Source organism: Bos indicus, chromosome 29 (genome assembly GCF_029378745.1).
Source record: "Bos indicus isolate NIAB-ARS_2022 breed Sahiwal x Tharparkar chromosome 29, NIAB-ARS_B.indTharparkar_mat_pri_1.0, whole genome shotgun sequence".
Lineage (NCBI taxonomy): Eukaryota > Metazoa > Chordata > Mammalia > Artiodactyla > Bovidae > Bos > Bos indicus.
This window is the reverse complement of record NC_091788.1, coordinates 33,517,599-33,588,126: the sequence shown is the minus strand read 5'-3', so window position 1 is coordinate 33,588,126 and position 70,528 is coordinate 33,517,599. Positions and strand designations below refer to the sequence as shown.

At 51.3% G+C, this 70,528-nt stretch overlaps 3 long non-coding RNA genes across 7 annotated transcripts; 1 reads left to right on the top strand and 2 right to left on the bottom strand.

Annotated features, from left to right (window-relative positions):
- Positions 1–30,388: 30,388 nt before the first annotated feature.
- On the bottom strand, positions 30,389–35,009 carry LOC139180594 (uncharacterized). Its single transcript, XR_011564828.1, has 2 exons — positions 32,800–35,009; positions 30,389–31,072 (listed from the first exon to the last, which is right to left on the bottom strand). It is a non-coding gene; the product is annotated as an uncharacterized lncRNA (long non-coding RNA).
- Positions 35,010–43,108: 8,099 nt separating this feature from the next.
- On the top strand, positions 43,109–64,976 carry LOC109554676 (uncharacterized). 5 transcript variants are annotated; one of them, XR_011564954.1, is made up of 10 exons: positions 47,676–48,788; positions 51,705–51,834; positions 53,569–53,741; positions 53,988–54,083; positions 54,231–54,396; positions 56,637–56,822; positions 59,022–59,144; positions 59,644–60,011; positions 63,012–63,199; positions 64,148–64,976. It is a non-coding gene; the product is annotated as an uncharacterized lncRNA (long non-coding RNA). The 5 variants fall into 5 exon arrangements; XR_011564955.1 differs by having other exon boundaries at positions 43,109–48,788; positions 53,569–54,083; positions 54,553–56,822; XR_011564957.1 differs by having other exon boundaries at positions 43,120–48,788; positions 53,569–54,083; positions 56,660–56,822.
- LOC109554677 (uncharacterized) lies at positions 56,967–60,034 on the bottom strand. The gene is made up of 2 exons (XR_002180191.2): positions 59,899–60,034; positions 56,967–57,092 (listed from the first exon to the last, which is right to left on the bottom strand). It is a non-coding gene; the product is annotated as an uncharacterized lncRNA (long non-coding RNA).
- Positions 64,977–70,528: the final 5,552 nt, after the last annotated feature.

The following is a 70,528-nucleotide window of genomic DNA, read 5'->3' as shown; positions in this document are numbered from 1 at the left end:
GTCCAGGATGGCCTTCTCCAGAAGTAACCATTCTTACAGGCTTAAAGTCAAGTAAGGGAATCTGTGCGTTTTGTATTTTCCCGAGGGGGAACTCTGATGGCCAGAGCCTTCTGGCCCCTGGAAAGGGGAGGAAGTGACAGCTAGAATCTCAGACTTCCTGTGGATGCCCAGCCTTGAAATGAGGCAGCACGGTGGGTGGGGTGGGGTGGGGGTGGGAGAGGCAGGCTGGGCCTGGAGAGACTTGGGGAGGGGGGCTGAAGGGTGTGTGGCTCTGAATATTCATGGCACTAATTAAGCAACAGCTAATTGGAAAATGCTGGATTTTATTAAGACCTCAGACTTATATCATTGGAACAGTCACCGACATTGTAACAATCATCTAATGGGCACTTTGGGTTCTTTCCAGAGTTTCTTCCCTCTCTCCCTGGCTGTTAATGTGCAGGAGAGAACACGGCTGTGAGCAGACTAAGCAGAGGGAGCCGGCTTTATGGCTGGAGAGAAGGCTGGTCCTTCCCCCTCCCCCACCACAGAGTCCTGAGATGCGGGAGGCAGGGAGGTACACAGAAGGAAGAGGTTGGGGGGAGGAGTCCAGACCCAGCGAAACTGTTTGCACTCAGCAGTCAATAAAGATTGGTGCCAATAGTCATACAAAATGGCCTTGGGGTGGAGTCACACTGGACCCAGCCACATCCCTGCCCCTGGGAGGGAGCTTCTCACAGCCAGTGTCAAGCCAAAGCCCAGAAAACAGCTCGGTATTTGGGGCAAACTCCTGTCTACTAGTTTAATTTCCCTACTCTGCAGACAGAAAGAGATGCCGCTCAGAGGGAAACTGTAAAGACAGGGAAGAGTGCCTGTAGCCTCTGGGTGATGCTACATTAGGGATAAGGCACAATTACACCTGCTCTCGGTGACACTCGAGGGGACTGGGCAGCGGAAGAGGCAGCCCAAAGGGCACAGTCCCACAAGCCCCTTCCTGGTCATTTATGAGTGTGTCAGAGCTCAAACTCATTCTGAGGTCACATCACGGGGCTGCTACTGCTGCTGCTAAGTCACTTCAGTCATGTCTGACTGTGCGACCCCATAGATGGCAGCCCACCAGGCTCCCACATCCCTGGGATTCTCCAGGCAAGAACACTGGAGTGGGTTGCCATTTCCTTCTCCAATGCATGAAAGTGAAAAGTGAAAATGAAGTCGTTCAGTCGTGTCCGACTCTTAGCAACCCCATGGACTGCAGCCTACCAGGCTCCTCCGTCCATGGGATTCTCCAAGCAAGAACACTGGAGTGTGTTGCCATTTCCTTCTCCAATGCATGAAAGTGAAAAGTGAAAGTGAAGTCGCTCAGTTGTATCTGACTCTTAGCAACCCCATGGACTGCAGCCTACCAGGCTCCTCCATCCATGGGATTTTCCAGGCAAGAGTACTGGAGTGGAGTGCCATTGTAATAAATGTCTAGTTAGAGAACCAAAAATGGACATCAGAGTCAGGGAAAACACCTCAACACCCTGCAGAGCAGAACAGCCTTGGTCCCCAGCAGCCCTGGCCCCTAACACACAGCGAGCAGCTGAAGGACCCTGAGATGTGAGGGGGCGCGGGGCTGCTCCAAGGACGTTCCCTTAGCCTGCGTGCCGCCAGGGCCCTCATCCACAGCCCCGCCGGCCCGGCCCAGCCCAGCCCAGCACAGTCCACGGGCCCCTCACACTCGGCCTGCAGGTGAGTCCTCTCAGGGTGGGAGGTCTCCCCTGGCAGGCAGGAAGGCCCTGTGAGGATGAGATGGACCCCAGCTCCCCTCTCAGGCAAGGCGCTCCCAACCAGGGGACAAAGTCAGGCAGGACAGCAAGCGTCTCAAGAAGGACTCTGTGTCTTGTTTTGTTTGTGATCATTTGCTCAGTCATGTCCGACTCTTTGCCACCCTTTGGACTGTATCCTGCCAAGCTCCTCTGTCTTTCAGGCAAGAATACTGGAGAGGGTAAGGGGACTTTTTCACGGGTAAAGGAACACGAGAGGCCTGAATTCTGATAACACCCCATTGGTTTGCTTTAAAAAAAAAAAAAAAGAACTGTTAAGAAAAGGTTTCTTTTTATTGACAAGGGAAAATGTTACATTTAGTCAGAAAAGGCAAGTTGGAGAGCTGCATATTTTTTTTTTTTTTGGTGCAGATTAAAAGTAAATAATACATTCATTTAAGCTTTCTCCCATCGATTTGCTCTTAGGAAACTCTTAATTCTCGTTTGGGAGAAAACTTTTATGTTCGTCCTATGGAATCTAGATCCAGGGCGCTGCTATCTCTGGCTCTCTGCCCGGGTGCCTTCACCCTCTAGAACCAAAGGGAGCTTGTTGGTGAGGACACGGAGCAAAGAGAACCCTCGTGCACTGTGGGTGGGGATGTAAGTTGGTGCAGCCACTGTGGAAAACAGAATGGAGGTTCTTCAGAGAATTGAAAATAAAATCGCTATACAATCCAGCAGTTCTGCTTCTGGGTATTTACCCAAAGAAAACAAAAACACTAACAGGCTTCCCTGGTGGCTCAGCTGATAAAGAATCCACCCGCAGTGAGGGAGACCTGGGTTGGATCCCTGCATTGGGAAAATTCCCTGGAGGAGGGAAAGTTTACCCACACTCCAGTATTCTGGGCTGGAGAATTCCATGGACTATATAGTCCGTGGGGTCACAAAGAGTTGGACACGACTGAGTGACTTTCACTTCAAAATGAAAAAAAAAATCTGCACATCTATGTCTATTGCAGCATTATTTACAATAGCCAAGACATGGAAGCAACCTAAATATTCATCTATGGGTGAAAAAATAAAGATGTGGCATATATATGTATACACACACACACACAATGGAATATTATTCAGCAATAAAAAGCAGTAAATTTCCCATTTGCAGCAACATAGATGGTCCTTAAGGTCATTATGCTCAGTGAAATGTCAGAGAAAGATAATACTGTGTGATCTCATTTATATATAGAATTGAAAAAAAACAAGTTCATACATTCAGAGAACAGACGTGATTACTAGAGTTGGGGGAAGGGAAGGGGGTGAGGAGTTGTGAAACAGGTAAAGAACATCAAAAGATACAAACTTCCAGTTATAAGTCATGGAGATGTGCAGAATGGCAACTATAGTTAATAACATTATTTTTCATATTTGAAAGTTGCTAAAAGAGTAAATTTTTAAAGTTCTCATCACAGGAAAAAACTTTTTTGTAGTGATGCATGGTGACAGAGGTTAACTAGGCTGGCTGTGTAAACATTTTGCGATGTACACAAATATCAAATCATTATGCTGTACACCTGAAACTAATATAATGTTATACATCAATTATAATTAACTTTGCAAAGGATAACAAATGATGGCTAGATGGGTTGATGGATGGATGGGTATAGAGACCATCATGAATAGGGGTGATTGATGCAGAGACACAGTGCAAGGTGGAGCCTGTGAGGCGCTGAGCTGATGCACAACACTGAACTGACGGTAAAGTAAGGCCTCGCTGCAGTGAGGACTCAGGCTGTAGGCCCAGTAGCAGGTCAGTGACACTGGCCGGGAAATGAGGGGTTTCTCTGCCCCTGAGCCCAGTGCCAGAAAGATAGTTGGGGAGGGGGCCCACCAGAGAAGGCGGCCACCTGGACCGCGCGCAGAGCGGCGGAGCAGCCGCGGCACCTGGCACGGCCTGTGCAGGTCCAGCTCCGGGGGGCACCCAGGCCCACATCCACGCCATCCTCACTTCAGGCCTCCACCCAGAGCCAGTGCCCCCGGCCACCAGGCCACCTCTGAGAGCCCTATGCAGAGAAAAGCCATTGTTTTCCAAACTTCTTCCTCCGTCCTGCATGTGACCTCACTTCCCTGAGAGGAGGTGGCTTTGTGGGTGCAGAACTGCTAGGAGACCAGCCTCCCTGCAGCCTCGCTCCTGGCCTCCCACCCAGGCTCTGCCGTGGCCATGAACCTTCTCCCGGGCACAGGCAGCCTTGCCCACGGTGGGGCTCGCTGTGACCCCTGAGCAGCAAAGACCTCTGAGTCAGCTGTCCTCCCCTATGCAGCGAGGAGAGCCCGGAGGACAGCCCCGCCCCCGGCTCCTAACCACCCCTCACCCCACTCCTTGCAGTAGGCAGGCATCAAGGGACCCCAGGTACCATGCAGGGGTCCAACATGACATGATGCCCAAAAGGAACTGAGGTGGGGTGGGGTGGGCATGAAGCCATAGCTGGCCCACTTCTCTGTGAGTTGACCATCAACCCTGAAAGGCCTGGGCAGCCTCCTCCAGACTCCCTGAGTCAGAGCAACCCACCCGGGGGGGGAGAACAGGGCAGGCAACAGTCCCCAGAAGGGGGCTGTGAGATACAGCTGCCCGTGTCCGCCCCCGCCCCCCGACCCCCTGCGCTGTCCTCCATCTCCCTGGTCTCTTCCTCTGAGTTTTTCACGTGGCAGGTTTTGGCTGCTCACCTCACTGTCTGGCCACCTCCCCACAAGCCTGAGTCACCATGACCCAGCTGCCCACTCCAGCAGGCTCTGTCCCCACAGCCACCTCTCCCTGGAAGTGACAGCTCTGCTACATCACCGTATGCAGCTCAGGCAGCACTGGCGTCCTTGAAGAACTTCTCTTGCTGCAGTGCACGCATGGCTGTCCCCCACCCTCTGCAGCTCCCTCCAGGCTCTGTGGCCACCCAGCTCATCCACCCACATCCCCAGCATCAGCGGGGAGCCCTGTGTCACCCCAGCTGTGGTGCACCACATGTACAACCTTGGCAAACTTCTGACCCTCCCTGAGGCTGCCCTCTCATCTGTAAAACAGCCGTGATAGTGCATCTTTTTTGGCTAGCCTCATGAGGCTACCAGAAGTGAAATGAGATCGTGTGTAGATTTGCTAAGCATCATTAAAAAGTGGTTTTTACTGTATGACAATGCACCCCACATCTGATCACCACCAGGTGGAGCGGGGGCAGTTTTATGCCTCAGGACTGTCACCTCCCACTTTCCCCATGACTTACTCCAACAAACTCAGCTTCAGCATGACTTACCCCAACAAGTTCAGCTCCACATGGGTCCCAACCCAGGGGAAGAATATCAGGACCCTACATGACTGTGATGCTTAACTCTGTGTCAACTTGCCTGGGCACAGGATGCCCAGGTATTTGGACAACATTATTTTGGGTGTGTCCGTGACGTGTTCAGATGAGATAAACATGTGAATCTGCAGACTGAGTAAAGCAGATTGCCCTTCCCCTAGGAGTGGGCCTCACCCAATGGAAAACGATTGGTGTCATTACATGGGGCTCCGAAGAGCTCCAGTACCCAACCTTTATGTCTCAGTGCACAGAAGAATTCAGTGAGAGCAGTGTGGTTGATGAGAGCTGATTTATTAGACTAGGACACTTTTGAGGCTTACAAGTGAACGGGCAAGAAATGCTACTTGCTGAGAACTTACTGAGCTATAGTTTTATAATCCAAGGAAAAGTGGGGAGGGGAGAAGACCTTCTTTGTCTTTCGAGTAGGCGTCATGCTTCCATCATCAACTTCTCCTCCAGGTTGGGCAGGGGAGTTTTCTTGTCTCTACATGGTCAAGCTAGGTCCACAGATTATTATTATTATTATTTTATGTATTCAGAGAGCATGTCCCAGGGATCATGAACTCACTGAGCTCATTGGGCAGGATGTAGGTCTCACGTCACCGTTGCTTTTATTGTTTGGGGGCATGTCCTGTGCTTCTGTGGCGTGGTTTTGTTGTTGAGCAAGCCTACTTTCTCCAGTAATCATTAACTTACACGGGTCTCCTGTATTTTTCTACTTACAATTCCCTAGTGGGATTAACTGTTTAATCACCTATTCTGTCTCTTCATTCTGTCTCTACCATTCCTCCCTCCAGGTGTTTACCCTTTTATGCTTAGAAGGGGATAAGGGGTAAAATTCTTTCAGTCATTAGCAGCTTTCAGCTGAGACGGGGCATAGACTGCCTGGGGAAGGAGTGAACACCTGGCTGATTACCCCTTCTCTACTGGGAGAAGCTCCAATACTTTGTCCACCTGATGCGAAGAGCCGACTCATTGGAAAAGACCCTGATTCTGGGAAAGATTGAAAGCAGGAGGAGAAGGGGACAACAGAGGATGAGAAGGTTGGGTGGCATCACTGACTCAGTGGATATGAGTTTGAGCAAGCTCCGGGAGATGGTGAAGGACAGGGAAGCCTGGTGTGTTGCAGTCCATGGGGTCGCAAAGAGTTGGACCTGACTGAACAACTGAACAATAGCAACTGTTGGGAGAATTTTAGTCCATGTCATTCTGGCTAGCAGAATCCTTTTAGCTCTCTTAGGTGTTGAGCATTGGAGGATGAGTCTACAAAGCATTATAAATTAAAAGAAATAAAACAGTAAGCCTCAGAAAAGTCATTAGAAGAGATTATAACCAAAATTTTGAAGATCCAAACCATTTCCTTTCCCCAAACAGTTTCCAAGTGTGGAAGAGGATCACTTAAAGCTTCAATCTGTTTGTATTTAGTTAGGCCCAGAAACTCAGTGTTTTATATTTTAGCGTCCATTGAGTCCTTCATCTCAGTTATTGATTTAATCTGTTCCTTCATTCTTCTGTTAATATCATTTGGTGATGAGGGTGGTTTCCTTGTCCCTTGAAACACAGAGTGGCCCCTAATTTAGTTAATAAGTCCCTTTCATTGAAGAACTAGGACAATCAGTCACAAAGAGAGAGCAATGTAGAAACAACTAGCTGTGATGTTGCGGAAAAGGGGTCTCAGGAAAGTGTGCCCTATCTCTTTCCTGACACTCCCATTACTTGCAATTGTTAAAGTTTTCTTAACAACTTTATTAAGTATAAATATTCTTTAAATATTTCTTACAGTTGTTAACCAATCCTCTGGGTTAAAACCAATAAGTTTGCACCAGTGTATATGAGAAATTCTATCAATTTGCTCGCCATTTCAATGACGACCCGAGGCTCGGCCTTCCTTATATAGAGGCCATTTCTACACAAGGCCACTTCTGGCCTTGGGCCCTGTCAGTCTCCTGATTGTGAAACCGTCAATGGCTAAGGGGTCCCCACCGCTCACTGGCATCTGGGGCATTCCCTCTGCCAATGGCTTGGCTGTTTGCAAAGGACACATCAGTCAGTCTTTCCTCCAGTGTCCCTTCTGTCCACACAGGGCACACTGATTCTGTCTGGGTACCCATGAGCCTTGTGGTCCCCCATGGCCAGATTAGCCCAGAAAGCCTGGGTTCGCCTTTGGTGGTCTCTGAGTGGACGGAGTCATTGCGGTCATTTGAGCCTTTTGTTTGCCTCTCTGAGTGCATTCAGCCTTTTTGGCCATGCCCTTATTATTGAAAATCAAATAAGCAAATTGGAACAAATCGCTCACTGGGGTCTGAGGACCAGCAGTTGTTTTTTTAATTTTGTGCCTGATGTCTGGGGCAGACTGGGCTCTGAAATGTATAACCAAAAGGGCTTGTCCCACGGGGGAGAAGGGATCCACATTCGTTTACTTTTTAAAAACTTCTGTTAATCTCCTTTGGAAAACTACAGGATTTTCATCTTGCCCCTCTTGGACTTCTTTTATTTTTTCCATAATTAACAGGCTCTATTGTGAGCTTTTCTACACCCTCTATTCATCAATCATATGGTCCCATCTACCTCTATCAATAACATTTATCTGGAGATTCCACTGTGGATGTGTGTCAGGAACAGTGTCACTCCCCACCTGGTGCCCCGTATGGTCTTCTTGGGCTGGGCTGCCATTTGGTCTGCACGGGCTCTGGCTGTAACAGCCTCGACTGCAGACTTGGCTTCTGCCTGTGAGACAGCTTTGTTGGGGCAGCCATTTCCAAGGATATAGTAGCTTTCACTGGGGTAAGAGTGATCCAAGAGTTTTCTTCCCGTGTCAAAACCTTCCATGTAATTAAGATTTGTACTTACAACTTTAGATGTTATCCCTTCTAAAGCAGTCTCCCAACCAGGTGTTAAAGTCCAAGAAACTGCCACAAAGGAGTCCCCAGCACTGTTGACAGTGAGCAAGGGCTGGTCTGGCTGCAAGTTGGAAGTGATCAGCATTTTTAAGGGTTGGAGTAAGGGAAAGACTGACATCAAGGCTCAGGACATCCTTTGTTGGGCACTTTTAGCAATTAGTGGAAAAGTACCTTAAGTCTTGGAAGTCCATTCCCTTCAGTTTTTTGGGGCATAGTGTACTTAAGAATACCGATAATAGGTCATTTATCTAGGTGGGACACAGTCCTTCAAATGATTTTTTAAACATATATCCCCTCATTGTAGATTATAAGCATTTGGTCTTTATCCAAAGAGAGATTACAGTGATCAGCTTCAGAAACAAGCTTATAATATCTTCTTAATAACTCAATTAAGTTTTACTATAATATAACAAAAAATAGCCATTTTGAAAAGTGTTTTAAACAGTAAATATGGACCTCAAGTAACAAAATGAAAATTTCATATTTATTAAAATAATTTTCTCACTGAATTACCCTCACTTTTCCAAAATATAGCCAAATTAAGTTTGATTTGTTTGCCAAATAAGTCTGGTTAATTGATCACATAGGCTTGTATATTTTGTCCAATAAAGAAGATGCCTTGGTCACTAGAAACTGTAAAAGTCTACTCCAAATGAAAAACACATTTTTAACCATTCTTTTTTGTCTGAGAGCATTAGTTTTATAGTCAAGAAAGCTTTAATGCAGTAAATAAAAAAAATGGGATTTATCGGGGAGCCAGAAAGAGCCAAGCGGCTGTCTTGGACTTCCCTGACTGTTTAATTTACAGATTAATTTTTTTAATTTAGGACTGAAACCATAAAACCCAGATTAGGACTTGAACCCAGGGTCTTTTAATTGAGACTGCACACCTGGGTTCAGGACTTGATGAAGTTCAGGTTTTTGATGTCTCATCACAGAAAAAAATCAGCAAGAAACCAAGTGAGGGGTATTTGTTTAGAGAGAAACACATTTCATAGTCAGAGCTGTGGGCCATCTCGAAAGGCAAGAGGCCTTGTGAGAAACACATAGTCTTTTGAGTTTTAATCAGGGATAGAAGAAAAGTCTCAGAATTAAGCTGTTTTCTTGTCAAATAAACTGAGAAGAGAGAATGAATTGTTCTAGTGAATGCAGTAAAAATCTTCTGGAGTTAAAAAGGAAAGAAACAGAACAGAAGCAGATGTAGAGCATAGAAGGAAAACCTCAGAGTGAAAGAGTGTGGATTATGAAATCCTGTAACATTCTATAGCAGCTTGTTTTATCCCTGGCTTGCTGTTGGATGCACACAGCAAAGCCTTTCTATAACCTTTTTACGTTTCTCTGCAGCCAGGACTTGAACCTGGCCAAAGTCACCAGACAGTGAAATTCTTCCTTTTCCTATACCATTTCGCTTGTCTGCTGCACCAGCAATAAGATCCCTTCCCCATCTCCATGCATGTGCATGCTCACTTGCTTCCATCCTGTCCAACTCTTTCTGACCCCATGGACTATAGCCTGCCAGGCTCCTCTGTCCATGGGATTCTCCAGGTAAGAATACTGGAGTGGGTTGCCATACCCTCCTCCAGGAGATCTTCCTGACCCAGGGATGGAACCTGTGTCTCCTGCATCTCCTACATTGCAGGCGAATTCTTTACTGCTGAGCCACCAGGGAAATCCCCCTCATCTCCATACCAGCTTTCTGTAGCAACCCATGCCAATTGTCAACGTTCTTCCAATTCCCTGTCTTTAAGCACTCATATCTTTGTTCCCTTGGCCTGTCCTAGGCACCCCATCAGAGCTCCAAGGCATTCAGTGTTGATCAGCTTGACTGAAACGGGCTGTCATTGGTGGAGCCTCCTCCCTGAACTCCTGGCCCACGGCATCCCACAGCCCTGCTAGGACCCGTCCCCAGACATTCTTATCTTACCACTGTCTTGCCGCAGTCGCCAGCTAAAACCGATTGGTGTCATTTCAGGGGGGCTCCAAAGAGCTCTGGTATCAGTCTTTTATGTCTCAGCATGGAGAAGAATTCAGCAAAAGCAACGTGGTAGATAAGAAGTGATTTATTAGAATAGGACACTTGTGAGGTTTACAAGTGGGTGAGTGAGAAATGCTACGCCCCAAGAACTTACTGGGCTACAGTTTTATAATCAAAGGAGAAGTGGGGAGGGAGAGAAGACCTTCTTTGCCTTTCTTGAGTAGACGTCATGTTTCCATCTTCAGCTCCTCCTCCAGGATAAGCAGGGGAGTTATCTTGTTCCTGCATGGTCAAGCTGGGTTCACAATTTACTGTTTTTCATGTGTTCAGAGAGCATGTCCTAGGAATCACTAATTTACTGAGCCCACTGGACAGGATGTGGGTCTCATGCCACGTTGTTTTATTGTTTGGGGGCATGTCTCGTGCTTCCGTGGCATGGTTTTGTTGTTAAGCAGGCCTGCTTAATTTTGTGGTTAAACAAATCTGCTTTCTCAAGTAATCATTAACTTCACAGGGTCTCCCATATTTTTCTACTTACAGTCCCCTAGTGCAATTAACTATTAATCACCAACTCTGTCTCTTCATTCTGTCCCTGTCACAATCAGTTGAAGGGCTGAGCAGAACAAAAGGGATGATCCTCCCGTAAGTTTGAGGCATCTCCCCCTGCCTGACAGCCTTGAGCTGGGACAGTGGTCTTTTCCTCTCTTTGGACTCAAACTAAAACATCAGTTCTTCCTGGGCCTTGAACCTGCTGGCCTTCAGATTGGACCTCACACCCATCAGCTCTCCTGGGTCCAACTGGCTGACTGCAGATCTTGGGACTTGTCAACCTCCATAATTGCATGAGCCAGTTCCATATGATTAATATTCTCCTATACACACATCCTCAGAGAAGGCAATGGCACCCCACTCCAGTACTCTTGCCTGGAAAATCCCATGGACGGAAGAGCCTGGAAGGCTGCAGTCCATGGGGTCGCTGAGGGTCGAACACGACTGAGCGACTTCACTTTCACTTTTCGCTTGCATGCATTGGAGAAGGAAATGGCAACCCACTCCAGTGTTCTTGCCTGGAGAATCCCAGGGATTCGGGAGCCTGGTGGGCTTCCATCTATGGGGTCGCACAGAGTCGGACACGACTGAAGCGACTTAGCAGCAGCAGCAGCATACACACATCCTGCTGGTGCTGTTTCTCTGAGAACCCTGACGAACACACTTATATTACCTGATAGGCAGCGTGTGGCAATGGAAATGCCCTGGGGCATTTTCGGTTGTCAGAATGACCTGGGAGATGAGTCACTACTAACAGAGGGCCGATGCTCAATGCCATCTAACAACGTGCTCACTTCACCCCAAATGCCAACAGTACTGCTTTAAGAAGGAGCCATGGTGGATCCATGCCCGCCAACCTCTCCAAGCTCGTCAGCTCCGCCAAAGCCACACTGGCCTCTTTTCTGCTTCTCAAACTGGGCCAGCTTGCTGCTGTCCAGGAATTTTGCCCTGGCTACCTCCTGTGCCTGGAGCCACCTCCCCCACCCCACCCAACTCCACCCCACCCCCAGATGGTTGCCTGGCTCTTCTTTCTTGTCCTTCATGTATCACCACCAGATCCCACGTGGTCCTTCTGTCACCAAAAAAAGTATGGTATGGCTGCTCACTGATCAAAACCCAATAAACAGGCCAGGTTGGTGGAGAGGAAAGTTTGCTTTATTTCAGATGCCAGCAACTGGGAGAGGAGGGTCAGACATCTGTCCAAAGGCTGACTGCCCCCACTCCCCGCCCACTGGCAACCAGTAGGGCAAGAGCTTTTATAGACAGAAGTGAGGGGGCTACATGCAGAAAAACAGCACAGTCAGCTGACAGTCATCTGGTCAGACTGGTGGTATGACCAGAGTCATCTTGGTCATTTTAGGTACAGTTAAGCTTCAGTTCCAGGGTCAGTTTGTTTCCATTTCTTTGAGAACAATTTTCAGAATTGTGGCAGCTTATGTCATGGATAGAGTCTGGTCATCATGTAGTTAAATTCTTCCACCTAGTGTTTCAGTATCTATAAGACAGCTCACAGGACATGGCTCAGAATATGATCTATAGTCCTTGAGAATGAGCAATAGGTCCTTGACTATGTTTAATGGCCACATTATTATTATTTGGTCTCTTCTGACTACTTTCCTTTGTTTTTATATGTTCTCATTTCCCTTATTAAACTTATTCTTTGACTAAAGGCGAAGGGCAGGTAGAGGACATGGGGAAAGGGCCATGGGGTCTTACTCTATTTCTCCTCCACCTGGATGTGCTCCAGTTCTCTGTTCTACTCACCAGAGCCCTCGGAAATCATCGTGTCCGTCACATCATGCTTCACCGCTGTCCACCCACTTGTGTGGGGGCAGGATTGTCATGTCAGTCTCCCCCATATTCCCAGAACACAGTGGGAGCTCAGTAAGTACTGATTAGACCTAGACTAGGAATTTATAATGAGCCAGACTCTGTGCTTGGCATGTACAATTCAAAGTAGAATAAGGCCTCCCACCCATGGGGGAAGGGAGGGACAGGCTCTGGCTCTCGTTCAGCAAAAGCAATCATGCCCTGGGGGTTCTGGGTGAAGGCCCAGCACCCACATGTTCACTAGGTGTTCACATAGCCAGGTTTTGGCCTCAGCCCACAGGAGTGCTGGCACCCGTTCACCTCCAAGCTGCTTGACTGCAGACCCCCCTCGATCTCCTTCTGCCCCCAGAGCCCTCCAGACCCAAGCTGCCTTCAGATGTCAGACCTCACCTGCCCCAGGCCCCCCTCACCTCCCCAGTCTAATGCTGCCCTCTAGGGCCAGTTGTGGGCACAGTGTGGGCTGCACTTTACCCAGCCCTGTACTGTCTAGACCTGGTTTCCCTTAGTCCTCCTCCAGTTCAGGTTTCCAGGACCCCAGCCTACCTTCTGCACAAACCCACTCAGGTCAGACCAGCAGACTACCCACCCAGGACCGGGTGCCAACTGGCCTTTGACCTGGTCCTCACTGGACCCCTGCACATCAGGATGGCTGAGTCCCAGGGGCACATTGGCAAACCTCTAACCTGACAGATGGCACGTCTAGAAGCCTAGTTCTAGGCTGCGTGTGGACAGATAGATGGCAAAGCAGGACAGATGTAACAATCTTCTGTGCAGACTGCGGCCGACTCCACAGCCAGACACCCACAGATGGGGCTCCAGGTATTGGTTACCTGACTGTAGTCCAACGCAGTCTCCAGAAGTTTTTTGTTAAAAATGTACAGGTTATTGTTGTTCAGTCGCTCAGTCGTGTCTGACTCTGGAAACCATGGACTGCAGCACCCCAGGCTTCCCTGTCCTTCACCGTCTCCCAGAGTTTGCTCAAACTCATGTCGATTGATGATGATGCCATCCAGCCATCTCATCCTCTGTCGTCCCCTTCTCCTCCCGCCGTCAATCTTTCCCAGCATTAGGGTCTTTTCCAATGAGTCGGCTCTTCGCAACAGGTGGCCAAAGTACTGGAGCTTCAGTTTCAGCATCAGTCTTTCCAATGAATATTCAGGGTTGATATCCTTTAGGATTGACTGGTTTGATCTCCTTGCAGTCCAAGGGATTCTAGCACCACAGTTCTTCTCCTTTATGGTCCAACTCTCACATCCTTAACAAGACTACTGGAAAAACCATAGCTTTGATTATACAGATGTTATTATTAATATGAAAACCTAAAGGCATGGAACAGCAGTATTACCCAGCTCTCATTGTATCATAAGAACAGATCAAACACTAGCCGGGAGCAAGAATAGGGTGCCAGAAAAGAAGGAGGTGCTAAAAAAAAAAAAAAGAAGAAGGAGGTGCTGAGACAAAGGCTTTTGTTTCCAAATTTCGCCTCGGGTCACCCCTTGGAGAGGTTCTCCTGAGAAGGGAGCACTCCAGGCAGGAGGGGGTCGCCAGGTGTCACTGCCTGTCACAGTCTGCTCTCCAGTAGCAGCAGCAGTGGGAACAATTACCTGTTTCCTTTCGATTGGTTGATTCATGGTTGAAATTATTCAAAGGGAACTCTGGAAATGTTAAGTGGAGAAAAGCAAGAGCGAAATCAGAAAACCAGCCACTGCTCCCTCCCAGGGCATCTTTTGCTACAGCTGGCTATGGCCTTGCTTAGGGAGAGAACTGCCAAGTATCCTCAGGATTTGAGATTTCTGTTCATTAAAAATAATAGCAGAGGACTTCCTTGGGGGTCCAGTGGTTAAGACTTTGCCTTCCAATGCAGAATCGCAAGCTAAGGTTTCACATGCCTCACAGCCAAAAAAAACCAAAATATGAAACAGAAGCAATATTTTAACAAATTCAATAAAGACTTTAAAAATGGTCCACATCAAAAAAAAAAATCTTAAAAAAATAATATCACATCTATAAATGCCCCATTTTCCTTCAACTGAGTTTTATTATCTTCTGATAAAGCTCACACAACAGCAATGCACTCTAATAAATAATATAATTTGCAATATAGACTGTAGTCTAACTTTCAAATATTGCATGTTTTCATTTGATCTATAAATTTTTATCGGGGATATTTGACATATTTTTTGATACCACCTGGCAGTGGGGAATACGGTCCTCACCCGGGCCTCCGATCTATTTACTTTTGCCGAGTCCTGCAGAGTGGCCCCCGGGCACCTGGTCAGGCAAGGCTGCTCTCTGCCGCCCAGCTGCCACCCCCAGGCCTGCTCTTCACCCCCAAGCTGAGAGACAGGTGGGCAGGGCTGTGTCTGTCTGTGTCTTGGGCTCAAGGAAGGAACTTTCAGGGCAGAACTAGTCTGTCTAGAAACTGAACTGGGGTAAGGAATTCAGAGGTGGGTAAGAAACCAGAGGCCTGAGCCATTTTATTAATGAAAAATCACCCACTTGTTTACAGAGCTGGGCCCAGCCCCTTAAAGTCTCCCCCTGGGAACTGCAGGTACCTACTTCCTGGCTGTACCTGAGAAGGTGGTGGCATTCTGCTGACAGATCTGGCAGAAACAGGTTGCATTTAGACGCAGCAGCAAGGCAGTCGCCTCCTCTCTGGGTATGTGTCCAGGGGTTCCCTTCTGCCCCCTCCCCAAGGGAGCTGAGCACCAGGACGAGGGCTCAACGGCTTCGGTCAGAACCTTGGGTCTAAGGATCTAAGATGTTTTCTACTTTTACAGCCCATTTATGTCTTTCTAACTGCTGTAGTCCTTACCCTCATTTCATTTTTTTTTTTTTCAGAAGGGATTTATTTATTTTTCCAGCTTTACTGAGATGTGACTGACTTTAAAGGTTGTGTAAGTCAACTCATCATGTAGTACACTTTGACAACATTACCCCTTGACCCCACTCAGCCACCTGAGCTCCGGGTCCCTCCTGAGCTGCACCAGGTCCAGCCTGTCTGTCTGTTCCTCCTATCATTGAACAAGGCCGGCCAGGCTCCAGAGTGGCCCAGGCAGGCAAGGAGAAAGTGACAGCCACGTCCTGATGGGCAAAGCCACAGGCACCAGTGACCTGAGATGCGGCCCAGATGTCCCCGTCCCCAGGGGCTCCACTTTATCCCTCCCAGCCAAGCCTGAAACCAGAGGAAATACCTTTCAGGACAGACTGTACCTGCAGAGCTGTCAGCAAGAACGCTGCAGGTCTCCAAATGCCCTGTTCGTACACACAGATACTAAAATATAACAGAGGTGTCAGCTTGTTTAAAGCTTCATCTTCTGTAGTTTTCTCAAGTTAAAGGAGCTTTCAGCCACGTCACATCCTCTGGTGATTGCCTGCAAAGGAGGGGTGTAAAACACACACGCACACACAGACATACACACCAGCGTTGAGGATGGTGGGGTCCGGTGCTTCCCACAGTTCTGCTAAGTCTCCAGCTCTGATGGAGGGACAGATGTTGGAGGGGCTAATGCACTGACCCAGGCTTGCCCCCACCCCCAGTCAATTCCCATGTCCTTCTTTGAATCAGAATAGTTCTTATTCCAAACAGGAAATACAAGTCTTTAGGGCAAATGGGAAGTCAGATCAGCAGAACTCAAGCCACACCCCCAGCATTGTCTTCAGAGCCAGGCCATCAGATTCACGTTCCCCCTCTGACCTGCTGGGTGGCCTGGGCACTCAGCTACTCTGTGCCTCAGGTGTCCTCACTGTGAGATGGGAGTCCTCCACATGTCCACAAGAGGAGCGGGACGATGCAGCCTCACAGAAGGGCACCAGAAGCAGCCCTGAATCTTGGCCCTTATGACCACTCTGGGCACAGCCCACCAACGAGGCACTCATGGGAACTTGACTGTGTCCCTTTGTTAAATGCTTTTTAAAAAGCCTTGGAACACACGGTTTCAAGCCCTATTATCCAAATGAGGGAATAGCAACTTCCAGAGGTTGTGGGGAGACTAGGGTTGCATACACTGTGAGACAGCCAAAGATGGAGTTTGCTTTCAAAAATACAAACCCTGCTTGAAGCTTCTATGGATTCTCTCACCCTGAGATTGAGTCCTGAAGCCATGTGAAGCTGACGAGGCCCCGCTCCAAGCTCGTTCACACCTATCCATGCCACCCTCCTGTCACTCTGCCACACACCTACTGGCACCTCCTCAGGGCCACCTCCCACACCAATGGGCAACTGTGAGAATGAGGAAGAGGTGTCCGCCCTGGGTGGTGCTCGCCATGCGGGCCCTCAGCCTGGAGAGCAGCCTGGATTTGGCTGCCTTGCACCACCTCACTAACCTCCACAACCACAGAAAGTGGCCCCCAAGCTCAAGGATTCCTCACAGATGTTCCTGACCCCTAGGGCTTATAAGTCATGATTTATGTTTTTACATGTTTATATGTTGCTATTTGTCATCGGCCTCTAGATTCAATGAGAACGGGAACTGTACTTGACTTATGCCCCTGGCACATACTAGATACTAAATACATATGAATTACATGAACAACTGAATGAGTGAATGCTTAGATGAACTAGGTCACCTATTAGATTCTGAGATTATCTACCATCAGGATATAAGACTCTGATGAGAGACAGAACAGAGGTCCAGCCCATCTGGACCTTCTCATGGTACTCCCTAATATAAGCTGAATTTCTAGAACAGCTCTACTTCCGCAGGATCATTTCCCCAGTGACGACCACAGTCACTGCCACAGTAGGTGCTGAATACATTTTCATTAAATAAACAAATGTTTCTAGTAAGTGTGGTTTCGAAGCAGTCACATTTCTGTGTTTAAGCCAGAGTCCTATTTCCTTGATCAAATGTTGAGGGGAAAAACATATATTCTGGAAATTATCAGGAAGATCTCTAGAAAATTCACGGTCTGAGCATCAAACATCAGGATATTATACAGGCAAATGTTTCTGTCATGGTCTTTTTACAAATAACAGTAATACAATGAGCACAGTAAGTACAATCTCCAACCCAGTCATCTCCACCATTTCCCGTTATATGTCCTTGGAAAAGTATCTTCACTGAGCCTCAACTTTCTCACCTGTAGATTGGAAACAAGGATTTCCTGGGCTTTCCAGGTGACTCGGTGGTAAAGAATCCACCTGCCAACGCTAGAGATGTAGGTTCAGTCCCTGGGTCGGAAAGATTTCCTGGAGAAGGAAATGGCTATCCACTCCAGTATTCTTACCTGGGAAATCCATGGACAAAGGAGCCTGGCTACAGTCCATAGGGTCACAAAGACTCAGACGTGACTTAACAACTAAACAACAACAAAAAGGATGGCTACCACCTAGAGGCACTGTGAGCATGATACCAGGTTTCACTTGGCACATGTAAGAAATTATTATTTTAATTACTTAAACAGAGGCATCGTTTCAAAAGGAAGCTGTTTAAAGCTCTGAGAAAGTACTGTACAAAAGTTTTCCCGACATCATTCTATATGTCGACTAAAAATACCGTCACACCCAGAAAGCAGAGTTATTTTATTTGGTGGGAATGTTTAGGATGCTGAGCCTGAGAGATGGCATCTCAATAGCTCTGAGAAAACTGCTCCTAAGAGTCAGGAGAGGGAGTCAGGCTGTCAGTCGCTCATATCTGACTCTTTGTGACCCCATGGACTGCAGCACCCCAGGCTTCCCTGTCCACCACCAACTCCTGGAGCTTGCTCAAACTCAAGTCTGTCAAGTTGGTGATGCCATCTAACCATCTCATCCTCTGTCGTCCCCTTCCTCTCCTGTCTTCAACCTTTCCCAGCATCAAGGTCTTTCCAATGAGTCAGCTCTTTGCATGAGGTGGCCAAAGTATTGGAGTTTCAGCTTCAACATCAGTCCTTCCAATGAACACCCAGGACTGATCTCCTTTAAGATGGACTGGTTTGATCTCCTTGCAGTCCAAGGGACTCTCAAGAGTCTTCTCCAACACCACTGTTCAAAAGCATCAATTCTTCCACACTCAGCTTTCTTTATAGTACAACTCTTACATCCATACATGACTACTGGAAAAACCATAGCTTTGACTAGACGGACCTTTGTTGGCAAAGTAATGTCTCTGCTTTCTAGTATGCTGTCTAGGTTTGTCATAGCTTTTCTTTCAAGGAGCAAGAATCTTTTAATTTCATGACTGCAGTCACCATCTGCAGTGATTTTGGAGTCCTCAAAAATAAAGTCTCTCACTGCTTCCATTGTTTCCCCGTCTATTTGCCATGAAGTGATGGGACCAGATGCCATGATCTTAGTTTTTTGAATGTTGAGTTGTAAGGCAACTTCTTCACTCTCCTCTTTCACTTTCAAGAGGCTCTTTAGTTTTTCTTCGCTTTCTGCCGTAAGGGTGGTGTCATTGGCATATCTGAGGTTATTGATATTTCTCCTGGTAATCTTGCTTTCAGCTTGTGCTTCTTCCAGCCCAGCATTTCACATGATGTACTCTGCATAGAAGCTAAATAAGCAGGATGACAATATACATCATTGAAGTACTCCTTTGCCAATTTGGAACCAGTTTGTTCTTTCTTGTCCGGTTCTAATTGCTGCTTCTTGATCTGCATACAGATGTCTCAGGAGACAGGAAAGATGGTCTGGTATTCCTATCTCTTGAAAAGTTTTCTACAGTTTATCGTGATCCACACAGTCAAAAGCTTTGGCGTAGTCAATGAAGCAGAGTAGATGTTTTTCTGGTATTGTCTTGCTTTTTCGATGATCCAACGAATGTTGGCAATTTGATCTCTGGTTCCTTTGCCTTTTCTAAATCCAGTTTGAACATTTGCAAGTTCTCATTTTATGTACTGTTGAAGCCTGACTTGGAGAATTTTGACCATTACTTTGCTAGCATGTGAGATGAGTGCAATTGTGTGGTAGTTCGAGCATTCTTTGGCATTCCCTTTCTTTGGGATTGGAATGAAAACTGACCTTCTCCAGTCCTGTGGCCACTGCTAACTTTTCCAAATTTGCTGGCATATTGAGTGCAGCACTTTAGCAGCAGCATCTTTTAGGATTTGAGATAGCTCAACTGGAATTCCATCACCTCCACTAGCTTTGTTCTTAGCGATGTTTCCTAAGGCCTACTTGACTGTGCATTCCAGGATGTCTGGCTTTAGGTAAGTGATCACACTATCATGATTATCTGGGTAATGAACATCTTTTTTTTATAGTTCTTCTGTGTGTTCTTGCCACCTCTTCTTAATATCTTCTGCTTCTGTTAGGTCCATACCATTTTTGTCCTTTATTGTGCCCATCTTTGCACGAAATGTTCCCTTGGTATCTCTAATTTTCTTGAAGAGATCTTTAGTCTTTCCCATTCCTCTACTTCTTTGCATTGATCATTGAGGAAGGCTTTCTTATCGCTCCTTGCTATTCTTTGGAACTCTGCATTCAAATGGGTATATCTTTTCTTTTCTCCTTTGCCTTTAGCTTCTCTTCTTTTCACAGCTATTTGTAAGGCCTCCTCAGAAAACCATTTGGCCTTTTTGCATCTCTTTTTCTTGGGGATGGTCTTGATCACTGCCTCTTGTACAATGTCATGAACCTCCACGAATAGTTCTTCGGGTGGTCTATCAGATCTAATCCCTTGAATCTATTTGTCACTTCCACTGTATAGTCATAAGGGATTTGATTTAGGTCATATCTGAATGGCCTAGTGGTTTTCCATACTTTCTTCAATTTAAGTCTGAATTTTGAAATAAGGAGTTCATGATTTTGCAATAGAAGCCACAGTCAGCTCCTGGTCTTGTTTTTGCTGACTTTATAGAGCTTCTCCCTCTTTGGCCGCAAAGAATATAATCAATCTGATTTTGGTATTGATCATCTGGTGATGTCCATGTTTAGAGTCTTCTCTTGTGTTGTTGGAAGAGGGTGTTTGCTATGACCCTTGGAAAAACTCTGTTATTCTTTGCCCTGCTTCATTTTGTACTCCAAGGCCAAACTTGCCTGTTACTCCAGGTACCTCTTGACTCCCTACTTTTGCATTCTAGTCCCCTATGATGGTGTTAGTGTTTTTTTGTGTGTGTTAGTTCTAGAAGGTCTTGTAGGTCTTCATAGAACCATTCAACTTCAGCTTCTTCAGCATTAGTGGTTGGGGCATAGACTTCGATTACCATGATATTGAATGGTTGCATATAACCAGGCTATATACAAGTTTGCAACAAAGGGGGCAGGAAGTTTGAACATCAAATATTATTGTTAAGTAATAAAGAAAGCCAGATATCAAGCTAAGGAATTCAGCATTCTTCTATATATGGGAAGATGCAACCCTCTGTGCTCACTGAATTCATTCTTTTCATGTGTACCTCAGCTGTGCTGTGCTTAGTCACTCAGTCGTGTCCGACTCTTTGTAACCCCATGGACAGTAGCTCTGTCTCCTCTCCCCACCAGTCTCCTCTGTCCTTGGGATTCTCCAGCAAGAATACTGGAATGGGTTGCCATGCCCTCCTGCAAGGGACCTTCCCAACCTAGGGATTGAACCCAGGTCTCCTGGATTGCAGGTGGATTCTTTACCATTTGAGTCACCAGGGAACCCCAAGAATACTATCTGGGGCCAAATCCTGTTTCTTAATTGTTTACATCTTTAATTCCTTGTTCACCACAAGGAGTGGAAGGTGTGGCAGATGGCTGCTTCTTGCATTACCCCCTAACCACAGCTCCTTAACAATCACTGTGTGTAGGGGAGGGGTAGCGGGAGGGAGGGCAGGTGGCATCTGCTGGATCACAGGCTTTGGGTTACCTTTTGGGAATCCTCATTCACATTTGGAGGCCTAAATCACTGATAGCTGTGATATTTCTTGCCCAAGGATATGGCAGGAAATATTGCATGTGTATACAGAAAAAAGTCAGGAAACTCCTTGAAAGGTGCTGTCCTATTGAGAGTATTCCCTCCTAATGCCACTTCTCCAGCATCACCAATCCAGTTTGAGATGGACTCTGATTGAAATTCCCCCCCAAAAATCTTGGCAACAAGAATGTATATTGCAAAACAAAATGTGTTGCTCTTAAAGTGATTTTGGAGCTTCCATAATTAGTCTAGCAAGTTCCAAAGATACATTCTGTAGCCGTCATTCAGTATTTGTTTCCTCTGGTAATCTGCCTTTCTTTTAAAATGAATAAATAAATAAAAATAAGCTGGGGAAACCTCTGTTCTGAAGCTGCCTGGACTAGCAGGGCCCCAGTCCCGATGGGCTCCATTTCAGAGGGACCCCCTTCCCACTTGGATCCCACCCTCCATCTTCCTGGCAGGCTGCTCTTGGGTCATTTCTCAGTTCTGGTGGCTGCTGAAACAAGACAGATGCTGCTGTACAAAATAACTCAAGAACATACCAGGGCCTGTTGCTTCCAGCACTTGGAGAATTTGACATTCAAATATGCAAATATTTTATGCCACAGAGAGAAAAAAAGGAGAGAGAAGGAGCTGGAAAGTCACATTTGAAATGAAACACACATTTGAAATATAAGCAAACTGGAATTTACACTCTGGACTGTAATTAAACTGGTGTTATTATCAGAGAAGACCTCAGAATTGGCTGTGATCCTCCTGAGCATCTCCTAGGCCTGCAAAGCTACCTGGCTGATCCTCAGCCCCTCCAGGAACAGCGGGGTGGCCCTCATGGAGCCAGGTGCACCTTCTTCTCACCAGTACGCAGGGCAGCTGGGAAATGAAAATGCTGTCTTCCTCCATTATCAATAGTCTGATATTTTGGCTTATTTTTAAAAGTAGGAGGTCTTCAGGATGTGGATTAAAACTCTGTCACTCTTCCGAGTCCTCATGAACCCTGAGTAGTCATCCAGGAGCTGTGGGGGACAAACACAGCAGATCTTATCCTCCAATGGTGATGTGAAAAGAAAAACACACCGGAAGTCCAAAACCAATCTGGTCACACTGTCAAAGGCTGAGCTATTCTATCAGTCTCAAGACCTCTTAGTGTCCACTTCTTCAAGTGTGTTGCTGCTGCTGCTGCTAAGTCGATTCAGTCGTGTCCGACTCTGTGCAACCCCATAGACGGCAGCCCACCAGGCTCCCCGGTCCCTGGGATTCTCCAGGCAAGAACACTGGAGTGGGTTGCCATTTCCTTCTCCAATGCAGGAAAGTGAAAAGTGAAAGTGAAGTCGCTCAGTCGTGTCCGACTCTTTGCGACTCCATGGACTGTAGCCGGCCAGGCTCCTCCATCCATGGGATTTTCCAGGCAAGAGTACTGGAGTGGCGTGCCATTGTGTTAGAGGAGCTCTTCTAGAAATTCTGAAGTCACTTCCCAATCTTGGATTCTGTGAATGATAGTAGTGGGAATGTAACCAAGCAGGACCCCATGGGGCTTCCTGGGACAGACCCCTCCCCCCTCATTTCCTCTCTGACATACTCAGATAACAGTGTCTGCTGCACTTTTCCTGAGCTGTTTTTCAGATGCTAAAACCACCACCAAATGGAAGAAATGAACTTCTTAACAACCAAGAGTTCATAGTCCCCAGGCCTCCCAGAGCTTGAGGATTGATAATGTTAACACCTGTGACTCTGCCCTATAACCTCAAAAACCTCATCATAGTGAAGTGAAAATCACTCAATCATATCCAACTCTGGAATTCTCCAGCCCAGAATACTGGAGTGGATCACCTTTTCCCTTCTCCAAGGGATCTTCCCAACCTGGCATCAAACCCAGGTCTCCCGCAGTGCAGGCGGATTCTTTACCAGCTGAGCCACCAAGGAAGCCCAAGAATACTGGAGTAGGTAGGTAGCCTATCACTTCTCCAGCAGATCTTCCCGACCCAGGAATCGAACTGGCTCTCTTGCATTGCTGCTGCTGCTAAGTCACTTCAGTCATGTACGACTCTGTGCGACCCCATGGACGGCAGCCCACCAGGCTCCCCCGTCCCTGGGATTCTCCAGGCAAGAACACTGAAATGGATTGCCATTTCCTTCTCTAATGCATGAAAGTGAAAAGTGAAAGTGAAGTCGTTCAGTCCTGTCCGACTCTTAGCGACCCCATGGACTGCAGCATACCAGGCTCCTCCATCCATGGGATTTTCCAGGCACAAGTACTGGAGTGGGGTGCCATTGCTTTCTCCGCTCTTGCATTGCAGGTGGATTCTTTACCAACTGAGCTATGAGGGAAGCCCTAACCTCGCCATAAGCCAGTTAGAACTGTGCATAGCTGATACAACCCTGTACCACCCCTCCCTCTCCTGGCTTTAAAATAACCACTTTGCTGTCCACCTTCCAGGAGTTCGAGGGTCGTGGGTCCTTTAACAGCCTTTCTGGTCTCTGCTGCTGACGGTGTACATCCCTGGGACCTGTTGGACACAGGATTTGTGTTTGTTAACAGGAGGCCTGGAAGCAGGCAACACTGCTCTCAGTGATGGTCTTGCGTGTCTTTGTTTTGTGAGCCTGGCACACTGCTTAAGAGAATGGACCCCGTTCTCATCTCCCTCAGCCGTACCCGACTCTTCACAACACCATGGACGGTAACCAGCCAGGGTCCTCTGTTCACAGGATTCTCCAGGCAAGAATACTAGGGTGGGTTGCCATTCCCTTCTCCAGGGGATCTTCCCAACCTAGGGACTCAACCCCAGTCTCTAGCATTGCAGGAAGATTCTTTACCATCTGAGCCACCAAGGAAGCCTGTAAACGGGGATGATAACAGCTTGCCTCTCACAAGGTCGCCATCAAGTTTAAATGCAGCTATATAAGCAGCACACTTGCCATGGAGTAAATTCTGGTTTTAAGACAAGCTGGGACCTGGGCCGTTTGTGAAGTGTTTGCACCTGGACAAACTTCTTCCCAAGCAACAGATACAAAAAAACTATAAGGGACTAAAAATAACTGCATACACAGTCGGGGCAAATTCTCAACAAGATACAGAGAGCCAAAACCCAGCTGCCTCTTCTGAGGTGCCAGGGGCGAAACCAGGGTTCTGTGCCTGATCCCTGCACACGGTACTAACAAGGGGGCAGGCAGACCACCTAATCCTCATGCCAGCATAACCCCTGGAACAATCCTGAACTCCACCCTAATTAAGGGAGCAGCTCACCACCTCAAGGAACAGCAAGGACACCTGTTACTTGTTTTCTCTCTGCTGCAGCAGAGGCCCCTGCTTTATTAAACCTTCCCTGAATTCAGTCCTCTGCCTTCTGATCAATTCCTATTGATTAAAGAGTCCAAGGACCCTGCTTGGTAGCAGTCTTATTTCTTCTTTCTAAGATGGTCTTGTCCTTTCTCATGGGAGGCGAGGAAATCAACTACTGAGAGGAGTGAGAGTTTGCAGCTGGGGACCTGCAACATAGGTCCTGGGGTTTCAAGAAAAGGCCTTGAGAAGGTCCGTCCTGGAGTGTCTGGATTACTCCTTGATAAGGTCAGTCCAGGGGAGCTTGGAAAAAGGTTCGGTGAGGTCATTCACAAGTTTTCTGGGAAAAGACTTTATGAGATCAGTCCTCAGGTGTCTGTAATAAGGCTTGATGAGGTCATTCCTGGGTGTCTGGAAAAAGGCTTGATGAGGTCACTACTGGGGTGTTAGGAAATGGCTTGATGAGGTCAGTCCTTGTGTCTGAAACACAGATTGTTGAGGTCATTCCTGTAGCATCTGGAGACTTGATGAAGTCAGTCCTGATGTGTCTGGAGAAGGCTTGATGAGGTCAATCCTGGGGTGTCTTTTCACACTTAAGGAGGAAAGTCTTGGGTTGTATGGAACACCCATTGAGGAGGTTAGTCCTGGGGTGTCTAGAGAAAGGTTTGATGAGGTCTATCATGGGGTGTCTGGAAAAAGGCATGATGAGGTCAATACTGGGGTGTCTGAAACACCTCTTGAAGAGGCTGTTTCCTGGTGTATCTGGAAAAAGGTATGAGGTAATTACTGGATGTCAGGAAATGGTTTGATGAGGTCAGTCCTTGTGTCTGAAACACAAATTGATGAGGTCAGTCCTGGGGTGTCTGGAGGAAGGGTTGATGGGATCAGTCCTGGAGTGTTTGGAACATGTTCCAGAGACTGAAACAATAAGCATATATAGTTCCACACAGTTTGTGGAACCCAGGAGGAAGCAGACAGTGGCTCTGCTGGAAGGCCCCTGCTCAGGGTATCTCATGAGGCTGCAGGCAGGTGTCAGCCCGGGCGGTGTCACGGCAGGCTTGACTGGGGCTAGAGGACCCACCTCCAAGTGGCTCAGTCACCCTGGCAAAGTTCCCCAGGTTTCTGGATGGAGCTTGTCCCGGGGAGACCTCCGCCTGGGGTTGCTCCACATCCTCCTGGTGTGGCAGCTGGCTCCAAGCACAAGCCTCGGTTCCTCTGCAGTTTCCAAGTGGGCACCCAGGGGTTGGCAGGAACGACAGTGACAAAGCTCGCCTCCCAAGGTGAGGATAAGCTGCCCAGCAGTGCATCACTCTCTGTCCAGCCACCACAGAGATCAGCCGTGAGCCTGGGCCCCCAGCTCTGCAGGGCAGTGAATCTCAGCCCAGAGATCTCGGTTCTGACTGACCCCCTTTACCCTGAAACTGTAAATGTTAGTCATTCAGTCGTGTCCAACTCTTCACCGCCCCATTCCTGGACTGTAGCACACCAGGGCCCTCTGTCCATGGAATTCTCCAGGCAGCAATACTGGACCGTGTTGCCATGCCCTCCTCCAGGGGCTCTTCCCAACCCGGGGATCGACCTGGGGTCTCCTGCATTGCAGGCAGATTCTTTACTGTCTGAGTCACCAGCGCTTTACCCTGGTGAGTAATGAAGTCAGGGCCCATGTGCTCAGATGCTTTGTCCCTCGAGGGAGAACCAGGGGCACGGAAGGCTAACTGTGAGGAGGAAGGGCAGCTGGGACCATGGGGTGATGCCATTTGACAGGACAAGGCTGCAGAGACCTCTGACTTTGCACCCCCTTGCGTGAGCATCTTCCCTGGCTCCGATGTCCTTGAGGGCCCAAGGAAGACAAGGTAGGTGTCGGGATCCCCGCCAGGATACGGCAAATCTGGCCAGGATCACATTATGCAAACAGGGGACCTGCCAGAGGAAGAGTGGAGATGAAGATAAAACAGTTTCCCTGAGCCCTTGGCTCAGCACAAGGACAGCTCACAGACCTGTGTTAGTTGCCCGGAGAAGCCCCCCAGCCTCCCCCCACCGTCACTGTAGACTCCTTGGGAGGGGCTTAGCCACTGAGTCCTCCCCTCTCTAGTAACACCCTGCAGCAGAGCCCCAAGCGCACACCTGTTTTCTCGCCGAGGCTGCCATGGCTGGGCTCGTGTGCGGGGACTTTACAGGGCTCTGTTATCAATCCGACTACTGTTCAAGGTGCTCTGGTACTAATAGAAATTTCCCAAAGAGCAACACTTCAGGGAGGATGCTTGGTGGGAGCTGACCACAACCTTCCTCACCTGCTCACTGCCTCCCTCTGTGCCGAGGAGCCCACAGGAGATCTTGGGGATCTTGGCTCCAGGAAAAGCAGAGCTGCTTCAGTGCCCGGGATTCCAGCCCCTAAGGAACTTACTATTTCTCCATCCACAAAACTTGAAGCCCTTCAGAGTTTCTAGGCAAAGCAAAATCTACCTATCTCCAAGGTAAACTCAAGTATCCACTTGTAAGGCCATGCGTCCAGTGTGGCTGGGGTATTTCCACACAGCACTCACAAGGAAAGTTAAACAAATGGGTCAAGGCTGGACAAGTGAAAACAAGTATTTTACATTTTTGAAAACCTATTGAAAGTTCATCAATAGCACTCACGCTCTCTTGAGTCACCTCATGACCTCTTGCTCCATCCATCTCACAAATGACAGACAAGTCAGCGGCAAGATGCTAGAGCCAGAAGGGGTGCATGGCTCTGCACCTCTGTCCTCTAAAAGGAATAGTCTTCAAACATAATTTAGGATATGAGGGAGAAAGCATTTCCCGCTGGAACAGCCAGGGACAGAGTAACCAAATTATATCAGAGTGCAAACATGCTTACCTTGATCTGTGCAAGATATAAATGCTAATGCCTCCTGTTACTTTTTTAAAGTTTGTTCTTTGAGTCCTGTGGATGGTTGCCCATAGCAGGACATCTATCTTTAGACTACTGATTCCTCAAAGACAAGGCTTTGTCTCTAATAACAATTGTCATTTTAAAATATGGGGAGCAAGACTGCCCCTTACTCATCTGTCCTCCCCCTCCACCCCTCACTCCTCAAGTTAAGAGCACCTTGAGCGGGGGCCTATGACATTTGGCCATAGCTCCAGCAAAAAGGTTGAGGGAAGTGGGTCCTGCTGCCCAGAGACCATGAAACTGCTGATGGAGCCCCTAGCGGTGGTGGGGGGAGGGGAGGCCGCTGCGCGGATGGTAAAATGTTCCAAATAATCAGGAACAGACTGTTCGTAGAAGCAGACTAGAGAAAATATTCATCAGGGACACATGATTAAGTGTTAGAAGAAGTAGATCCTGAAACTGGGATGCAGAGAGCCAGAAGCCACAAAAGCCAAGTTACACTTGTCACCAAGGGCGACAACAGGTTTCAGAGTTCATGTCCTCAAGGAGTGGCGTTTTCTCCACTTTCAGTTCTAGGCACATGGTGGGTGCTCGTGAGACATGTGCATGACAACTACCTGATTCCACAATAAAAGGGTCTAAAGCCAGAAGCATTTGTCCCTTCACTCTCCATCAGGCTGAGTCCCAGGGCGGTCCCCTCAACGAGAGCCTGAGGTGTGCATGGCAGGCTGGCCCCTGCTTGAGTCTCACACCTTCCAGGGGAGTCATGCCCAGCTCTGTGTTTCTCCTTGATTGCGCTGCTCTGTGGTATTTTTAGCTTGGCATCTTAGCAGTTTCTCAGATGCTGTTCAAGATGCTCATGGCTACATCTTGAGAACTACATGGTACAAAACTGGGGAGAGCTCTCCCGAGACCCACCCACAGCATCTTTATTCCATAGCTCCACCTATGAGGGTCTCTGTGGGCTTTTTTGTTTTTTGTTTTGCTGCAGAGGGTTGTGGCACACAGGATTTTTAGTTGCAGCATGTGGGCTCTTAGTTGTAACATGTGGGATCTAGTTCCCTGACCAGAGATTGAGCCTGGGTCCCCTGCACTGGGAGCAAGGAGTGTTAACAACTGGACCATCAGGAAGTCCCAGTGGTCTTATGCTAGTTTTCCTCTTTGACAAGCTTGGGTGCCAGAAGCCCAGGCTGGATCTAGCCTATAAATCAACCTGAACTTTGGCAGGAAATAAAAGAGAAAGCTTTTAAAGATATTACCTTTCTGTCATTAGGCAGAGTCAGTTCTCCAAGGGACTAACGAACGACCTTCATTTGACTTTAGGTGGTTAAGCAGCTAGATGGCTTATGAGCAAGGAAGCTCTCTTGTGTTAACCTCAACAAGAGGCCGCAGCAAGGCCCCTGGGAGGGCAGATCTGTCTATTTGACACCCATGGAAAAATACATAACGGGCTTCCCTGGTGGTCCAGTGGTTAAGAATCTGCCTGCCAATGCAGGGGGCACGTGTTCAATCCCTAGTCTGGGAAGATTCTACATGCCGGGGCTACTAAGCCCGTGTGCCACAACTACTGAAGCCTGCATACCCTAGAGAAAGTGCCCCGCGACAAGATAAGCCTTCACGATGAGAAGTCCGTGTGCCGCAAGAGAGTAGACCCCGCTCACCATAACTAGAGAAAGCCTGCGAGCAGCAATGAAGACCCAGTGCAGCCAAAAAGAATTTTTTAGTATCCTTCACTTTTTTTTTTGATATATAAGGGAGGGATCCCTTTTCTATTTACTGAAAAGTTTAGGAAATATAGCAGCAAACAAATGAAAGTGAGATGGAAAGTCTTTACTGATATTAGGATGGCATGTCCTGCCTTAGAGATTTAGAGGTGTCTGGATCATCTTCTGTACGAGCTTAAAAACACTTTCTCGTATAAGAAGTTTAGGAAGAGGAGAGGTGGCTTTAAAGCCATTACACCTAAAGGTAAGGGCAGGTGAACTACAGGTGAATTGGGGTAGGGGGAAGAAATTGAGGAAGCCCTATGTCACCTCTGGATTTCAGATTCTTCTCCTTTCAGACTCCTCCTAAAGAAGGAGTCAAGGTAAAAATCATTTAGACCTCTTCTGCCTCTATTAGGATGTCTAAAGGTCTGTAAAAATCAAAGCTATGGATTTTCTAGTAGTCATGTACAGATAGATGTGAGAGTTGGACCATAAAGAAGGCTGAGCGCCGAAGACTTGAAGCTTTCAAACTATGGTGCTGGAAAAGACTCCTGAGAGTCCCTTGGACTGCAAGGAGATCCAGTCAGTCAACCCTCAAGAAAATCAATCCTGAATATTCATTGGAAGGACTGATTCTGAAGTGGAAGCTCCGATACTTTGGTCACCTGATGCGAAGAGCCGACTCATTGGAAAAGACCCTGATGCTGGGAAGGAACGAAGGCGAGAGGAGAAGGGGACGACAGAGGATGAGATGGTTGGATGGCATCATCCACTCAATGGACATGAGTTTGAGCAAACTCCTAGAGATGGTAAAGGACAGGAAAGCCCGGCATGCTGCAGTCCACGGGGCATGGTCATGACCACGTTCCTCTCCTGGTGGAAGGAGACATGGCATCATGTGGGGTGCGGGGGACTTGGTGTGACCCTCCCCCTCCAGAATCTGGATGACCTGCTGCTCTTGTTGTTAGAAAGTCTACACATTCTTCTTTGCTCATTTGAACTTGGCAAGGCCGTCTTGTCCCCCGTTGCCTCAGCCTCCTGATGCATAGCTGAGTTCACAGAACCATCCAGAAGCCACTGCCTCGGCCCACACACCAAGAAGAGTCACGACATGGTAGAAAGAAAATGAGCCTGGGGTCAATGTTCCAACTCAATTGTGTCACTGCCGACTGGCCCTGGGCAAGGAACAAAAAGAGCCAAGTGATAACAGATGTCAGCCTTCCAGCCATACACACCTTTTGGAGGATTTTTTTTTTTCCAATGAGTTGGTTTAATTTCAGGTGGTACAGAAATCAGAATAGAACATAGACTTAAGAATACACTTTGGCAGGATTCTGGACTGGGTTTATATGGATCTCATAGCTAAGGTAGAAACGGCTGAGAAGAAATGAAGACAAATGAGCCAGTGTATGATTTTTGTTTTGTTTTTTTACAAAAGTTTATTCTTAAATGTACAATAAGTTCCAAGACAAGACTTCATCTTAGCTAGAGGATGCAAAGGCTGTTATGGCAGGGAATGCCGGTGTTTGCAGAGGAATGGAACTAAGGATCATCACTGTCTTAGGTCCATGGAACAGCTTATTTTTTTGCCAGATTTCTTAATTCCACCTGTGGCCAGGGGGCCTTTCCCCTGGCCTTCACTTTTAGCTCCTCAAGTTTCTTCAGCTCCTCCTTCTGTTTCTGCTTGAATGCCTTATCTCCCTCATCCATCTCCTTGTCTTGCTTCTTGGGCTGCTTCAGGGGCTTCTTCTTGCCACCTTCACAGCCTGGCACCTGCTTCCTCTTCCCCCGGTGATATTTTTATATACAATTTATATTATTTATTTATTTTTGGCTGGACTGGATCTTCGTTGCTGCATGGGCTCTTCTCTAGTGCAGCCTTCTCTCTAGTTATGTTTTGGTGGCTTCTCTTGTCGTGGAGCACAGGCTGTAGGCACACAGTCTTCAGTAGCCACTGCATGTGGGCTTCGGTATTCACAGCACACGATCTTAGCCGCCCAGGGCATGTGGGATATTCCCAGAACCAGGGACCGAAATTGTGTCCCCTGCATTGCAACATGGATTCTTAACCACTGGACCACCAAGGAAGCCCTCCTGGAAGATTTTAATGAGAGATACTATAACTTATGCTGTGTATGTAGGTCTATGAGGAAATTGGCCTAGGATGCTAAGACTCCTATGTTCTGACAGTTCAAAATTCCAATTCTTTAATAAACTCATGAACTCTGAAACTGGGGTTATAATCGTCTGCAATAAGAAAATCAGTTAATTACTGAAAACTTACTATGTATCACTTTGCTCTTTCCCTTGAAAGACTTGAAATACAGACGGGCTGTGTTTCATAAAATCACTAAAATATACATCCACATATGCCAAGTGACAAATGACGGCACCGTGCAGGCAGAACATCTCCTGGGTCCTGAGGAGGGAGCGATTACCCAGCATGCCTCGGTGACACGTCTGCCCAGCCCAGCCCCCACACGACCTTCACCAGTTTCCATCTCAGCCAGGAGAAGCCAAGCACAATGGATTATTGGGAGGGTGTTTTAAACTCCAGGGTTTTTGTCTCAAGGACACAGCAGGTGGTCCCAGATCCTGCCTTCTGTGACAGCATCTCTCCTGCCAGCCCCACAGTACTGGAGCGGTGCTAATGGGGATGCCCACAATGGCCCCTGGAGAAGGAGCACAACCCAGAGCTGTGTCCATCCTCCTGGGATGGGGAGCACCAGCCACCAGGGGAGAGAGCACCCGGCTGGAACTCAAGTCTTTGCTTGTCCCCAGGTTCCTAAAAGGGAAACTGTCTTCTCAGAATTTTCCTCCATGTTTCAGAGGTGAGGAACCCACAGCTCCAAGAATGACATTCACCCAGGTTTCAAATGCATTAGAGCAGCACCGGGCAGGCAGCACCGCTGGTCGGAGCCATTAACGTCCAGTGTCCGGGAGGACATAGCAGGGACATAGCCCCCCTGCCCAGCCCTGCCATCACCCCCACCCACCCCAAGAATGAGCTTGAATCAAGCACAGCAGACACAGTAGGCTGGGGAGGCGGCTCACAGGGCGGGGGGGAACCTCTCCCTAGGGAGCCAGTTGCTCAGTTTATGTTTTTGGAATAAATCACTGGTGTAATAATAGAAGTGAAGGCACTGGAGTGGAACATCGTGACAGAAAAGCTCCCACTAGCATGTCCATCAGATGTAAGTTTCTTGCCCCAACATCCTCCTGCCCACAGGAGGAGGGGGCCTGCCTGACCAAAAAGGTGAGCCCCCTACTTCCCCTGCAGCCCTATTGCTCCATCCTCACCTGCCTTCCTGGGAGGAGGTCTTAGTGTCGGTGAACCTTATTTGCTCTGTCTGGGGTTTCTAGAGTGGTCTAGGGGGAGAAGGCAGCTCTGGGGCTGGAAAGGACTTGAGAGACCATCTTATCCAGTCCTCTCGTGTTCCATGAGGTGTAGGTCAGTGACTTGCCCTGGCCCACACCTGTGTCTGACTTTCTTGCCAGGGGAGCCCTTCCCACCATGATAGCCTGCTCCGGGTGAGGAGTGGAGAGATTTCCAGTGGATTCCAGCAGCTGGACACCTGCCTGGTATATGTCCCGTTTGCGTTTTCCCTTCCTGAACGCCCTTCCCCTGGTTGACCCCCCAGGCATCCTCCAGGGATCCAGCCAAGCCCCACCCTCTCTGGGCACCTCCTGCTTCCCAGGTTGATGTAACCATCCATCTGTTTTGTTTTGAAACTCCTTTGGCCTGGGCCTGTCATGGCCAAACATGGGTCACATCGTGCTGCCGCGAAGCCACCGATTGACTAGGCAGCTTCCTCACTCACCTGACCACTGCTTGGGGCAGAGATCCCGTCACATGTGATGTGCACTCCGCCATCCAGCACGTGGCAAGTGTGCAAGAGATGATGTCGAGTGTGTGTGGCCGTGTGTGCAGTGGCACTCACATCACCAGCAGGAGCCTGGTCTGCAGATCTGGGTGTTCCTCCCCAGGCAGGAACAGCTGTTCACAGAGCAGCACATGGAGAGAAGTAGGAGGAGGGAGTACACAGGGTCAGCTGCAGGAGTGGTGACAACCACGAATCCCAGTGTCACTAGGAAAGCCATGAGCCCCCTGGAAGCAGGAGACATTCAGGAGACAGGGGAGGCGTGGAGGCCACAGCAGACACTGCAGGACTCCACTCAGAGCTTTGATTCCCACAGGGTCTGGAGGTTTATCCAGGCATAACACCTCTAAAAGGTCATTCCTCCCAAGTGTGCCCCCAGGATGCATGTAACCCCTGGTGCAAGGCAGGGACATCTGGAAGGGGTCGAGGTTACACAGGGGTGCCCCTCTGCTCCCAGAGCTGTGCCACCCGTCATCACCTGAGCCACTGCTGGATGGGATAGGTTCCACAGCTGCAGGAAGGCTCGGGTGTCCAATGACCTGAGCGTAGTCTTGCTCTCCCATCAATGAGCACAAGCTCTCGGTAAACAAACCGTTTCATCTCACGAGGCATCAGCTCCCTCGTCTGGACTCCCAAGTGTGTAATCTGAGTCTACCTGCCCCTCCAGCTTCCCACCAAGCATCATCCTGGGCTCCAATCCAGCCCTGCCACCTGCCTCCCGCCCTTCCCCCGGGGTGGGGGGAACTAACATTGCATCTTAAATGCCTTGTGGTCACAGACTCAGCAAAGGTCTGCTTGTGGCCAAGATTCAAAGGAGAATCAAGACCCACTATGGAAAGTAGAGACTGGACAGGGAGATCCTTCAGCAAGCAGGACGTGTCGGGGTGATGGCCTGGGACTGGCAGTGGGGGTGCAGAGACACGCCAGCCCTGCTTCCTGCCCCTTCCTCTGCCCCTATGGGGGAGGGGCCAGGCATAGTGATGACCCCCTTATTCGGACTCTCCCCTTCTCCTTGGTGAGGTGGCAGAAGCAGCTGGTTGACCCCTCATCTCAGAAACCACCTTCCCCCAGAAAAGCCCACCTCAGGTCTGTAAGCCCCCTCCCTTTTCACTCTGTTCTTCCTGTGTTAACAGCTCAATCTATATGCTGATGGCTGTGGTCTGTGCTTTCAATGGCAAGAGGCTGCAGCCCATGCATGGCAAGTGAGGAGGGAAGTTCCTAGGAGAGTTGTCTGTGTGGCTGGTGGAGGCCAGGCATGTATAAGAAGCGGGGCTTTGGGAGCAGAAAAGGACGCTTCATGGGTTGTCAGGCCCCTCCCACCAGTGGGTGCAGGAACCAACCAAGATCTTGGTTACCTGGCTCCCAATTTGATGGTTAAGTGACCCTGACTGTGGAGCTCTTGTGGCTGTGGGAACATTCTGGATGCATCTGTGGCTAGAATTCAGACAAGCCCAAAGCCCATTCCTGCCAAGGAGAAAATGGCTTTGACTCTTCCCAAGGTCATAATAAACCCCAGGAAACAGCAGGAAAGCTATGTGTGAGCAGCTCACACCGGCTGAACAGGCGGCTCTTGGCAGAGCCCAGAACGGTCAGGTGGTGGGAGTGGTACCAGGCAGGAGGGAGCCCGTGGACAGCAGGATGGAGGGTGTGTCTCCAGGTGAGCCCCAGCCGAGACCTGGCCCCTTGGGTGCATGTTGTCAGCTGCCAGGCTCACAGGGGCTCTGGGCACGGGTGCCCTGCACAGCTGGAATCACCCTGCGGGCTCTGGGCAATGCATCCTGGAAGTCAAACAAGTGACCTCCCTGACTTGCTTGTTTGCACCTCATGTCAGCCATCCTGTCTTTGCAAGCTGGCTGCTCTTGCTGGTCAAAGATTCTTCCTTCTCCTTTGGGATAAAGAAAAATTGGAAGAGAATTAGACTCACTCTCAAGGCACATGTTTGGTGTCACCCAGCCCGACATGGGGCATTTGACGAACCCTCCAAGGTTTAGGGTCTTGATTATTCTATATTCAGCCCTTCCAAAAGCTTAGTTTTCTGACTTTTTGTCTTTGAGACTCTGAACCCAAAACACAAGGAGCACCATCTCAGTCTCCTTGGACACCCACCAACCAGATCCGCGCACCTTTAGCACCTTCCCAGAGGGGTCGCCAACAATAAAGCAGCGTCTTTCAGTAAATGTTTATTGTATTTGAGGGTAATTTGCATCACTGAATTACCCATCTTACTGTTCTGTTGTGACCACAGCGTGTGATATAAATCAGGATGTCTTACTTCTCTTCGGAATAGGAGAGAGAAACTGAAGAGAAGTTACTTCTTCTTCATTTAGGGCTGCACCGGTGCTGCCCTGCCCTCTCCCCTCCCAGTCTGGTACCCAGGAATTCTAGTCTCTTCCTATGGATGAGAAAACAGACCTGGGGTTGCCGTGGAGTTGGAGGGAGTGGTCACTGCCCAGAGCTAGTGAGTCCAGACTGGGCTCACATCCCAGGCCCTTAACTAGCCAGCCGGCAGCCTCTCTCAAACACACCCCACTCAGAGCTAGGGGGCACATGGCTGCTTCGCCTGTCCAGGCCCCCAGCTGTGTCCACCCTGGGCTCTGTCCCTAGTTCTGAGAAAAGACTCCAACCTCCTCACATTGGAAAATTAAAGGAAAAAAAAAGTCTGATTCAGTCTCAGAAGCTCGTCAGCTTAAGAAGCGCTGCTTTTTAAAGTGCCTCTGAATCACTCACCTTTTCAACCAGCCTCCCCGCTCCAGCCTGCGAGTGAGCGGGCAGGTGAGGCGAGAACAGAGCAGCAGCCTCATCCCTGAGTCAGCGATGACTCCCCGGCTTTCTCCTCCACAGCTTAATCACCTCCTGACTGGGTGTGAGGCACTCCCAGCGTCACCTCCTTTGTCTGACCCTCGCCTCCCTGCCATCCGGCCACCAATTTGTCAGCGATGATGGAGCGTGCTGTACTTGCCAGCACCCCCAAAAGGAAGCCCGGCAGACAAGTGACTCAGGAATCGGGACCCACCCTCCTCCCCCTCACCATCTGCTCTCGGCGCTGCGCCTCTGGGGCAAGATGAGGGGCCGAGAGATTGCTCCCACAGAAGCCTGCAGATGACGGAGCCCCCCACTCCCACTTGCGGATCGGATGGTACCTTGTGTTTCTGCACAGCAGTGACGAACACAGCGTCCCTGTCATCCTCTGCTAGGATGCCAACAGCCCACGTGGCCTGGGGGTGTTCCAAGCCTCTCACCTCCCTCTCAGGCCCCTCATGAACACCTGCCCGCCCCCCACATGCCAGTGAAGTGTGGGGCATCTGGTCTTTTCTGCTCCCTCTGTGGAACCTTCAAAATCCCTCACCTAGACTGTTGACCCAGGCACCTGGTAGCCAGAGACACTGTGCCATCTGCCCGCCCAAGGGTACCACCCAGGATACCCAGGGGTACCTGACCTGCGGGCATGGGCAATTCTCTGTAGCAGAGGTCAGTCTACAGGGATGTCCCGAGGTCACTTCCTTTGATCTGCATGTAGCCAACAGTGGCGATTGCACAGTGTCCCCCGAGAAAATATGGTGCCCTGTGACTCCTGCTCCTCGGGGACAGGGAAACCCACTGCATCGACTTGGCAGATGGCTCACTTTATCCGTTGTTTCAAAGTTCTCATCTCTAAATGGCAGTGGTGAGTGAACATCCCCGCTGGTCAGTGTGCAGGTTGCTGGGACACTGTAGAGGGTGTGTAGGACACGGGACTCAGGGGCTGGGCACAGGAAACACAGATGGTTTGCACAGCTGACTTCGGGGCAGAGCTGCAAGCCGGGGCAGATGAGAAGGATGGACCATCTAAGGTGGTCAGGAGGGAGACGCCAGCCCCGGTTCCCAAAGGACCCCAGGGGGCACCCCTGAGGGGTCCCTGAGTAGTACGCCTCCTGCCTCCACCTTTCCCCTGTGCTTATCTCTGAAGCCTGGGGATCAACCAGTCCCTGAGATGATTCTGACTCTGAAAGCAGAAGTGTCCATGACTGTGGCTCTTACTCACCGGGGATCTTGGTCTTCTTTGAGAGTTGGATAAAAACTCTAAACTCTTTCTCCAGAAAAACCCACATACACCAAGATACACAAACACATCCTTAGGAGTCTATAGTCAGGAAGGAGCCACTGAGGCAAAGTGGCCCAGGTTTTCCCTTCCTACCTCATAAGTACCTCAACTCTGCCAGGCACATACTCCCCGCCTCCTCCTAGAACATCCCTGGACACTGCCCCCTCCCCCACTCCAGCTGCCAGTGCAGAAGCTGCAGCCGTGGTTGCGATGGCAATGGTGACAGCAGTTGCTAAGGAGCCAGGAGGCCGGGTGGGGGTAGGCGAGTGGGCAGCAGCCCAGCAGGGCAGCCCCCCGTGCAGGTCTTAGCGCCTCGGGCCCTGGAAATGGTGTTCCCAGCTGGCTGCCATGGCAACAGCAGGCTTGGGAAACTATTCATCAGGGTCTGGACAGATTTCTCCAGCTCCCCTTGCTCTTTCTCCTCCCTAAGTGGCTAAATGAGGTGTGGACGGATCCGCCGGGAGTGGACCAGGGCACTGAGGGTCTAGGGCTAGTCACACGTCCCTCACGGCAGGCTCCTCAGGAGGCTGAGTGGCCAGAGATGGGCCTGAGCCAGCTCCCAAGTGGAGGCCCAAACCCAGAACCATTCCTCTTCCTGGGGCCCTGGCCCCTCCTGCTGGGGAACGTTGGCTCCTGGCTCAAGGAGTTGTCCTGGGAGGGAGACCTACCTGCTGATCCCAGGTGAGCCAGGGTCAGATGGGATGGGTCACTTCCAGCAGGGCTATTCTGAAGATGTGGGGACCATGGAGGGTCAGGCTGATGGGAGGGGTCAAAGATCAGGACTTGATGGCACTGGATCGGATTCAAGTGAAGCAAAGAAGCAGAAGAGGTTCAGGACAGAACAGAAAGGAGCAGAACAGTGCAGTGTCAGGACCACCGGTCACTGGTCTGAAGCACCGTCAAGTCACCTCCACTGGGTGGTGGTTAAATGGTGTGCCTCTCTCAAGCTGTTCTTCCGGGCAGCCTTCCGAATGAACTGGCATCCTCCTTTTCACACAAGGGAGCAGACCTTAGAGAGGTCAAACCCGTTGTCATGCAGCTGGAAAGGAATACAGCTGAGATTTGAACTGGCGTCTGTCTGCCTGCAAGTGCATCTCTTACTGATGTGCCTGCAGAGTGGCAGAGGATCCGAGGGCTCTCCAGACAAGGACAAGCCCCTCCTAGCCGGCTCTGGGGTTCAGAGCCCACGTGGCCAAAGTCCCCCCTCACTGTGCATTGATGATGTATGGCTTTAGACCAGCAGTTCCATCTCTCTTGAATTCTGGGATCTACTACGCTGATCGCTTTGTATCTATGTCTAAAGACAGGCATCCGAGAACCTTTGTCCAGGGCTCTGGAGCCTGGCGGTGCCTGGCAGTAACTCTGGGAAGCTCCATAGGAAGAAGACCCTGGTCTGGGATCAGTGGACCCTCCGCTGCCAGGACAGCCTGAGCGTCTAGAGGACGTTGCCTTCTCTGCTTTCAGAACCTTGGAGCACCAAGCGAAGTGGTGGGGCCGGCTGGGTTTGTGGGAGGAAGGGAGTGAGCCATGAGAAGCGCCTGCTACGTTCAGATTCTAGCACACGTACTAGAGTCTTGTAGTTGTTGGTGGTATGATTAAGTCTTTACTGGGGACCAGATAGGGCACGCAGGAACCACACAGGGAAGCATGGCCCCCACACTAGCCAAGTCAGGTCTTCAGGGCAGAGCTCTCTGGGACAGGGGTCTGGTGGACTCCTCAGGGCAGAAGCAACCACGGAAAGGAAGGACGGTCTGGTTGAGCTTTAGTGCAGGAGGAAGAACATGGGGGTGGGGGAGGAAATTTGTTGAAGAAAAACGGGAGCTGAAGCTTTAAAGGAAGGATGGGAAGGGAGTTGGGAGGGAGACAAGGGGGCTGTGAAGGCATCTAGAGTGGCCAGAAGGAGAAAGGAAAGGACAGGTGGTTCTGGGGGCAGGGAGGTCCGGCTGCTCTTGAGGGCACCGGCTCCTCACTCCATCTGGTTAGAAGGTCCCACCTGCTGCCCCACAGGGCAGTCTCCAGAAACAGAGGCCCTGGGCAGAAGCGACTGGGCTTCAGGGGCAGAGATCCTCAGGCCCTCAACATGGGAAAGGCAGTCTTCCAGGTTTGGGATTCATCCAGGCACTTGGGCTCAAACATGGCGGTGCCCATCAAGGATGTCATAATCCAGGGAGTCCAGCTAGGTGAGCTTGGCCCCTGCAAGCCAAGGCCTCTTCCCCAGAAAGTCTGAGAAGAACCTCACCTTCTCAGGGATCTCCTTCAAGTAACCGGGCTCCAGTTGCTCAAAGTCGGATCTGTAGCAGATCCTGACGGCGGCGTACATACAGACGTCCATAACCTGGTTCTCCAACACATGCCCAGTACCTTCTCCCCCTCTGTCTCCCCTCATGTCCCTGCGAAGGATGGCATTGCTCTGGCCAAGCTTGTGAACCCATCGATTAAGTACAGTGGATTGGGGAAGTCGAGACCCAGCGTGGACTTTGGGCTCAGCCGCTGGCTTCTGTCACTGTGGGAGAACATGCATCCTTTCCTCGTTTTCCTCTTGGTCTGAGTGTGTGAACTCCAGGAGCAGGTGGATGGCGGGAGCCAGCCCGCAGGCACCCCAGGAACCCAGGACCACGGCCATCGTGCTGGCTTCTGTGCTAGGAGCTGGGCTGGAGCTTCATTGTTGAATCTTCACTCTAAGTCTTTAAGGTCAGCAGGGTCGCCTATACCGTGGAGTGACGCTCAGAGCTCATGCTGCTGCTGCTGCTAAGTCGCTTCAGTCGTGTCCAACTCTGTGCGACCTCATAGACGGCAGCCCACCGGCTCCACCATCCCTGGGATTCTCAAGGCAAGAACACTGGAGTAGGTTTCCATTTCCTTCTCCAATGCGTGAAAGTGAAGTCGCTCAGTCATGTCTGACTCTTCGCAACCCCATGGACTGCAGCCTACCAGGCTCCTCCGTCCATGGGATTTTCCAGGCAAGAGTACTGGAGTGGGGTGCCATTGCCTTCTCTGCTCAGAACTCAAGGAGGTTGGCAATTTGACGCAGAGCAGCAGGTCTTCAGCCCAGATTCAACTGGCTCCAAGTCTGTCGGTTTCTGACCTCCCACAGGCACTGGCTGTTCCTCGGGCCTGTGGATGCCAGGGAACCCTAATTGAGCCTCTTGGCTGGGGGCCCGCATGCCTCCTTCCTCCTCAGGCCCCTCCACCACACAGCAGACGGGCATCCTGCATCCTCCAGCTGCTTTCCTTTCTCTTCCTGTTCTTCTTATCCTCCGGCTCCATCCAGGCAGACCAGGAGTCACAGCCAACCAGCAGAAGCCAGAGCGAGGCTCGTTGGCTCTGTCCCCTCCTCTGACCCCAGCAGGCGGGCAGCCTGGGGTCCTTACCAGGCCTGAGCACAAAGGAGAGTCATCAGGGAAGCCTGGGGACAGGGTGACCCAAAGCTGCAGCCCGTGCCTCCCCAAATTTCCCCCATTTTTCTGCCTCCTGGGGAAGCCGTCATGTCTGCAGGCCGTGCCAGGCTCATGGGGTGCCCTCAGTTTTCCCTCTCTCTGTGATAGACACCCTCCAAATGACAGAAGCAGACCAAGCTCAGCCGTCTCTGGCGCCATGACTCCTTTTGGAATCATTTCTTAGGGGGCAGTTTGCAGTCCTGGGAAGCTCAAGATTGGGGGTCAGAAGACCTCTGTGCTCTGCCCACTTCTGCCACCAACAGGCTGGGTGATCTTGAGCGTCTGGGCCTCGGCTTCCCCTCCTGTAGCCACTGGACCATCTGGCCCTTCCTAACCTTCTGCACTGTCCTGTGAGCTCTGCAGCTTCTCCACACGTCCCAACCTGGCAATACCTCCACCTCCAGCAGCCAGGGGCCTCTGTCCTACCCAGACCTGCCAACATACAGAACATGCGAGACAGTCATTTTGTTGGTGCTGTGGTTTCTTTCGAGGGGAAGTCGAATTTAAACCATGCCTCAATCAGCACAAAAGCGGGGAGCTGGGCCCTTCCACACAATGGGTTATAAAAACAGCTTGACTCTCCCGCCTTTATTTCCCTCTCTTTGTTCCTGCTCTTTCCCAATCACCCCATCAAGTGCGTGTATGAGTGCTCAGTCGCTTCAATCATGTCTGACTCTTTGTGACCCTATGAACTGTAGCCCACTGGGCTCCTCTGTCCATGGGATTCTCCAGGCAAGAGTACTGGAGTGGGTTGCCGTGCCCTCCTCCTAGGGGATCTTCCCAACCCAGGGATCAAACCCATATCTCCTGCGTTGCAGGCAGATTCTTTACCGCTGAACTACCAGGGAAGACCACCCAGTCAAGTAACCCCTGCTAAGTGGATGTGTCTGCAAGGCTCGGTGAAGCCATAGAACCCAAGACAACGTGCTGTCCTGAGGACTTGCGGTTCCACATGAACACGGCACAGAACTCGGAAGGACCAAGGGTTTCTCGGTGCCTCTGCTGCGTCCCTTACCCACGTTAATTTTATAGCCAGATCATGTTTTCCATACCTGCCTGCTGTCTCATCAAGGCAGGAAATCAGGCTGCTCTCCTGCCGGGGCCTCACCTCCGAACTTGAGTGGGTTGACCTAGTTCCCACATCTCTGGCACCAAGGGCAAAGGGTTTGAAGACTGTGACATGCTGGTCATGCCTGTCCAGGCAGACAACAGGATGCAGATGGAGGTGGTGGAGGCAGTGAGGTTGCCAGCCTCTCCCAAGGCCCCGGGGCATCTGTGGGGCTTCTCTGAGACCTCTCTGAGGCCGGGGGCTGCCTGCTGCTGGTCTCCCCGGCAAACCTGATGCCTCGATGCTCCATACCCACTTCTCTAGAAACTCCGTACACGTACCTAGCGTTTGCAGTCCTGCTTCTGCATTTAATCTTCTCAACAAAGCCATAGGGCAGGATTTTACCGCTCCTTCCTCACAGACAAGGACCTGAGCTCAGAGGGGCGTATGAGTGCCCCAGACCACTCAACTGGACTCAGCTCTCACAGCACCAGCTGCTGCCTCAGAAACCGCCCTGGGGAGTTGGAGGGGCCCCAGCTCATGGTTCTCCTAAAACTGACATCACCTTTAGCCCCAGGACAGGCGGCCCGGAGCTCGCGAGCCTCAGCTCTGACTCTACCTCCCAAAGCAGCTGGGGGGTCAGCATGGAAGGGGTGCTGATGAAGGGAGCCAGGGGCACAGGTGACCCCCCCTACCTGATGGAATCTCTTTGGTGGCATACAGTGTGGGTTTTGAAGGGTTTGTTAGATTTGTTCTTCTTTTCAGGACAGAAGTGAAAGAAACTATAAGGGAAGTTAGGACACTGGCCTAGCAGTCACTCTGAAAACTGAAGAATCACATGCTTGTGGAGGAAAAGTTAGAGGTAGGCTTCTGGGGTGTAACCACCATCTTTAGCTAATTGAGACGGGGGGAGGATCTGGAGGGGGCAGGTTTCGGGAGTCGTCCCCAGAGAAGAGCAGTTCTGTCTGCCCAAGGCCCCACCACGGGCCTCGAGGTGAGTCCGCGTGACTGGGTGCATGTCATGTGGGGGTTGAGTGGACAGCCCCCAGGGGTTCAAAAACGAAGGGTACATGGGGTTCAGCCTGGGAGTTTAGACCGGAGTCAGGAACTCTAGGGAAGGGATGTGATCTACCAGCCCCTGGGCTGTCCAGCCACTTTGAGGCTACACTGATGACACTGTTGCTGAGAGACAGATGCTGGGGAGCTGATGTGGAGGCAGTCAGGGGGCAAAGAGAGGTGAGGAATAGGGAAGATGGAAGAGAAAGGGAGCAGAGGATAGTGGCAGACCCCAAGGATGCGGGGAAAGACGGGCAGGGGCAGAAGAATCAAGCAGAAAAGGAGTCACAAGGCCAGATGATAAAAAAAAAGGCAGAGAAAGGAGCCGGGAACAACGGGGCTGGGGAACCGCGAACCCGTTCCCACCTCCTGTGCAGTGGCCTGGCTGGGTCTGCCTCCCCGTCCTCCTCCTGCTCAGCCTCCCACCCTCCCCAGGAGGGTGGGGCGTGGCTCAGTGTCACACCCCCTCCTCCCTTAACCACCACTCCCCCACGTCTGTCTGGATCTTTCTGTTCACCTGCCGCGGTCAAGGGCTGGAACCTGAGCCCATCTGATGCCAGCTGTTTGTCCAGCACTGCTGGTGCCAGAAACTTCCTTCGTTTCTGAACCTCCTACAGGAGTTGGAAGGGGATAACAGGGCAAGTGTGAACGGGCTGTAAATCACAAAGGTTCAGACGCTCGGAGCATACATTTCCAGGACTAAAATCTTCAAATCCCTCCAGGGCAGGGGGGCTGCCCCCGAGGCACAGGACTGTGTGTCTCTGGACGTCATTGTCCTGCTGGTCCCAGGTCGGAAGAGGAGGCACTGAGGGAGTAAGTGCGTCTGTGTGGAAAAGCATACGGCTTCACCAACACTGGCCAGGTGGCTGATCCCGGCCCGTGTCCAGAGATAGGGACGCAGATTCACAGGGTGAGAAGCTTTATTCTTTATTCCTGAAGTGGATCTAAGCTTCTAGCACCGAGAATGATCCAGGTGGATTTTCAAGGAGCTGCTGAATATGTATGAAGAGAGAATCTGAACACGAGAAACAGCAGAGGCGCAAGAGGAAGCTGGATGGATGAAGGCCGAGGGGAGGAAGGCCTGGGACCGCGGCACGGACGGACCTGGCCGGACAGAGATGGGAAGCGAGGCAGGAGAAAGGAGGCTCAGGAGGAAGGAAGAAGATTAGAGGCCAAGGGAGCGGGCCAGGAGCCGGCGGAGCGGGCAGATGGAGCGGCACGCGGCGAGGCCTGGCCGCCAAGCCCTGCGGCTTCCGAGGGAAGCAGTCGCTTCCAGGGAGCATGTGGAAGATCCTTGTTGACTCGGGCCCAGCGCGGCCTCCACCAGCAGGAGCAGCCCCAGTCCCCGCCCTGATCTTCCTTTCCGTCCTCCTCCAGGCTCCACCAGCCCCTCATGTGTGAGTCCCGGGGAAGCGGGAAGCCACTGCATCTTACCCGGGAGATGCTGTGTGTGCTGGGGTGTGGAAGCAGGTGGGAGGTGGGGGGAGGGAGCAGTGATTGGGCCATTGGCTAGAGTGGGACGGATCTGGTGGTTGAGGGGAGGCCAGAGTGGGACGGATCTAGTGGTTGAGGGGAGGCCAACCCTAACCCACCCGCCTCGTGCCCACTGGAAGCATCCTGCAGCTTCTCCCTGGCCTCTTGCCCAGACCACCAGATTGCCACAGTCCCCCTCCGCAGGGAGAAGCAGGGTGCACTCCAGGTTCTTGGTCAGAAGAATCCTGGGGCCTCCCTGACCTCATTCTCTCTACTGCTACTCATAGGTCACTCTCATACAGCTGCTGCAGGCAGAGGGCAGTGTCTCCATGGCCCTACCCCAACAAAGCCCCCTGATGGGAAGGAAGCTCAGAAGGACCCAGTGAAGCAGGACTCCCCCCAGCCCCAGACCCTGCCCCACCAAGTCCCAGGCCCCTCACATGCTACCCTCTATCACCCATTTCAACCTCCCTCCCCAAGGGCGGCCAGAACACTGCAGGGACTCCAACGCAGCTCACTGCCCCTAGATCCAAGGTCAAGGGCTCCGGTGGTGGCCCAGACTGGATGAGAGCCAGGCCCCAGGAGGGAAGTGGTGGAGGAGGACTGCGGGGCAGGAATGCAGTGTCGCATGGAGGCGCCCGCGAGAAAGACAGGTACCAGGGAGCCAGATGGGCCAGGCGGGAACAGAAGTTAAGTGGGAAGAGACGGATAAACAGCAGACACGCAGCAGCCAGCCAAGCATATGCTCCACAAACAGGCACCACCAGCACCCAGTTGGTGGGGGGGGAGGGGGCGGAGAGAGTGGCATGGACCTGCGGCAAGGGGATGGTAGGTTTGCTGCGGCTGACTGCTGCCCGGCTCGAACCAGGGGTTGACTCCCCCTCAGAACTATGGAGCAGCCCGTGCGGGCCAAGTCAGGGAGGAGCGCCTGACCACCCGCCCCAGGCTCGGGAAGACCCGAGCCCCAGACTTGGACATCTGAAAAGCAAGTTGCCAGCTCTAGGACCCCCAAAGCAGAAATCCCGGGGCCGAAGGGGGATTCAGATGAGTAGCGGAGAAGCAGGCCCGGCCACCCCAGGAAGTCCTGGAGCCCTTTGGAGCCAGCTTCCACAAGCCCAGCCCATCCAGGTCAGAGCCCTCAGCCTGGTGATGTCATCCCTTTGAGCCCTGGGAAGGGAGGGGCAGAGCCAGGCTGGAGCTCCACGACTTGACAGGCTCCACCCCCAGACCAGCTCAGCTTTGGGCCCTGTCTGCCCAGCTCCAGCCAGGCCTCCAGGCCAGCCTCCCTGCAGAAAAAGGCAGGCAGGAGGGTCCCACTCACCCACCCCAGCAGAAGGCTTACCTGCGGCCCTTGTCCATTACATCTGCATCCACCTAGGAGAGCCTGTTTCCTGGCACCCCAGCCTCAGCCTGCCTCTCCCCACAGCAAGTCCAGAAATGTTCGTCTGCTCTGCAAAGTACCAGGTGTCCCAGTGGAATTTCTTCTCTAAATAGTGCTGCGGGAGGCCAACAGCAAGCCAGGCACTACCCTGGGATTGCAGTGCCGAGCTAAAAGAATAAAGACTCTGAGCTGAATCTGGGACTGTTCTGAGCCCTAGGGCCAGACAGCACCCCCACAGGGTGGCCCCGTCGCTGCTCACGTGCTCCTGGGGACAAAAACCTGCTCAAGGCCAGTTGCTGGCCTTCTCTCAAAGCTGACATCAGCCCCAGCACCCTGCCCACCTCTTCTTACTACCCCTGGCTGTACCAGCCACCATGGCTCAGGGCCCCGAGGCAGGCTGGGCAGAATCTGGCCTTCCCACACCAGGCTCAGAGGTCGAGGTGCTGTTGGGGGCTGCCTCGGGGCCACGGAGCTGGAGTGGCACAGAGGCAATAGCAGACCAGCCCAGTGGGCAGGACTCCTCACGCCACAGCGCCTCTTGTTCTGGACTCAGCTGCTTGGCATGGCCCCAGGACCCAGGGGCTGAAAGGAGCTCTCCCAGGCACAAGCCCTCAGTAGCCTCGGAGCCAGGACCACAGCAACCCACGTGCCAGGACAGATGCTGGGCTCCATGCCAGGCCCTCCTGGCCCTTCTAAGCCCTTGGCTCCATAGCCAGGACCTGTCTGTGGCAGACAAGAGTGAAGACGAGAGTGAAATCAGCAGGAAGGAAGGATGACTAGAAATGAAATTTCTGCTTTGTTCACTGAGCGCTGGACCAGGGGCCCTGGGCAAGACCGGCTCTGGGACCCACTCACGTTGGGAAAATGCTTGGCCGGATCTCGGAATGGACTTCATTTGTGGGACCACCCATGGGTCACGCGTGTCACACTTGCCAGGCTGCTTCCTCGCATATCAGGTTTGGTTCCCGTAACATTGCCATGCAACATTTATCTCATTGCCATGAGATAAAGCAATGTTTTAATCCACTTTATGGATGAGGAAAGTGAGACTGGATTTAAGAGTCTGTTTATTGATGGCCTCACAAGGCACATGAGGTTGCCCAGAGATAAATGAGCAATGGAACTTATTATGAGTGGGCTGAGCAGAGAGCCCAGGCTCCCAGCCTCCTTCCCCGTATTCACTGCTTCCCGTCCTCAGCTCCACAGGAAGATGCTAGGGAAGACCTGTGACCCAGGGATGCTGCTTGAGGAAAGAGGGGGCAGTATTGGGTGGATTGTTACCCTACCCGGGGCCTGGGATAGAGGGCACTGGGGGCGGGGATGGTGTGAGCACACATGTCATGGCATGTTTTCAAGGTGAGCTGGGAAGGGTGAGCATGAGAGCTGGAGGTCACTGTGCAGCGTGCACCTCATCCTCTACCTGCGGCAAACTCGAGTCTGGAAGATGCACGTCACAAGGAGGGAGGGACTTCTCCCTGCGTGATGTGAACAGGGCCAGTATTTGGTGAGAAGGAAGTTGTGCAGATGGTTCACGTAAGTGTCCTCTATTAACGCCTATGCATTGGTGTGCACACATGTACCTGTGTGTGAGTGCCAGGGAGCAAGTGTGTAAAGGAATGTAGTTCACCTGAGCCAAGGCACTTCCTGGCGCTGCCACTAAGATGCTGAGTCAGGCACCTCTGTTCTCGGATCCCAGGGACCTCAGGGGGTCTTCCTCCCAGGATGAAAAGATGAAAAGGTGAGTGAATCTGAGCTCTGAGCAGCACCCCCACTCATCCCCCACCTCTGCAGAAGACCTGAGCAGAGGACCTCAGGTTGGTCAGAGCTGATGACATTTAAATTCCAGCCAGGAGTGCTGAGGAGGCCAGGGAAGAGGAAGGAAAAGGTGGCGTGGATTCGGAAGGAGGGACTGGAGTTTGCAGATCTTGTCACTCAGCACCTGGATCCCCTGAGCTCCACTGGGCCAGGAATTCAAAGGTCAGGGTGGTGCCAGGACCTGCCTGTGCCTGGGGCAGCCCAGAGCTGCACCCCCTCAGGGCCTTGGAGCAGTTGGACTGCCCTGCCCTCCTGACTTCCCCAGCAGGTGCCCCAGGCTGAAGGCTAGAACCTCCTCCCCGCAGGGCGCTGGCTGCCCAGGAGGCTGCCCCATTACCACGGAGAAGACCACTCCCCCTCCATCAGTTGGGGATGCATGGATCAGCCCCAGGGAACTGTCAGAACAGGTGGCCTCAGCCTCAGGCCCAGAGCAGAGGGGACTGGTGATAAATCCTAATACCAGCAGCAGGGCAGGGGCAGAAGAGTGACTCATGCAGGAGGAGGGGGGGCCTGTGGGGCCTGAGGGGGTCGGGGTGGCTGAGAGCACAGTTCCCACCAGCCGCCCAAGTCTCCTCCCCAGGGCTTAGGTTCTGGCCCAGGTCCCAGCCCCCGACCTGAGGGCCCTTGCTCCCCATTCCCTCTGTGAAGGATGGACCTGTAGGGGTCACAACAGATATTCTAGACATATCCAAGCTGGAAGGACCCTCAGCTCCATTTCAGAGCCCAGCCCCCTCATTCCACAAATGAGAAACCTGAAACCCCAAAGAAAGTGGGGCTTGGCCAAGGTCATAGAATTCATTAGGCCACCACCAAGATCTATAAGGTGTTAGAAGTTTTTACAAATGGGTTTTCTTTGTTATTAATGTATTTGTTTTTGGCTGTGCTGGGTCTCTGATGCTGCACATGGGCTTTCTCTAGTTGTGACAAGCAGGAGCTACTCTCTAGTTGAAGTGCACGGGCTTCTCACTGCAGTGGCTTCTCTTGCTGCGGACAGGTTCTAGGGCGTGCGGGCTTCAGTAGCTGTGGCACACAGGCTTGGTTGCTCCTGAGCATGTGGGAGCTTCCCAGGCCAGGAATTGAACCTGTGCCCCCTGCATTGGCAAGCAGATTCTTAACTACTAACTATAGAACTTAGAAACTGGTAGAACTTAGAATTGTTTCTGAAGGCTAGACAGTCTGGGCCCTAATCTGCACTGTGATTAAAATTCAACCGCATGCCTCTCGCTGGGAAACGCTGCGGTGGAGCCATCAGCGCCCGCCACGCAGCTGCCTCCCGCTCTTCAAACGGGGCCCTGTGAGCACAAGGTCCTTGCGTCAGCTTCCTGGGCTTTGTGAGCCCTTCACATCGTAGGCAGACATCTGAGTGTCTGTGCTCTGGACATTTTTCTGGAGAGAAGCTCACAGCTTTAATCGATTTACAAAGAGCTACAGGACGTGAAAGGTTGAGAGTCGTTGGCTAAAAGCATCAGGAATCCGGACTCCAGAGAAATCAGATCTTCGCAACCAGTTGCTAAGCGTCTTTGCAGCATTTACAGACAGAGAGGGGTTGGGCTCCTGTTCCCTGGGTTTGTGCGCGTATTTTTTTTTTTTTTTCAATGTGAAAGAACTTCAAAGCTGCAGGATCTAAGTTCCTCCAGGGTAAGTTTCTGGCCCTCTTGTTCACTCTGGAAGGGATGCTCAGAGCCTGGGTGGGTGCCTGAGTAGATGAAATGTGATTAATGTCTTGATCTGCCCACCACTACCTGAACTGCAACCATGACAAGAATCACAGTCATACGGAGGCTGTGACTCAGGAATTGCAAGAATTATTTTATGATTCAGTGCTGATTTTTCAGGACCCTTTTTGTCTCCTGTGAAGTACCGATCACCTTGGGGAGATCAAGGCAAATGCAGACCTCCTGACACATTTTGTGAAGCATACCTCTACTGCCCAAGATCTTTGGCAGGGCTGGGGGTGAGGGTGGGGGGCTTGCTCCTACAGACAGGAGGGGAGAGCTTCCTGCAGCAGGGCAGCTATGCCCAGAGTATCTCGGAGCCCAGACCTCAGGCATCTTAGTGCTAAGCTGTAGAGAGAAGACTTCCGAGTGCGGCGAGGACCAGCATGCCCTGCCCAGCCTCAGAACACTGGCTGCAGCCCCCAGCCTCTCTACCTTCCCTGTCCCACTTTGCAGCCTCTGCAGCTCAGCCGCTAAGCCCCCTGGGGATTAAGACACTGGGGGAGGGGGCCAGAGAGCAGTTCATGGTAGGGGGTGAGGCATGAGCTGCGTTCCAAGGAGGGAGGACAGAGCTGGGGTCCCAGACCCCCTGTAACCACCTTCCTCAGGCTTGCCTGGGGTCTGGACCCTCCATTGGAGAGCCAAGCTCTGCGCCCTGGCTGCACAGCTGCTGTTTCTGTCTGGGGCTAAAAATAGCTTCCTGTCTGGCCGTGTCCAGCTCAGGCTGGGCCAGAGCTGTGAAGGGGACGTACAGGCAGGAGGGGACAGAAGTGGGCAAGAATCATCCTGCCCAAAGCGGTACAACCCAGGAAAAATGGGAGACACCCCAGGGGAGACCCCCGAGGCGAGACAGGAGACCTCCCCAAAGGGGGATGGTAAACTCCCTCAAGGGGAGACAGGAGACCCCCAGAGGAGATGGGAGACCCCCCAGGGGAGACTCAAGGGGAGACAGGAGACCCCCCAAAGGGGGATGGGAGACCCCCATAAGGGGAGATGGGAGAATCCCCAAGAAGAGATGGGAGACCCTCCCAAGGGGAGGCTCCCCAAGGACAGATAGGACACCCCCAAGGGAGATGGGAGACCCCCCCAAGAAGAGATGGGAGACCGCCCCAGGGGGAGATGGGAGACCCCCCAAGGGGAGACAGGAGATCTCCCCAAGAGGGGATGATAGACCCCTCAGGGGGAGACAGGAGACCCCCAGAGCAGATGGGAGACCCCCCTCAAGGGGAGACGGCTCAAGGGGAGAGGAGACCCCCCAAAGATGAATGGGAGCCCCCCATAAGGGGAGATAGGAGACACCCCCCAGGGAGAGATGGGAGACCCCCCCAAGGGAGACAGGAAACTCAGGTCCTGCATCTTGACTCTGATGCCCCAGAAACTCCTGAAGGGAAGGGTTGGGTTCCTTGGGGCATGCTTCTTGAGGTGAAGGAGGCGTGGAAAGGCCCAACCAGCTGACCTGGCACTTACGTGCTTGCCAGGTGCCTGCTTCACTATTTGAGGCACCAGAGGCATAAAAGGGCCTGATGATGCAGGTGATGGTGGTGGTATTTTCTTTGACAGTCGAAGAAACAAAAGCCCAGAGACAAAATTCACCAAACCCACAGAGCCAGCAGCCCAAGTGCAGATCCCACCCAAGCACAGCGAAGTCCGAGCTAGGTAGGGCACCAAGGTCTGGGGAGGAGGACACAGGATCCCAGAGCTGCCCCCAGGAGACCAGCGTTGGGGACCCAGCCCTGACCTCTACGGGCTCATCCTTGACACAGTGCACGTCACGAGGCTCAGAGCTGTTTCCTCAGATTTGCTCTGAGTTTTCGGGTAAATCCTCTCTGGCCGCCACCTGAAAAGGCCTGGGGACATGATGCCCAGCCAAGTCCTGGGGTGCTGGGACCCCAGAAGCTCAGAGGGAGGGGGGGTCATGCCCCTGGGGAGAGGCGGGAGGGGCCACTCAGGACTGGATTCCTTTCAGTGCCTGGAATGAAGCTGCTTTGGGCTTCACACACGGGGGTGGAGGTGGAGAGAGGATGGAGGGAAGGACTTCAGGGAAGAGAGAGAGAGGAAGGGAAGGCAGGTGGGGGTGGGCAGGGGGAGAGAAACAATGGCAGAGGCAGTGAGTTCTGGAAGGTGGGCTGCTGTCCATCCAGGCCGCCGTCTGCACCTGAGGAGCCTGGAGGAACCAGGAAAGAAGGCCATCCTGCCCAGCTGACAGCAGCTGAGTGGGGGAGACCTCTCTCGTCAGCAGGAGGCCGCACACGCCCAGCCCCGTGTCCACTAGGTCTGCTCGCCTCGCCTTGTGGAGGCCATGCCACGGTCCCCCAGCAGAGCCACTAATGCAGTTACCAGAGCCGCTCGCAAACCCTGCCCGGTCCCAGCCGGCTCCTCCGCCTGGTGGGCCAGTTCCAGGGACCTGGGTGGGGGGCTGTCTGCCCGCTCCAGCTTCGGAGGCTCCTGCCTGACCACCCGTTCAGGGCGCCCCATTGCAGGGAGGACCAGGAAATGCAGGGGAGTCAGAAGAAGCTGAGCACAGGATGAGGGCAGGGGTCAGGGTGGGGCTTTGCCCGCCAAGCTCCCCAAAGCCCACAGGAACCCCCCCTTGGGGGTGATTTTACCTCTGAGGACAGAGCATGAGACCGAGGGTCTGTGCGAGGATTCCTGCACAACTTAAAGGCGGGATTGCGTGCTTGTGTTTTGTGCGGAATGTGTGTGTGTGTGTGTGTGTGTGCTCAGTCTGGAAAATTGGTGACTCACTGAAAAAGGGAGCTTTCTGATCCAAAGAGCTTATTTTCAGCTATTTTTAATCTCTTCTTGTATCCTGGCCCTTTTCTCCCCTTGTCTTTTTCAGAAGTGGAGGAATTTGGGGGCAGTGAAAGCTGTGTGTGCCCATGTGAGAAGACTGGGCCAAGAGGGCACCCCTGGGGGTGCAGAGACAGTGCCCATGGGAGTCCGTGGTGCACAGCAGCCACCCAGCTCTGGTGCGTGCATAGGAACAAGTGTGCGCAGGCCAGAGAGGTCCCTGACCTTCCACTCCTGTGCACCACCACCCCCTCCCACTCCACCGCAGGAAGTCTGATGGGGCTGGGGTGTAACTCTGCGTTTTCACCTTGACCTCTGCCCCCTCTTAGGCTGCAGCCCCTCACACCCACCAGTGGGCACATTCACATGAACATGTGGCCACGGGCACAGTCCTGGGACCCTGTCTTGGGTGTGGCCCTGGTCCCCGCATCTTCTCTCTTCTCTGCCCAGACAGCCTCACCCCAAACACTGATGTCTTCTCAGGAAGGCCTTCCTCTGCCCTTCCTCTGTCCTGTCAATAGGGAGAAAAAGCTGGGCTTCTCCAGAGACTCACGCAGCCCAGCCCACCCACCACCACAGAGCCCCCTCCCCAACCCAACAGTGGTCCAGATGTCCTGGGTCAGCTTGTGCCCAGTCTTGTGGGCCTGGCCGAGCAGGCCAAGAAAGAGAGGGAGAGGAGGGGTAGGGGGCTCCTGATTGCTCTGCCTTGGGAAACCCCTCTCCCCACCCTGCACAGAGGCTAGAGTCACTTCTGGTGAAGGCCTTCCAGCAGGCGCCCTGGGTTCAAATCCTGCCTTAATTCTGGCTCAGCAGCCTGGCCTCCAGTAGGAGACGTTTTGGATTATCTTCCTCTCTTCTCACCCCACACAGAAGGGAAAATCTTTGGCTTTCTTGAAAGATTTGAATCCCTTCCAAGCGGGCGCCTTCTATGCACCTATAAAATGGGGATGTTAATAGGGCCGCCCCACAGGGAGGTTCTGAAGATTAATTCTGGGGAAGGGTGAAACACACACTAACTTATTAGTCATTATTACCAGCCTGATCTGTTGGCGAAGACGGTTCTCAATCGTGCACCAGGGGATGTCTTGCAGTGTCCAGACACATTTTGGTTGGTGAAACCTGCAGGGGAGGAGGAGACTGGCCTCTAGCTGATTGAGACAGGAATGTTGCTAACACTGTACAGAGCACAGGATGCCCCTGTGCAGCGAGCATGCGATTTGAGAGGCAAATTCTACAGAGGCTGGGAACCCCGGGCCAGGAGCTCACCTTCCTCTTGAAGAAAATGAGGTGATGATGAGCTGAAGCAGAGGATGACATAAGGAAATCTAAGTTCAAGAGAGAAAATTCCAGCAAAGTTGGAATTCCAGAGCTCAGTTAGGGGCCTGTGGACCTGCAGATCAGAAAGGTGCTGCAAGGGTAGCCTGGGGTGGTGGGGAGGCCAGGGAGGGACCTAGAGAACTGGCCGGGGCTGGGAGGGAGGGCCCGGTCGGGTCAGGGGGTGCTGAAGCTTCTAGTTTGTAGGACTGGGCGGGGAAAGACTATTTAGCCTCCAGGAGTCCTAGTTGGGGCGAAAGTCCCTCTAGCAACCTGGACGTCAGCTGTGTCCCTTCCACACCAGTGTCCTGACTCCTCCCCCAGGACAGAGAGCCCTTCCCCTCCACACCCTGGGGCCCGAGAAGTGGGCATCTGATTTCTTCCCCTTCTCCCTACAGCCTCTTGAATGGATGGAGACAGAGTCCCTCCGCAGACATAAGAGGACGAGAGCTCTGGCCCAGAGGCCAGTGCCCTCTGCAGTTTCCCAGGGACAGGAGCCCATGCCTGCTAGAGACAGAGGGCGGACACGGAGCCTGGGTGGGCTTGATCAGCACGCAGACTGAGCCTCCTTTAGCCCGTTTCCCTGCCCCTTTGTACAGGCTCTGAAGACAAGTTACAGGACATGAGAAGAAACCCCAGGTGGCCTCCCCATCAGCAGGTGAGCGGGTAGAGTCCTGACCAGATGCCAGAGCAGTTTAAGATGTCACTTCATCCAGAGGGCAGAGGACAAGCAGGAGACCAACAGAGGCCCAGTTGGTCCAAGGAGCACTGGGTAAGCACCAGACCAGAGCTCCAGCCCATGCGCCTGGGGCCTGAAGCAGTTTCCTCATCCGCGCTGCATGTGAAATGACCCCTGACTGTCCGGGTTAAGGATGGCGGTAGCACTTCTGCCTGGAACGCTGTATTGAGAAGGATTTTCTGAGGCTGTGGTTAATTCGTGATGCCCGTGGGGAGAGCCAGAGGTTGCTTGTCAATGTCTTGTTACTTCTCTACCATCCTGATGAAGAGCATTTGTCAGGGTTCTTCCAGCTCACAAATCCTACCAGCCTATGATTTCGAAGTTAAAATCTCCAGGCACTGGCTGGAAGCACCGGAAGTCAGAGGAGGAAGAGATGTGAGTGGGTTAGAACCTCAGGGAAGGCTCTGGGGAGGAGGCGGCTCTCCACGAGGCCGTGCGGGTGCCGCATGCTTGTTGTGCAGGAGGTGGGAGGACATTTATGGGCATGAAAATGGGGCTGAGCAGAGGCTGTTCACGGTACAGGGAGGAGGAGGCCAGCATCGCTGGAACGCGCTGTCTCTGTCTCGGACAAACGGGATCAGACGTGTGAGGTCGTGGTGGTGCCTGAAAACCAGAACTGACTCCGTGGGAAGACTCAGAACCAGATGCTCCAGCACCGTTATCCCAGGGGCCTCGCCCACACCCCCAGGTGAGCCCCGCCTCTGAAGAAGGGAACACACATCAGGGCCGGGGTGACAGGGAGAGCCAGGGGTTCAGCCAGGCTCAGCTTCTAACGTGCAGACGGGACCTCTGCTCTGTGCACCCTGCCCCGCTCACCTCCCCCCACAACCCCCGCCCTTTGCAGGGCAGTGGAGATTCTCTGAGGTCCAGAAGGAGGGCAGGGACAGCTGCATCCCAGGAAGGAAGACTTGCTGGAGGAGACGGACCGCACAACGGCTTCCAGCCAGGGATGCCCGCATGAGCACTGAGGGCCAGGGTCCCGGTTCCTTCCTGCTTCCCGCAAACCCTATCTAGCCTGTTGGATTATGTCCCTGAGCTGCAGAGAAGGCAGGAGGGCCTGGGGACTCTGTGTGACGGTGGAACAGATCCTGGCCTTGCTGTTTGGTGGACACTTCTGTCCTTCTTCCTCCTTCTCCACCTCTCCTATCCCTGCCTCCCCTCCCGGATCTCCCCAGCTTTTGCTCAACAGGACCCAGAAAGTTCTGTTGTGTGTCTCTCACCACTAGGCACCCAGGCAGAAGAGAGGATGGTGTCTTCTCCTCTGGGGCGTGTCCCTCCTCTCCACCTGGGTCTGCTGGCCTGGCTCAGAGCAGCGTGGGAACCCCTGTCCTTCTCACGGCCTCCTTCTCTGATCCCTACCTGGCTCTTTCTCAGCGGGTCCCGCTCATCTCAGGGCCCCTCGAGGTCTTTCCTCTGGCTCTGCCGCCTGGGCTCAAAGTAGGCTCTGGCCCCCGTGAAATTTCCTCGCATGGAGGAAGGGGCCGGAGGTAGCAAGGAGGCTCCTGCAAACCCCCAATCAGCTCTCCCCCCCATGCTCCCTGCCACCCCCAGCTTTCCTCCCCAGCTCTCCCCACCCCCAAGTCTCTTGTCCACAGCATATCTGGCCCCTGCATAGGCCACAGGGCGAGAGTGGCCAATCTCACAGTTAGAACAGTCATTCTCAGCTCCCCATCCCTGTCCCTTGTCCCTTCCTCTCCTGGGGAGTTGCCTCCAAAAAACACCCCTCCTCACTTGCCCACCTTTTCCAGAGCATCCAACCCCCGCACCTGAGGCACAAGAAAGACCACTTTCCTCCAGTAAGGAGTAATGGACAGCAACCCTGGGCCCTCCCGGGGCCCCCAGCTGCCCCCACAGAAGCCAGTGCAAGGCCCTTGACTCCCCCAGCACCCCCAGGGTCCCCGAGCACTGCTTTCTCCCAGGGTCCAGGGCCCGCGTCCCTCCCCGGGCCAAGCCACCAGCACCCAACCCTCCCCACTCTGTTTACACAATCGCTTCAGGCCTTATCTGGGCCCCTGACAGGACTGTGTTGTGATAAGCAAATGGGCTCTGGTGTCAGAGACAGGAAACTCAAATCTGTATCCCCCAGCCTGGAGACTGAGGCGATAAGACAGCAGCCTGGGAGCTGGCCGTGACCTCACCTGGGGCCTGGGCAGACACAGAGTCAGAGGGCACGGTGCGGGGCGGGGCAGGAGTTGGGGGGCTTTCTTCCCCGAGCCCTGCCTGGTGCTGGACTAACAGGAAGGAAAGGAAGGCCTCCCCATGGGGCCTGTGAAGAGACCTAGAGCCCTTTCCAGTGGGAACAGATGTCCCAGTGCTATTTTCTCAGGGCGCCGCTGCCTGGCCGGCAAGTAGGAAGGACTGGAGCCAATGGGGGGAAGGTGGGCACCATCCATTCCGGCCCATCGGACCCTGTTGTCTGTAGAACAGAGGCCCCGTTACATAAGCGCCAGCTGACTTGGTAGAAGCTGACTAAGAAAACTTTCCAAAGACAGTTGGTGGCCCTCCACCCCCTCCAAGGGGTGAGAACTCCCCCCCACAGAGAGGGGGCAGAGATTAGGGCTCCTCACTAGCTCCCTGGCCCTGACTCATCACACACACAAACACTCCCCAACACTCTTTCCCAAAACGGTTCCCACCCACCCGTCCACCCTCCCACCGGGGCTGGTGACAAAACGAACGCCCCAGAGATCTTGCCAAGTTCTGGGCCAGGCTGAGCCCAGGGAACACGAAATTCCCCATGGAGTAGGAGGCCAGATGCCCACGGAAGCCAATAACGTCCATTCAAGGGACGGCCATCTCCGAACCCCACCAAGTTGGCTGTGTGGTTTCTCAAGTAGCTGGGATAACTCTCCTTCCAAGAAGTTCATATTAGCTTGTAAAGGGGTCTTCAAGACCACCCTTCCCCTTCCCTGCCCTCCTCGTTTACAGAGAGTTACCCATCCATGTTGCAGCCCATGGGGCCACAGAAGAGCAAGCAACAACCACCACCCATCCCCAGCTGGATCCATCTTTTCCATCACCAGTCGTTACCAGGCTCCTGCCATGTGCCATGAACAGTCCGGGCAATGGAGACCTGAAGACCAGTCTTTGCTCAAGGAACTCATCACCACATCGGTGAGACAGGCCAGGAGGCAGCTGCGGCCAAACACTAAGTAGGGAGCTCGGGGGAGAAGGCAGGTTCCAGAAACAGCAGATGCAGGGTGGGACGGGGGGTGGGTTCACAGAAACTTACTGGGAGAAATGACATCTAAGCTGACATAGGCAAAAGAGGGACATCCCGTTTCATTCACTAAGGGTCTGCTCGGCACATAGTGTGGCCAGAGCAGGGCCAGGCGGGCTTCGTGAAGACGAGTCAGGATCATGTCCACCACTGGAGCTGGTCACCTGGCAGGGGACATAAGATGAAAGGAGTCACGTGTGAGGCATCACCCAAGGGAAAGGTCAGTGAGGCCCAGGGCGGGTCCAGGAGAGGACGAAAGGAGGGATGTGCAGGTGGGAAGACCAGGAAAAGCTCCAGGGAAGGAATGGAATTTGGGTTCACGGTGGGGGTGGATGGAATTTAGAGGTACAGACGAGGGGGGGCACATTGCAAGCCAACCTAATGATACCAGCAAAGTTTAAGAGCCAGTGATGTCTGGGGGACAAGAATAGCAGTGACTGGCAGTACGAAAGATGACCTGATGGTGGTGGGTGTGGCTTGAACACAGATCGAGGGGAGCCTTGTAACAGGTGGTTCAGAATTTAAGGCGAGGCCCAGAAGGGCTAAGGAATTCTCTCGGTGTCACTGAATTAGTAGAAAAGCAATCTGAGTTCAACTTCAGCACTCCTTCCACAGGCCCTAGGCTGAGAGGTGCCCCCTCCCAGGCTTTGGGCCCCTCCCCATGGCCCACTCCCCGCTCCCCTGCCAGAGGGGGGCTCCCCGCTTCTGGCTGGTAGACCCCAGGCTGTCAATGCAGGCTGCCTTGTTCTTAGTCCTGCATTTTTAGATGGGTATGGAAATGCTCTTAAAGAGGGGACAAAAGTCATCTTGAGGCCTGGGTGAAGGACCAGCCCAGCGCAGTCCGGCCTGAAATACCTGGAATTCTCGCAGCTGGCCCGGAACCTCTTCCTCACCCCATCCAGATTGCGGACCCGTGGGTTTCAGGGTTAACCCTGTTTGGTTCTGTGCCGCGTGCACGTGGGTCCCCAGAACTCCCTGTGAACAGTGGGCCTGGGTTGGAAGCCCCCACTGTGGCGTTAGGGCTGTGATGGTGAGAGCGGCCACGAGGTGGCGCCATGAGCCTGGCGCCCGGCTGGTCCGCTAGCGGCTGACACCTGCTGTCCGGGCGGCAGCGGGGCGGCTGTCCCGAGGCCGCCACGGGCGGGTTGGCCGGGGAGAACCAGACCTGGGCTGCTCTTAGCCCCCTCCTCTCCTTTGTCAGCCATCTAGGACCACGCGACTGGTTCTTGCTCAGTGGGAGAACAGCGTGCGGGGCGGGGGGTGCGGTGTGCTGGAGAAGGGAGGTGTGTGTGTCCTTGGAGTTTGAGAGTGGGGGTGGGGCAAGGTCAAAGATGCCTTTTTTCTTAGCCTGATAAGCTTCTTGGAAACAAACGCCAAACCCTGGATATCTGCTGCTGCCGCAGATCGGACATTTGAAGGGGCTATCCTGTGAGGGTTTGGATGCGTCTAATAAGCTTCCTCTCTTGTTTTTCATCCAGAACCCAGCCTTCCCAAAGTCCACGCTTCGCCCACCTCAGTTTGTTTCTGTGGTTAAATATGCATTTCTACAAATGTCACTTTCCAGACCCCCTCTCAACAGCTTTCTGCAAAACACAGCTCAGACACACATCTGTGCACACAGGTCTGTCCTCCTGCCAGCCCCGAGTCTCCCACACACACACATACACATCACCCCCACACGCTTCTCACACGGGGCTCCTCACGGAGTTCGTGCACATTATCTCACAGGCATCGCTCTTCGTGGGAAGGTAGATGCGTGCCAGTGTGTGTGCACGTGAATGCACACGTGGACACGCACACTCACACACGCACACACCCTGAGACAGCAGACACAGGATGATGCTGACCCCCACCCAAGGTGAGCTGCACACCCTTTGACCTTGGGTGGGAGATTTGTTTCCATCTCACACAGGCTGGCTCGGAGCTCAGCACAGGGAGCTGGACCTGGACGTGGAGCAGAAACAGGACGGTCTGTCCTCAGCTCTGAGGAGAGGGAGTCAGAGTTTGGAATCTTCTGTGAGGTCAGGGTTGAGGGAGACGCGCCTGTGCCCACAGGAGCCAGGAACGGTTGCCTTTGAACTTTGCCTTCGCAGGTCAGCCAGCGGTCAGGGAGTTTGTTGATACAAGAACAAAAGTTACACTAGCGTGGAGCTGAAGCTGTGGGTGTTCAAAAAAGGGAAAGACCCGCGAGAGGAGGCAAGGACCAAACCACAGAGGTGGGAGCAGCGGCTGGGGACAGGAAGCCGTCGTCGGAGAACTTGGGAACAAAGACCGTGTTGAAATCTCCGATGAGGAGGGAGGGGATGGAAGCTGAGAGGGGCCGGAGGAGGACCAACCCGGGGCGGGGCGGGGCGGGGCGGGGCGGGGCAGGGGGGGGGTAGGGTTTTGAGAATGTGGGGGCGGGGAGCCTGAGCACCGCTATGGCAGCTCAGCTGTTACTTACAAGCACAAGCTCTTCTCAATCCTGATTAACAGGAATTAAGTGGCATATGGCTAATCCTCCCGCTTGCTATTAGTGCTCCCAGCCCTGCAGAGGGACCGGCGGCCCTCCTCAGCCAGGCCCCGGCATTCACACACCAGGGCTTCCAGCCAAGGGGAGGAGGAGGAGGAGGCTGGAAAACTTTCTACCTCCCTGCACAGAATAGCCGTCCTCTGTACATGTGCCCTTTGCCTTTCCTTCTTCCAAAATTCACTCCTGCCTGTTGTTTTATATAGATCATCACAGAACCGAAGACCGAAGACCCAGTTAGTCTCATGAAAGAACTAGGAAAACAAACCCAGGGAACTGAGAGGATTTAACCCAGGACTGACGACTCGGTGGATGACTCTGGGGTCCTTGCGCCCAGCCCAGCCCAGCCCTGCAAGATGGTGGCTCATCTGCTCCTAGAGGAAGGGAACGAGGAGGGGGATGGGAAGAGGAGGGTGGGGAGAGGACATAAGAAAAGAGCTGGAAAGATTTGAACTTCTGACCTTGGCTGGGGCAGAGCCAACGTTTTTGCTCCTCTTTGCTTCTTTCACCCCATGGCTTCTGCCCCTTGGCTGGGGCAGAGCCAGGATAACGGAGGACCCCAGCCTCCTCCCAGGTGAGTAGGAATCAGACCCTGGGGTGATGAGGATTGGTGTGGAGGAGTGTGCTCCCCGGGATAGTCAGAGGATGGTGAGCAGTCAGGGAGGGGAGGGAAAGTGTGCCTTTCAGGCAAAGCCCCACCCCCAGCCTTAGTGCACCCTGGAGCGAAAGCCAGGAAGCCAGAAGGGGCAGGCTTCATTCTCCTGCAACAGAAGCCCCTCCCCACCGGGGACGGGCTGACTCCCAGGCACTGGGTTCCCTGAGCAGGTGGAGAGTGGCCTGGAGGCTCCAGGCAGCCACCACCGGAGGGAGGAACCGAAGAGGGGGAGGACAGAGCCGGCACCCCCTACTACTCACAGAAAGCGCCTGGCGTCAGACTGAAATGCTTCTTCCCTTTCGGAGTTCACAGTCCAGAAGAAAGACAATTGCATACCGTTCACACCTATGTAAATAATGATGAGCTATGGCTCAGTGGGTAAAGAATCTGCCTGCAATGCAAGAGACACAGAAGACTCAGTTTCGATCCCTGGGTCAGAGAGATTCCCTAGAGGAGGAAATGGCAACTCACTCCAGTGTGCTTGCCTAGAGAATCCCCTGCCCAGAGATACCACCAAGATGCTTTGGAACAAGGGAGTAAGTGGTTAATTCTGCCCAGGGTGGTGGGGAGGGTAAAGGTAGGACTCACTCCCTTGTTAGAAGGCCTTCCTAACCTCATCTCCTTCCGGATGCATTAGGAAGCTCTCTGCCTGGCACCCGAGGTTCTTTGCAGGGACTCCTTCACCTGCTCAACTGATCTGGAAGCCATGCACTTCTTTTCTTTTAAGGAGCACCCTAAATATTCCAATTCCACGCTCTTAATTCCAAAAGTCTAAATTGAATTTAAACATTTGCTGTTCTCCCTATGCTCTAAGTTTCTTCTAACCATGGGTTTTAATGTTACTAGTGCCTAGTATTTTAGGTTTATTTTTAAAAACTCACACGCTAGGTTATCATTATCATCATCTGTTTTTAGAGCCAGTGCTTACCTGCAGATCGCCTACCTGCTCACCAACGTTTTTGCTCCTCTTTGCTTCTTTCACCCCATGGCTTCCTTCTGGATCGTTCTCTCCTTTTCTTTTAGATCCTCGAGTATTTCTTTCAACACATAAACAGCTGATCAGCTGTCACCTGTTTTTACCCTTACTCCTGAGCCCTCGTTTAGCGGGAGATGGAGTCCTGGACTGTTCTGTCATTTCCTCAGCTCTTTGGAGCAGTTATTTTCTTTTGTTCCAGCCTCTCTTACTGCTGTTGTTCCCTTGTAGATGTCCTGTCTTTTCAGTGTAACTAACCGTGGGATGTTTCTTCTAGTTTTGGGTTCTGATACTTCACCATGTTATGTCTAGAGATGGCCTGTCAGGCTGGGCGACTAAATGAAAGGAGACATTTCTCTCTCCTGGGCACTCACACAGGATACCTCCTCAAACTAAAGATCTGTGTCTTTCATCCATTCTGGGCCTTTCTGAGTCATTGTCTCCTCACTTACTGCTTTTTTCCTTGTTCTTATTTTATTACTCTACAGTTCTTATCCTCTGTTACAAGTCTTAACATCTTTTTTGAATTTTCATGTCTTTACCTCTCTGTGTCTGATCCTGCACAATCTCCTAAGATCTCTCACTTCGTTAATTTTCTTTCAGTCAATTTTTTAAAATTATATTTTATTTATTTGGCTGCCCTGGGTCTTCGGTTGGGCGTGTGGGATATTTGGCTATGGCGTGTGAACTCTCAGCTGTGGCAAGTGGAACCTAGTTCCCAGATCAAGGGTGGAACCCAGGCCTCTTGCATTGGGAGTGCAGGGTCTTAGCCACTGGACCACCAGGGAAGTCCTCAGTCAATTCCATGGAGTTATTTTTTTTTTTTTTTCCCTCCTAAAGGTTTCGTTCCTACTAACTATGCAAGTGCATGCGTGCTAAGTCGCTTCAGTCGTGTCTGACTCTTTGCAACCCCATGGACAGTAGCCCCAGGCTCCTCTGTCTAGGCAAGACTACTGGAGTGGGTAGCCATTCCCTCCTCCAGGGGATCTTCCCAAACCAGGGATCGAACCCAGGTTTCTTAGGTCTCCTGCGTTGCAGATGGAGTCGTTACCACTGAGGCACCTCGGAAGCCCCTACTAACTCCTTATGTAGCACTTTCTTGTCTGCCTCATCTTTCCAGTGCCCTTGTGTTTCTCTGTGTTTTCTAGCCCTCTTACCTCTGTGCATTTTGTAAGGCAACTTATTTTATTGTCCCTTTTGGATTATTTCATTATCTCAGGGTTCAAGGCTGATTCCCCTGCTGGTCACATGCTGCTTCTGTGTGAGGTGGGCCGTCTCCTCCCAGGACTTGTAAATTATGGTTTGCATCTTTGTGGGGTTGTTCCCTTCGTGGGGGCCTTTGTTCTCTCAGGACACACCAGGAACAGTTGTGGGTTTGCTTCAACTGATTGCCCACGGGTTTCCCCAGTGTGAGAACAATTTTTACATTAATTTGGGGGCTTGGGGATTCCCACACCCTGAGAGATAGTGAAAGTTCACACTCCATACCTGGAAATTTGAGTTTTTCACAGGAAACATTTTTTTTTTTCCCCTTTCCCAGAGCCTACGGCAGAAAGTGATGGATGGAGATTTTTCCTAGCTGTCCTCCCCCTGTTAGAGCCAGAATTTCAGGTCCAGAGTACTGCTTCAGACGGGTCCTAGGCCTGTCCCTATCCTCGTGGGTCATGAGCTACTGCCCTGGCTTTGCATACCCTCCTGCCATTCGCTGTGCATTGGCTCCAGTTTGCAGACTTACTATTTTGGCTTTAAATTCCTTCCTTTTTCTGTCGCTTGAGGATTTCTTCATTTCAAGCTCAATGTACATGTTAATTTTCATGTTATATTTTATTCAGAATCTCCCTGTGTGATGCAGCGGAGCAGTGGAGATCCACACTGGCTCATTCTGTGAGTTACTAGACGCCTAAGGCACAATTATTTTTCCTTCTGTTTCTCCTACGGGACTACAGACTCCTGGAAGAAGGAAACTGTGCCCAAATTATCTCCGGTTCTTCGCTCAGTTCCGGGGACAAACACAGTATGAGAGTGACGTTTGCTGGACTGGATGGATAGTTAAATGATGGAAGGTGATCATCAAAGGTTATGCAGGACTTTTCACATCTCCAGGAAGAGTTCCTCAATCATTCCAAACACACAGGTATTATTTTATTCTGAAAAATCTTTACAGGTGATTCTGTAGCATATGTTATGATTGTGACATCGATGTACCTCAACACTCTTAACGTGGCCATCAAGCAAGCAGCATGCCGCAGGCCCTCAGAAGACTCGACACAAGGCCAGCACTGACCCGTGGCCTTCCAGCTGGAGGCCGTGGCGTGGAGGTGGTTTGCCGTGATTTCACTCACAGAGAGCACTGTGTGTGTTTGGTGGAGAGCGTTCACCAGGCCTACCTGGGAGAGCAGCTCGGGCTACAGGGACTTGAGAGGAAGAGGCTGCCAAGGCAGCCGAGGCAGGAGACAGATGGACCCCTGGAATTTGTAACCTGTGGACAGCTGCTGCTGCTGCTAAGTCGCTTCAGTCATGTCCAACTCTGTGCAACCCTATGGACAGCAGCCCACCAGGGTCTTCTGTCCATAGGATTCTCTAGGCAAGAATACTGGAGTGGGTTGCCATTTCCTTCTCCCACCTGTGGACAAAGACTCCAGAGAATGACAGGGCAGGGGGAGCTGAGTCCCCTTTCCCAAACCCCTGAGTAGGTAGGGGTGTGCCTGGGAGGGAGTTCGAGGCACACAGGTGCCCGGCAGCAATGGCAAGGCCCTGGTCTCTCTCCAGTGCCTCCAGGAAGTGAACACTGGCAATACAACTCGAGTGAAGAGAAAACTAGCTCTCATTCAGAAGGCTGAGATAAAAATACCTCCAGTCTGTAAACATAGCAGCAGGACAGGTCTCTGGGAGGGAGCGTCCAGGCAACAGGTCCCATCTGCCCTGGTCTTCTCACCCTGGTGTGGCCCTAACTCAGATCACACATGTCTCCAGTCTCGAAACATAGATTAGGAAAAGTTTCTTGCTTTCCCCAGGAGAGTGGAAATATTCTTGAGGCCAAGGGAAGAGAAAGAAAGAGCTAATCTGTTTTATTTCTCGGCAGGTGTCCTTCTGGGAGGCGATGGGGAGTGTTGCTTATCAGCCCCCCGTGCCCTATCCCTCTTCTCGCCCAAGCCCTGCTCCTCCACTTACTCAGAGAAGGCGCTGTGGCTGACACCCTGAGCCCTGACCGGGAGCTGGCATCCATCATCCTTAAGGCCCTCATCCTGGGAGAAGCTGATCCCATGTCAGGCTTTCATGTGGGCATGTCACAATTTGGCCTTGGTGGTGGTGGTGGTGTCATGGCTCCCTGTGCGCCAGTGAACAAAGAGGCCCTGGGTGATGCTGACCGCAGGCAGAGGGGAGAGGCTTCCTCTCTCACCCACGGCACATGTGATTCCTTTGCTTAAACACACACCCCACGCTGACACACTCTGGCTTCTGACACTCAGCCTCCTTTGGGTGAAACATGAAAGGCCTGCTAAATAGCTTCTTACAAAGTTTCTCTCTAGGAAGCTACTTTAAGCCCAAACTTGGACATTCATATGACCTTTTTCAAGTGAACCAGTACGATGGAGCTGCTGCTGCTAAGGCACTTCAGTCATGTCTGACTCTGTGCGACCCCATAGACGGCAGCCCCCCAGGCTCCGCCGTCCCTGGGATTCTCCAGGCAAGAACACTGGAGTGGGTTGCCATTTCCTTCTCCACTGCATGAAAGTGAAAAGTGAAAGTGAAGTCGCTCAGTCGCGTCCAACCCTCAGCGACCCCATGGACTGCAGCCCACCAGGTGCCTCCAGCCATGGGATTTTCCAGGCAAGAGTACTGGAGTGGGGTGCCATCGCGAATGTGCAAATAAACCAAGGAGTACAACTTTGCTTCTTAATCCAACACAAGCAGCATGTCTGATTGTTAGCCCCCAAAACTGTGTTTGCCTCTAGGTGGGTGTGGAACCAAAAGATACAACCAAGCCAGAGAGTGGGAGGAGGAAGGATGTATTACTTTCAGGAAGTAAGGAGAGCATGGGGCATCTTTCCCTAAGCAGCTCCTCCCCGAAGAGCAAAATTGGGGAAGTTTTGCACTGAAGGTTACATGCATCTTCATGAAAGGGCTTGAGCAGAGGTGAGCTCAGCATAGAATTGGGGCAAAAGTCAGCAGAGTCCAAGCTTGAGTTGATGGCAGCCACGAGAGTCCGCATCATAACTCTGTCGTTCTCCCTGGTGGGCGCCTGAGTTCCTGCAGAACTCAGAGGCTGTGTGAGATGGTTACGTATTTCCCTTGAAGAGGGACTGGGACTCCTTTTTGTCGCTAAACTGTTGAGTTTTTGTTTGTTTTGCTTTTTGTAGAATTTTTTTTTAAGATTTTTTTTTTTTTGATGACCATTTTTAAAGTTTTTCTTGAATTTGTTACAATATTGTTTGTATTTTATGTTTTGGTGTTTGGTTGCGAGGCGTGTGGGACCTAGTTCTCTGACCAGGGACCCATCCCACTCCTCATGTATTGGAGGGTGAAGTTTTAGCCCCTGGGCCGCTGGGGAAGTCCTCTGTGCTGTTATTTCCTGGCTCCTTCTCCTTTGTTTCTGCATTCTGTCTCTTCCCTTAAGAGCATTGATTACTGAGACCTGTTCAAGGGCAGGCGCTGTGGCCAAGATTAGATCACAGAAAGGCTCAAGCCAAACACGGCTTCTTTTATGTCTAGAGGAGAAGGGGGTGACAGAGGACGAGATGGACGGATGGCATCACCGTCTCAATGAACATGAGTTTGAGCAAACTCTGGAAGATACTGAAGGGCGGGGGAGCCAGGCATGCTGCCCTTCATGGACTTGCAGGGTTGGACACGACAGTGACTGAACAATAACAACAGCAATGCCTGGATTTCTTTCTCCAGGGACCACCTACCCTGTTTACATTGTTAGAGGAAATGTCTGCTACTTGCTGACAAAAAAAATGTTGCCTGTCATTTCAGTAAACAGAGAACGTTGCCCACCAGCAAGCCATCAGCCAGTGCAGCCCACCGGCAGTGAGCCCTGAGAGGAGAGAGGAAAACGGTTCTCAGATCCTAGATATTTAAGGTGCATATCAAAGGCATGATTTCAATGAGCCCAGACTCTTGCATCGTCCCACAAATAGAAAAGCACCACAGTCATTAATTTCAGATGTCCAGTTTGTGTGTGTGTATGTGTATGTGTGAGATTAGCACTCATCTCTTGACATTTGATTACATGTGATTTTTTTCAGTAAAAACTTTTATACATCCTGATTCCCCTTAGCTTTCTGAAGCAGTCCCTCAGATTATGAGAGGCTGTTTCCCTGGTTGTATCCTCAGTAAATCCCACCCTCCTGAAAAAAAAAAAAAAAAAAAACACCACCACAATTTGCAACTTTTAGGTTGTACGCTTTTCTTTGTTTTTTCAGTCTACATACTGTTTCCTGAGATTATGGGGAGGTGTCCTCCTACTCAAATAAAACTAATGAAAGACATTGAAGAGAAAGAGAAGATGATAGTTAAGATAAAATGTGAGAAAACAGAGTTGGAAATATTGCAAGAGGGTAGGGCTTGAAGAGAGGGGATCTGGAGCCAGTTACTGTTACTTTTTCAGAATTCAGTCACACTGAAACCGAGCTGGACACTGTGGGGCTCTGGGGCACAAAAGCCTTTCTGTGTCCTCCACTCTCTTGTTTGCAGAAAATAGCTTCAATCAGCTTCCAGGAACCTTCCCTCATTTCTAATGGGCAGGTTCAAACAGTTGGTAATAGAGAAGGGAGGAGATGCAGAGAGGAGGGAGGAGAAGTCAAGGAACAATGGTGCAGCCTTAGGTCAGGTCCTATTTCCTTCTCAAGAGGAAGGTGTTTCACAGCTACTGGAACCCCAGCCAGGTGGGAGAAGTTAACTGTGTGCTGCCCACACGCACTCAGATCCCTGACGGGTTGGATCAAGGTAGATGATGTTGACATCTGATTCAGTTCAGTTCAGTCGCTTAGTTGTGTCCGACTCTTTGCGACCCCACGGACTGTAGCATGTCAGGCTTCCCTGTCCATCACCAACTCCTGGAGTTTGCTCAAATTCATGTCCATCAAGTTGGTGATACCATCCAACCATCTCATCCTCTGTCATCCCCTTCTCCTCCTGCCTTCAATCTTTCCAGGCTTCACAGTCTTTTCTAATGAGTCATTTCTTCACATCAGGTGGCCAAAGAATTGGATCTTCAGCTTCAGCATCAGTCCTTCCAATGAATATTCAGGGTTGATTTTCTTTAGGATTGACTGGTTCGATTTCCCTGCAGTCCAAGGGATTCTCAAGAGTCTTCTCCAGCACCACAATTCGAAAGCATCAATTCTTTGGTGCTCAGCCTTCTTTATGATCCAACTCTCTTATCTGTCCATACATGAGCACCTAGTATGCTCAAAATCTTTTCTCACATGATCTTCAAAGTAACCATTTGAGGTGGATATTGTTATCCCTATTTTATAGACAAGGAATCCATGACTTAGGGAAGCAACTTTCCCAAGTTTACAAAATCCAAGGTTTTGAATCATTGTCCATCAGATGCCAGAGCCCATGTTCCTCCCTTGGACATGCTGCTTCCAGCATCTCCAGTCTGTTTGAAGGTGAATCTGTTTTTTAACGTAAGTTCACATGCTTAACTCACAGTGAGACCAATCCAACTAGAACATTGAAGTTTGGAACAGAGAAAGGTTTATTGCAGGGACACACAAGGAGACAAGGGGTTTATGCTCTAAAAAACCCTATGTTTCCCAATCATTTTGCAGGAAGAGTTTTTAAAGGCAAAGTTCAGAGTGAGCCCTGCAGTGTGTATGACTTCCTTCTATTTGGTTGGTGGGGAGATAACAGGGTGATGCCCAGGAACCTTGTGCTCAGCCTGAAATTACCATCCTCTACCTGGGCAAGGGCCCTGGTTCTTGCTGAAGGACTCAAAGGTATGTTGTGCACTACCTCCCCACCCCCATAAGGAGGAACCAGGGCCCTGCTTTATCGAGGTACTATTGTTTCTTAACTCCTCCTCCTTTGTTTCTGCATCCTCTCTCTTTCCTAGTTAGGAACTGTTTGAACAAGCCCTTTGGAATTCAGGGAAGGTCTAGAAGGCTGAAGCCTTTTTCCTGCTCTGGATGAAGAATTTCCCTGCCATATCAGTAAACAAAGGATGTTTCGGCCATCAAGCCTTTAGCCGATGCAGCCTCCCCCTTTCTAAGGGGATTCAGGAGGGAGAAAAACAGGATACTGGCCCTAGATAGTTAAGAGACATATCAAAGGAATGATTTCAATAAGTTGGGACTCTTCCCATATGTAGAAAAGCCCAAAATTCATTAACTTGAGGTATCTGGCTTTTCTTTAATTAACAGTAATCTCCTGATGTTCTGACTATCTGGTCTTTGTTGCAGAAATGGCCTGCCAGAAATATCTGCCCTGGCTCCTCCCTGCCCTCTTTGGAAAGGTCCCTCAGAGCCATCAGAGGCTGCCTCCCAGGCTTAAGTCCTGAGCAAGTCCACCAAATGAAACCTAACTCTGAACTTTAAAATTGTGCTTCCCCCTGCCTCCCAGTCAACACAACTGACAAGAAACGGGGGACATGGAAAGGCTTTTGTACCTGAGGAAACCCCATTGCATCCTGCTTGGTTTCAAGTCTTGAAGGAAAATTCCACTCCCCATTTACTATTTGATTTGCACTTTGTGTTGGTTTGAAAAGTATTGCAAAGGCTGTTGTTCAAATTTAGCACAAATATATTTCATTCCCTGAGCTCTTTTTTTTAAAAGTTATTTATTTGTTTTTATTTTGGGCTGCGTTAGGCCTTTGCTGCTATGTGAAGGCTTTCTCTAGTTGCATTGCGCAGGCTTCTCATTGCAGTGACTTCTCCTGTTGCGGAGCACAGGCTCTAGGGTGCACAGATTCAGTAGTTGTGGTACATGGGTCTAGTTGCCTCATGGCATGTGGGGTCTTCCTGGACCAGTGATCAAACCTGTGTCCAGGTATATTGTCAGGTAGATTCTTAACCACTGGACCACCAGAGAAGCCCCTCCCTAGCTCTTTTAAGACTTGTGTCTCTCCTTAGTAAGCATTAGAAACAAGCATAGTCAGTTGGATAATGTGGTGATAGAAGCATAGACTCCACAGCCCTATTCAGTGAATGCTTCCAGAGCTCTGACACCCTTCTGCACAGGGTCAGAACTCTCCCAAGAACAGTGAAATCATCGGAGGAGATCATCTGACAGCCAAGTGCATCCTACCATGTCACTAGTTAGTCTCCATTTCAGGATTCTATCTCAGCCACTGGTCCCGACATGCAGACTCCATCTGTAGAGGAAAATCAATGTTTTACAATGAGGACCTGCATTCACTCTCCTAGGAATCTCTGCTCCATGTAGAATATTCATTGAGCCTTTCTCTGATCGTGTTGTGAGTTTCCAAAGATTCCCTAAGACTGTTTAACAGACAGAACAATTTCACAGTAAAAACAAAGGAAATTCAGCAGTAGAGAAGAAGCACTGATTCTGAAAACTGCTGTTTTCACAATCAGATACTTTGTCATATTTCCTAGGTCACCAAAATGGCAAATATGCCTGAGTGTATAATTAGGACTAAAGGGAATGGCAGAACAGAGAGAGAGCAGAAGGAAAAAAGTCAGTGGGCCTAAGTAGAATTTTACTCTTTTAAATTTCTCTGTTGAGTTTGTTTATGGGACAGAGGCTGCCACTATAAAATAATTTTTATATATTTTTACTTGTGATTTTAGAACATGGTGATCTGGAGCAGAAAGAAGATTTAGGAAAGGAAAGACAATAGAATCATAACAGGTGATTGAGTTGGGTGATTGAGTTATTTTTAAATTTTTATTCTGTCTTTATGGGATTTGAAGGAATATAATTAATTCACACTTAACAAAAGTGTGCACAAAGACTTACAAAGAAAATCACATAGTGATGGCAGCTGAGGCGTATCCTTGACAACTTCAATCTATTTCATGTTTCTTGACATCCATAATTTAGTACATATGTAAATTATATATGTATATGCATACTTATAGACACATTGTTCTACTTTGTAAAAACTAAAATATTAAAATATTAATACTGTAAAAACTAGGATGACTGTGTGAAAAGTGACGTTCCTAAGTTAAACATTTAAAAACATATTAGTTGTTGGAAACTCTGCATTATTTTACTAATAACCATACTAAGAATTTTGTTTTGAGTTTGTTGTTTCCTGGAGCATTAGAGATGTACTATGTTGAATGTAAAATAAGTTATGTCAATCATTTCCCACAGTATTAAATGACACTCAACATCTCCTGCATCCTTGGGTCAATTTCCAGTACATGTAATCCTTCTCTTCATCTTGTGTGCTTGTCCTTCTAAAATTCTTCTCTGTTTTTTCTCCCTAACCTTACCATTTCTCAATATTCAGAAATAAGAGCAAAGAATTATCTTGCTT